This window comes from Pseudochaenichthys georgianus, chromosome 22, assembly GCF_902827115.2.
Source record: "Pseudochaenichthys georgianus chromosome 22, fPseGeo1.2, whole genome shotgun sequence".
In the NCBI taxonomy this organism is placed as follows: Eukaryota; Metazoa; Chordata; class Actinopteri; order Perciformes; family Channichthyidae; genus Pseudochaenichthys; species Pseudochaenichthys georgianus.
Window position 1 is genome coordinate 21,017,976 of NC_047524.1, and position 72,089 is coordinate 21,090,064.

Consider the following 72,089-nt stretch of genomic DNA (forward strand, 5'->3'; position numbering starts at 1 on the left):
AGCAGCATAGAGGTTTTTGTCTGGTATTCATATAGTTACTCATAAATAGGCATATACTCCGCGTGCTCTGAAAGACACATCAACATGCTAAGAGTGATACAGAGTGGCACACTGTGCTAGCATGAAACTCGAGAGTATTTCAAGGTTTTCTGTGTTTAAATGCAATATATATCAGTGGTTTGGCAATGTATTCTATGTCGAGGGTTGAATGTGGTATTAGGAGTAATGTTTTTTACAAAGTTCAACAATATACTGTCTCGGGTAATTTAACGTCGTTACCACCCAATACAATGCAGGGGACGGGTTGCGTGACAAGACTTTAGTTTTGTGGTACTCCCTCTATTTAAAAATCACACGTATAACTACAACATATCTTTGTAAACAGTGCGTTTTGTTACACTTGACTTGGTACACATTTATGTGAAAAGGAGTGGTAGAGAAACTATATATATTTTTTCAAAACAACAATGTGAAGCTACTGATAAAAGTCCTCCATTTAAATATAGTACAAGTAGCCTACAGTTATTAAAAGCAAAATGTAAGCATTACTGATGCTATAGTGTGTGAGTAGAATTCATTGATGTAAAACAATATATCATACTGTACTCAATTGCAAGATACTAAAATGCAATGCTTGAGTAAACATTTACATATTACTAGTGGGGAACATGTAGCTTTTCTGCAGCATATTTAAAATATCCCTTTCCTCTTTTGTGTCGATGTCGACGCAGAAATCTCAGATGGGTATCTCAAAACCCAGAAAAACAAAACTACAGTATCTGCGTGGCTAGATACCATCACAGGTAAGTGAGTATTCATTTGACCTTATACTGACTTTAAAATTGAATTTGACCCCATAAAGATGGTCAATTTCAATTAAACAAAAGCTTGACATACTGTTCCTTCAGTGTTTCATTCATCTTGAATTGGGGGCTTGCTGCCACTGTGACAAACACTGTCACTATTTGAGTGTTGTAAGGGTCCAACGTTGCCAAACAAGTGCAGTTCATAGTGAAGTTCATTGTGGCATCAGCCACTCCATCAAACCCCCAGACCACTGAGTAACAGCCCAGCTTATCTGCCCCACTCCAGTGCCTGCAGTCAACCAGTCGGGGTGGGTTTTGTGTGCTCACATTGTTTATTTTAGCCCCCATTAAAATGTGGTGGGGTGGCTTTCTCTCTCCCGGGCTCGGTGGCTACTGTGGTAGGGAGATAGGGGACTGTGGTGGACCCCCTTGGGCGGCCCACAAAAAGCTGCCTCATCCCCTTCCCCCTTGCTTGCCACTCACCCCATCTGGGTCCTACAGTCACACCCTGTGGCAGAGCTGCGGTTAACAGCGGCTGTTGGCTGGTAAAGAGGCACAGTGAGGGGTTCAGGGATACAAATATCAGGAAGGAGAAGTGCTGTTCACAGTTATTACCACTAGAGGGTACTCAGCCACAGTGAGCTGAAAAGGGGGAGCTCTGAAAGCTGGCAGTGACTTCTCTCCCTGGGGTTTGTTCTTATCTCCTTTACACGGTCAGCACTTTTTCACAGGAAGCATGAAGGAGGTTTTGTGAGAGCGAGGGATAAGGAGAGACGTGGGTCTTAAACTAAGTGGTTTTTAAGAGAAAAACAGTAACTCTGAGTCTTTGTCAGCTGTGTGTATGAAAGACACCTCGTGAAGTCAAATATTTGATGCCTCCTGGGGCCTTTGTCTAGGTTGTTTAGGCTCTTTATGAGAGTACAATAGTGGCCTGTTTTTATTTTGTCTGCCATGGAAAAACTATTAGACATAAAAGACTTTGCCTTGTCAGCAGCCACACCCCCACCTTAGTTCCCCACAGAAGAAGATTTACCTTGCAGTTTATGTTATGCTAGTGTGTTAAAGCCTGCGGCAAAATATCTGTCTGGTATGTGGTGAATTATTTCTGTGCACTTGTGCATTTGTGTATTACGATGTGTCTGCGTTTGTGTATTTTCATAAACAGACCATGCTCCTGTTGTTCCTTCTTTAAAAGGAATCAGGAAACGTCTGTTGGGTGTGCGGATAATCCCAGGTGTGTGTATGTGTTTGTGTGCATAAGAGACATTATGCCTGCGTGTCTTTGTGCTAAAGTGAACAAGCAGGTTCCCTTTCATAGCCATATAGCACATCTAGGGGGAAAGAGAGGAGGTCTTTGAACTTTTGGGTTCAGCCATCCGTCTGCAGCTCGCTGGCTTTCTTTTCATGCCAGCCATGCAGAGGCCTGGCCCGTTAAAGAGAAACGCCCCGAATGACTCCTCCCTGCCATGTCGCCATGGTAAAATGACAACAGACTACACTCACGTGCCCCTGCTAACAGTGAAGCCCCTCTCTGTTTTGAATTTGGCTTTTGTGCTGTCTTATAACTGACTTACAGTTGTCAGAAGCAGCTGATTTGCACAACCAAGATGCTCAACATTAGAGACAAGAAGAAACAACTGAACATAAAAGCCTAGAGCAAAAAGCAGCTTACATGTAGCCAACATTTAAGTAAGACCACTCTGCAGGTGCCAGCCCTCTGTACCTGCTTGCTTTCCAATCTAAACTTAAGCATCTCTTTTACTCGCTCGCAGCCATAGCTATGACATTTATCTTTAACACTAGAGGAGGAAAGGATGAGGAGGAGAAGGAGGGGAGATGTATTGATTGCCCTTAGCTGCTCCCTCATAGCCTCTGTGCATGGTTTGTGAGGGCTAAGCCCACTAGCCTAATGGCTTTTAGACTTCCATTAGGTCGTTGCAGGCAGTGTGGTTTAAGTAAGTAACAAAAGACTATGTCAGAATGCTTTAAGCATTAATAAGACAGTTGGTGTTACTTCTCCAGCCTGTCAGCTCATCAGGAACGCACACACGTCTAGGCCAAAAGGCTGGTTTAAAGTCGTGATTTGGAGCGTATCTTCGGCTTCTCTGTTTTTGCTAAGGCGTGAGCCGGATCAGCTTTTTGTCTTTTGGGGATTTGTTTCGATTGGGCACTGAAAGCTGCGGCTCACTTACCCTGAAAACCCTGGACTTGTGTGCAGTAAAATTCCTGTCTGACACTGACAGACATGTGAAGTTCCAGCAGTTATGAACATTTGTATGGTTCACATACCGAGGAGAGACCGATGGCTGGATACTGGGGAAAGGGTCGCGATTGAGATGGGGTTTGAAATGCATCATTTGGTGTTATGAAGCAAACAGAACCGCAGGCTTCACCCGGCATTTTCTTTTTTGGAGCTATTTTTTGCTCAAATTCCCAAGCCATATTATTTTTATAAAATTAGTTTTTTAGGAGCAAGGTCAAATCGCTCTAATTATTGAGTAGGTCTTGCTCGGATAGTGCGCACACGTCATTTAGATATGCGGAGGGAGGCTGCGCTTATCTAAGGATTGACAAATGTGCACCAATATGTTAAAACACCATGCACATGAACTTTCCAACTGTATTTCATCTGTGTCGCATAAGCCCGGATATCATTAGTTTGACCTTTTTTCACCAGTCTGTGTGTGTGTGTGTGTGTGTGTGTGTGTGTGTGTGGTGTGTGTGTGTGTGTGTGTGTGTGTGTGTGTGTGTGTGTGTGTGTGTGTGTGTGTGTGTGTGTGTGTGTGTGTGTGTGTGTGTGTGTGTGTGTGTGTGTGTGTGTGTGTGTGTGTGTGTGTGTGTGTGTGTGTGTGTGTGTGTGTGTGTGTGTGTGTGTGTGTGTGTGTGTGTGTGTGTGTGTGTGTGTGCTGTGACCCGACCCATTTGGCCGAACAAACTCCTAAGCTTTCTGGATATTGTGTGGTGTGTTTCCCACTGGTCTGTCTGTCTCTAATGCCACTGCGTCCCTGCAACCCCTCAAAGTCCTGGGCTTTAACGCATCGGTTACCATCTTTTTCCACGGAGATGAATGTCACTTGCCGGGAAGGCACCACGTTGTGTGAGTGTGTGTGCATGCGTGCACTTGTGCAATTTTTGGAAGAGTCCCTGTGTTCTCTCTGCACCAATGCTAAGGAAGCCTCCTGGGTCCATTTCTGCTGCCCACATATACCCCACATATCTGTTTTTATTCCCAGCCATCACCAGAAGACAAACTCCTCTACTGTCTCCCCATCCTACATTAATAAGCTGTGTTTGGCCCCGGAATCCCCATAACAAGTCCGCTCCGGGTTGCTGCTGGCTGCAGTTCAAACATCGACACCTCCTCTACCCCAGACTGAGACTTTTCAATATGTAGATCCAGTTTCCGCTTCAAATCTGAAGGTTTCAATCTCAGTTGCTTGTTGGACTAAATCCGATGTGACATTAAGCAGTAAAAGACTGAATGTCATTATGCTTTTCCACCCACGAAGAGCCTTACAGCAGTGCAATGGTTGGCACTGATTTCCCAGGACCCCCCCCCCCTCACCATCAGTGCCACCACCTGAGGAACATCTCTGCTCCCATGACAAGGCCAGATCTGAAGTGGCTTCTTCTTGGCTGGCTGCTCTCTGGTCTAGCAGCCAAACATAAAACAATAGCAGGCCAGAACAATGAGCTGGCTGTAGATCAGTAGGGGCCGCTTGGCCTCTCCCAGACGCTACGTCTTATTTCCTTTTTGATTACTCACGCCTGCCTGATGAGCAGCTCACTCGCTCTCCTCTCTGTCTGTCTGCCTATCCATGACAGCAATGTCAAAGAAAATACTTTCTGCAGTAGTCTGGTTTTGATCTGGAGGCTGGAATGCGTTTTTTATCATGTCGCAAGATTTGTTGGCAGGGGTGTGATGGATGTGTGTGAGACAAAAGGGGAAATGTTTCCTGTTTGCAAGGTTATGATGTGTGCTAGCTTATGATTCAGACACATTCTGGTATTAGAAGCTATATTTCTGAATGTGCTTTTCCGTGCTGATTTATGACAGTTTCCACCGATGGGCCTCCAGCATATAACCCATAAACAGCCTTTAAACGAGGGAATAGTAGTCCTGGCACTGAAGTCCAAACTATATTTGCCACCCAAGCATTCAGATCGCCTGCTGTGGGCTGGGTCCCCTTTCGGCTGGCCCTCGCTAGCTTTAAGCACTGCTAGTTACCCCAGCCCCCCCTTACCACCAGGCCGGAGGTAGGAAATCAAACCAATTACGGTTGTATTTAAAGAAAATTGGAGCAGGGCCGGAAAAGTGGGGGCATATCCAAAAACCACAAAAAGAAAAGTTCAGGGCTGCTTTTGGTCAAAATACAGGGTGACTGTGAAGCAGAGTAGAATGACACTTCTCTGAAAACACTTTTTTTTGTTTAATTTATACGTAATAAATAACACGTCTAGGTGGCAGTGGTTTACCGTACTGACTAAACGTCTACCAGAAAATGATATAACTCCTTCCCGTGTCCTCAATAATCTGTTTCTGCGTCCGTCTCAGTGAGTGAGATTGATGGGTTTTGCTTCCCTGGTGGACCTGTTTTGATGGATGAATTTTAAGGACTGACTTTGTTTATGTTCTGGTCTGCCGTGCCCTGCTGCGAGTAGCCTGCCAGAAGGCCGCACTTCATACTGTGGTTGAATCCGCCAAGACGTCCCAGAGCCCAAATCCTCCTTGGCTCGCTCTGCTGCTGCAGACCCTGCTGAGGTACAGTGTCGGGCCTCTCATAAAGCACAAACACCTGTAGGCTTCAAACTGGGTGAGGAAAATGTGTTTGTATGCATGATGCTTTGGCCAGAGTGCATCACAGTCTGGGGCCAAATGTACAGCCAGAACGCTTGTCTCCGATGGGTGTTATTGCCACCCCTTGATCTGATGTGTTCTCTCTGTTGTACCTCTCTCTCCCTCTGTCCTCCTCTGATCCTCCTCTTCACTGTCATCTCTCAGGAAAATCCCCTCATTACTCGACCCTGGATGTAAATGCTTCATTTTCTATCCCCCCACAAACCTTCTTTGTTCCACGAGCCATTTGGCTGTTATATTTCAGCACTTAGAAGCAATTATTCTAAAATATGAATGGATCCCTAACAGACGTCTCCAGACACTCAAAAGATACATTCTTCCTTCATCTTCCTCTCTGCCTCATGGGCAAAAACAAAATGAGGAGAAATCAAGATGCCTGTTGTCTGTAGATCAACACACACACACACACACACACACACACACACACACACACACACACACACACACACACACACACACACACACACACACACACACACACACACACACACACACACACACACACACACACACACACACACACACACACACACACACCCACCCACACAACATTTATGCTGTACAGACTTGTGTAAGCTCACAAACATACACACTCATACCTGATGACATGCCTTTGTCCTTGCAGGTGCATGCACAGAAAAGAAACACACACAAACTGTTTACTTCACACGCACACACCATAAAGAGTGTAAGATGAGCTCCCATTAAGGATGAAAACAAACCAGTGAGTGGGAGGTGTCCCCTGAGGAAGTCCACAGTCGCTATAGTGGAACCATGGGAACGGGTTAGCAGAGGCCTGCAGGGCAGCCACGGCCAGACACGGGGGTGTGTAATACTGCCCCACACACACACACACACACACACACACACACACACACACACACACACACACACACACACACACACACACACACACACACACACACACACACACACACACACACACACACACACACACACACACACACACACACACACACACACACACACACACACACACACACACACACACACACACACACACACACACACACACACACACACACACACACACACACACACACACACACACACACACACACACACACACACACACACACACAGTGCAGACTGGAGACAGAAACACCCAAGCAATGACTTCTAGTCACCTCACCTGTCTAACAATAGCTGACACTTTATTAGGTGTAAGCAGTAGCTTGATTTATGCAGACTTGTCTTTGATTACTGTGATTGTAATGTTTTCAAATCAAAGGGCCAAAAAAGCAACAGCGATACAAATGACTGTTGGAGAAAGACTGATGTAACAAGAAATATGATGACAGACACATTTCTTGCAAAGCTCATGTGTTCAGTGACACATGAGAGGAATAGGGAAACATCGTCTTTAATGTTGTCATTCTTACAATTTATAGGGCAGAGGAGGCTGTATGTCTGTGGTGCTTTAGCGGTTTTCACAGATTCGTTTTTTACGGCCACATGAGCGCTTACTAGTAAAAGAGTGTTAGTCATCTTAATAGTGGTCAGTCCCAGGATGACATTTAACGTCTGAAGGACAAATACTTAGATCTTAGCAACAAACAGGCATACGTCCATCTGACTTCTGCTGCTAGTGGGAAGAAAAGATAATGGGAAGGTGCAAGCTTTCAATGACGCTCATGTTCCCACATGATCCAAAACAGACTTGAGCAATCATCCCCATTTCACTCACTGCTTGCGTACATGGATGAAAAAAGTAGGGAAGATAGAAAGTGTGTATGTGAACCGCCTATTTTGTGTGTTCCCCTGCTTAAGCAGGAAGTGAGCAGAGACCTGGTCCACAGGGATCTCAGTTTCCCTTTCTCGCCTCCTTACCCCCAGCACCCCCCCACTCAGGACCCCACCGTGATGGAGGAAAGCCTGGCAGAGAGCTAGAGTGTGTGGGGTTTGTGCTGTGTGTGCTGTGTGTGTGCGTGCGTGTGTGTATGTTAATTTCCTGTTTTATAGAGGAAGCAGTGTTCGCGTAGAGATCGTTATTCAGATTTTCTCTGAGAAAAAAAAGACAGAAAAAAAGTTGGTCAATTCTCATGAATCTGTATGGGAAACAACTAACATTGTTTCTGGGAAGCTGCCCTGCTCTCTTAGTAAAAACATATTTTGGTGGTTCATTGGTAAAGTGCAAACGCAATGTCCAAATTAAACTTGAAAAGCAACTCATGTCATCATTCCAGGCAAAGATCAAAACAATCCTTAACACGATATGCTCTCATATCAAATGCTCTACTTTTTCCCCATCTCACTAATCACATACACAAACTGTATGCATGGTCGTTATGCAGCGACAAGAATCTAAATCCAAGCTATTGGAGTAGACACATTGAAGTGAGCTGATGTGGTCTGAGCCAGAATCCCCTCTAGCCATGGTCCGGGCCGCAGGTCCACCATCCACTGGTCTGTTGGCTTTCTGCAAATAAAAGTATAAAGGCCTTCTCTGATCTATGATGAGATCAGTGTGGAAGGGTGACTCGGTCTAAGTTTAGCAGAAGATAGTTTACAGCGAAGTCTTTTTCTTATTAGTACTATGGCTTCTTTGTATGACTGCTATCTTGACAGTTAAGGATCTTCTGAAATTCTTTAAATTATGATTTCTTTTTTTAAATATGTGCAAGCCACACAGTCTAAAAACACTTTTCAAGGGAACTGTAATAATTATGGCTTCAACTTAAACTTGTTTAAAATGTTATTCATTTCATTTCATTTCAAACCTTTATTTAACCAGATTGGTCCCATTGAGATCATAGATCTCTTTTTCAAGGGAGACCTTATATATTATATTCCGCTGAATATTTTTTGATAATTGGAATATTGTTATTGTAAATAATCTCCATTGCAGTTAACTAAAAATAAAGGTCATTTTCTAAAACATTCCAAAATATAAAGTACATCATGTCACATTATACAAAGAATAACATCCCAACAACTAAGAAGCTGGAAACAGAGAGGCTTTGCTTTTTAAAATGATTTTGACAATTAATCAACAATCAAAGCAGCTGACAAATAGTTTTCTATTGATTGACCAATCAATTAAATGACCTATCATTTCTGCTCTATTAATAATACGAACGTACAGTAGTTCTGCTCTTGCCGTTTTCAGATCTATTATTTCATCTTTTAGGGTCGCACAGCGATTCCCTCTCACACACTATCAGCCTTGAATCAACACGGTCAGCTCTCTAGATGGAGCCGATAGTGGGACTGTTTCTGCGAGTGCCTTCCGTAAGCCCTTAGAGATCCTCTGGGTCTGAGCGGGAACCCAGTGCTCTGCTGTGGGAACTGATATGAGCCTGATGTGTCGGAACACGGAGCAGTCTCTGTAGACCCAACATGGATGAGAAACTACCTTCACTGGGATCCCTCTGAACTAGGAGAACCCTGTTTCTCTCTCTTTCCTTCGTCTCTCCCTCCATACCCCGCTCCCTGCCGACGAGGCAGCACTAGTCATCAGTGTGAGAACGGTTGCATCATAGCTCTCGCGGTTTCTTAGCCCCCTGGCCCCTGTGTTTCTCGGTCAATCTGTGGGAACCCTGATTTTTGGACGGTAGCCTCTGTTCCCACCACCAGTCTGGTTAGAAAATAGACTTCTGGTCGTGTACCAGGCACCCAAACCAAGCCGGTCCAAGCCCGCTCCTTCTCACGGGTTTGGGGGGGGGAGAGGTCAGCGGCTGCAGAAGAGGCCCTAATGGGTTTCGTATGCAGGTACCGCAGAAGCGACACGGGATACTGTGTTCATGAGAAATGAGAGGGTTTAACAATCCTGTGCTCTTTCCAAAACACTCCCTCACTCTGTTCTCCCTCTCCTTTATTCTCCTCCTCTCTCTGTCTCTCATTTGAATGTATAAATAGGGCTTTAACCTTTCTCATCTTTCTGATGAATCTAAGATAAAGTCGCGTGTGGGACAAGGCTTGGTCCTGTTACAAAAGTAAATCAAAAGACATTGCTGTTCATTAGAACAGATTATTGACTTGCCAACGCATTCCTCAATGATTCTCATTGTCTTATATTTGTATTTCCTGTGTATAATCATGACATTATCATGCCTCCAGTTCTCATTTTTATTGTATCCACTTAAAAAGCTATTTCACAAGTCGTATTATAAACCAATTAATCACGCCTTTTGACTAAAATTGCATCCAGACAAGCAGCTTTCTCCAGGCAAACATTTTCCCTCTTTCCTGGAGAGTTACAATTTTGGGAAGAAGAACGACATAAGAGGGGGAGATGAAAAGAGGCAGCTCGGCTCACGTACGTCCATGACAAAGACGGAGCCAGATGAGCGCTCCTCTGCTCCCCACATGTGGACTAGAGAGTCGGCTCTCACAGAATGTGTGAAGACAGCTGGAAAATTCCCCTGAGCCTGGCCTAATTGAAAGCTTATCATCTTCTCTTTGTGCTTCCTGAGCGGCCAGGGATCAGCGGGGAGAGACTCAGAGAGCAACTCTGTGATGAGACCTGGAGGAAATAGTGGGGAATGTTTTAACACGGTGCAGATCTGTCATACACTCGCGCTGTGAAGTCGAGCTCAGTAATGTCTGTGCGGAGCCTGGTGTGAGATCTGTCAGCAGGGGATTGTGTGTGCGGGGATATGCTTTGAGTGTGCAGAGTTAATTGAATAAAGTGTGTATCAAGGCTGTGTGTGTGCGTCCTGAGGCTTTGTTGTTCTGCCAACACTGCCCCCATGGAAGGCAGGCCTGACGCAGACAAAATAAAAGCCACACAGAAGGAAAGAAAGGAGGAAAGAAAAGAGACGAGTAGATACTACAGGAGAGTATAGACAGGGAAAATAAAAGAGTGACTAATTTGAAGTCGAAGAACAAAGCGTTTGTAAGTGAAAGCCCTTTCATGGCACATGAACAGGTGGCATTAGTTTAGGAGGGAGGCATTGTGGATGTTGTGTTTCAGGTTAACCACATGAGACATCTGAAATCGGACCACCCCACAAGGTAGCAGCATCTCAAGAGTTTAATCTCGTGGCTCGGCTTCAATAGGGCCAACAGATGCCATCACCGCCGCATCAATGGACCACCAAATAGCTGGTCAAATAGACGGCCGGCATTCCAAACTTCTCCCGTATTGTTTTTAACAAGTGACGACTTGCCGACGCGCACTTACACCGAGGCTGCCAGGGCGGTGTAGGATTCCTGAGCTGCGCCTTATTTACGCTCTCCGTACCACCGTGTTGACAGCCGAGGCGTCTGTAAACCCCAGAGAAGTGTGGGTAGTTGCCATCAAGATTCTTACTAGTGGCAGAGAGGAGGGTTGTTATTAAGGGGTTATTGAGAACGGGCTGCCAATGAACTTCCAGGGTTATGAGATGGAGCTAATGGCACGCATGGCATTTACTGTGTGAGGCTAAAAAAGAAGGAATAGTTGGACCACAATGTGCTGGCATAGATTTTGCTCTCATGAATCTTGATAGTGTTTTTGTTCTGCTCTTCTGTCAGCTGGTGTGATGGCGTCTGGGTTTCTCCAGGTGAATTATACCCTTTGCCTCCATGCTTTATGTTTCCACTCTCAACACCTCCCCCTGTTAAACCATAAAAGACCACAAATCCAGACATTTTTGCATTGAGTTTCAAAATGAGAGTTTTGTTATTGTAAGTAATCTTATTTTTTTATAGTAAAGCGAATAATGTTGAAGAATGTGGCCATAAATACTGAACTGAAATCTAATGTGGGTGTGATTTTCTCAAGGATGCAGACGTGACCTTTTTGAAGAAAAATTGACGTGTTGTCGTCACTCTCTCCTGGATTTCATTTTGACTTACTATATTTTTTTTAAAAGACATTTGTATTAAATACAGCTGTAAAGACAAAAGTGAGACATGTGTTTTTTAATTAAAATGATTCAAAACGACATTATCCGCAAACTTTACAAGCACTCAATATGTAGGCATCAACAACATCATTACATACACGGATGAGATTCTTAAATTAACATATCAGTTTCAGATGTACATGCTTGAGCATCAGGAGAAAGGAAAGGAGCAAAGATGATGGTATATGAAAAGGGGCATCTTTATAAAAAAGATGAACAAAACAGAAAAAGTTACATTGTGCTCTTTAATCTAATATACAATAAAATACACATCACTTGTACAATTTGGCTTCCTAGTTTTGCATAAAGAATGCTATTAAAAGTCATCCTGACGTTATTACAGGCAGTTGTGAAGATCTTTGGTTTTCTTGAAGGAACCACATGGATATAAGTACACATGTGGTTTCTCTAGCTGCATGATTTTTGCCCATAATAAAGTAGGTCCTCTACCGTAAAAAGGCTTCAGAGGAGGGAGCAGGGATACACGCTTTCCCTCCTGATCAGAGGGAGATAGGAATGACACATTGTTACTGATTGTCTTCATGTGAGATCTACAAAACACTTTGCACATTTGTTTTACCTGAGCTGCAAGTGCACGCTTTTATGGGTCATTCAAAAATGATATCTAACTTTTGTAGGAACTACATATATTCCATACTTCAGATGTATTCTCTCTTGTGAATGAATCTTCTAGTAGATATGAGATGTATGATACCTGCCTTTTGTGCAGGCGTATACATGATTGGTACAGCATGAGCTCCTGCTGATCGGTCAATTAGACCAAACATGTCTACATCGGGACCAGGCTTCAAAGCCTTCACTGATTATACAGAACAAAGGGTCCTGTGAACAACACGGGGGTTTCCTTTGCATAACTGCCTTTGGTGTTGGTAAGAAGATACCACTGTGCCCCCTCCTCCTCTTTCTATCCCTTCATCCTCACACTCTTCCTAACCAGGGATGGAGGGATCACCTGTGTACCTGCAGGTGAAAGGCCCTCAGGACAGGGGGAATGTGCACACACACCTGTGGTGCAGGAATGTGTGTGTGTGTGAATGTGTCTAATCATGACATCATTAATTACTTGGCGATGGGTTTCTTACAAAAGGACACATAAGTGTGTTCAGCAAATACACGTGACGGAATATTTTAATATTTACTTTGGCATAGTTTCAGATATTTGTAAATACATAACCAAAAAAGAAAAACAAACATAGTGCAAAAAATGAAGCAAATGGCTTATTTAGCGCAGAAAGGCAAATTGGAAATTGTCTAAAGGATAAGGGCTCGATACACCTTCTCACTAACAGAATCTGTTGGGCGTGGTTCATAAGGAATAAAAGTTTTTTAGTGCATCAAAGCTACATTGGAAGATAAAATAATTACATTAAATGTATTGTTTTTTTCATAATTTAGTAGCAATATATTACACAAATTCCAAATGTATACTTAACAACAAAATAAGGCATATATACTGTATATATATAAAAAGGAAAGGTAGTGAGAAATGCTTAAGGATTTTGGGTATACGTGCACATTTCCTCACAATTTGGCTCAAATAAATATCAAAAGTAAACCGTGTCATCCAGTTAAAAAAATACCAGACCAAGACTTATTTTTCAGAAAAGAGCTTGGATAAGAAATGTAAGAAAAAAGAGTTGACACAGCAGGACTTACATATTCCTGCAGAAAAAGAAACAAATGAACCCCCCTCTGCATAAGTCTTTTACATTCCTCCAAATATCAGCCATTGTCCTGTTGAAACTCGATACACTGGTGACGCGGCAGAGGAGAATGTATCATTGTGACATGTGACGGATAAAATGCTTTACTCTGAAAGATGCAGCGATTGTGTTGAAAGGTCAACTGCACACTGTAGCACCAAAGGCTAATGTGTCCATTCGGATAATAAATTAGGCAATAAGGTACTGCATAAGTACTGTGAGCACATAGCCCTGGATGAAACTGAACAACTTTTCACAACTGACGTAATATTCAACTTTTACACAAATGTAAAGCTTTAAAAGGCTGTTTGCTACAGCAGTGCAGCGGTGCCTTGGAAGGATGTCAGTCACTCAGTCCAGTCCGACTGTTGCTGTGGTTTTTCACTTCATCAGCTGTACTGATGGATCATGCCTCCATCGTCTTCTGTTCTTTCATCAGTACCTGTTTACATCGGACAAAGGACGCTGAAACGTTTCATTGCTATGGCTTTTCTGGTTCTGCCTTCATGTCTATTTACAGTTTCAGCTGAACATCTTCCTCACTTCTATGGCTTTGATAATCCTTTTTAAGAGTACATGTCTCAGCACAGTGCAGGAGTTTACTCAGAAATGTACAAAATACATGGATGTCGTGACAGAGTTTCTAAAAACTGTTTTTAAAGCTATTGCCGGAGAAATAAAAGAAAAACATGCAGCATTTCTCTCTTTTTTTTTTTGCTTTTTTTTTTGCTTTCAGTGTTTTTTTGTTCATTATCCTCTTTACTTTTCCACCCTCACTGCACCCCTCTGATTGTCTAGCCATCTGTCAGTCAGTAAGGCCTCCAGACGGACTCGTCCAAGCGGCCCGAGGCGCTCATGGTGGTGGGGGAGTTGCTGTGGCTGCCGTCGGCCTCCACGCCCTCGCTCTGGTTGTTCAGGCCCTGGTTCATCAGGCTGTTGGTCCCTCCCGTGGCCCCGGAGCAGGACAGCAGGCGGGTGGGGGAGCGCTCGCCCCCGGTGTTGCCCGGCGCCACCATGGAGAACTGGTAGGATCCGGAGCCTGCGCCGTAATACAGGTAGGAGTTGGACTGGAAGTTCTGGCTCTGGTTGTTTGAGTAAGGCGGCGGCAGATAGGTGTGGTATCTAGAAGAGGCCGACATGCTGAGGCCGCTGATGCCGGAGCTGGAGGTGTTGGAGGAGTAGGGGAAGGCCCCGGGGTAGTGCATCCGGGGGTCTGAGAAGCGAGGGTCAGTCAGTGGCGACAGTGACGGGAAGCTGTTCCTCTGGTTGAAGATGTCAGTACTACCTGTAGGCATAAACAAAAACAAAATGTTGGAAAGAGTCGACAAGCATTCAGCATGAAAGAGCCTCATTGATTTTTTTATTTTCTAAAAAGAACACTGATCTCTGGTACAGCAAATCTCTCCAAACCCCCAATTCTGAGTTCAGATGTCTTCCGATATGTCTGTCCATGGAAATGTTTGCTCAAAGTAATGAACTGAGACATTTCTTTGCTTAATAACAGTCATCAAGCACTGACAGCACATCATCCCACAGCCCAGTGCACAAGACTGAAGTTATGAAAAGGCCCCCTCGCCTCAGCCCTCCTACCACCGCTTCCAGAGGAGAGCAAAGCACATTATTCTGACTTTCTCGGAGCAATGAAAAGAGGCATTGTCAGTGCTGAGGGGTGCTTTGTATAAACACCGACTGCTTGTTGCACTGTTGTGCAACTCATAAATCATTGTTAGACGCAGACAGTCACAGTCAGAGACAGACAGGGAGATGCAGAGGGGAAAAGGAAAGGAAAGAAGGAAGGAAGAGAAAAAAGAAAACGGGTGTTTCTAAGTGAATATCCTCTAAGCTAATGTGTATCACAGTCCAGGACCTGTCAGAGTTAACTGCTAAGTGTAATCTCACAGGTAGCAGAGCCCTGTGAACCCAGCTGTAAGGACTTCAATTTCACTGCACACTTTATAATTTACTCAGCTGACTAAAGGGGAAAAATAAATATTGCTCGAGGGTTTGACTTGGCAGTTTGCTTCTCTGAGATTTGGGGCTGCTACTGTCACCAACTTAACTCCTTAACTCAAACACCATATTGCCCTCCTTACTAACCGAGGAGTATTATTGGCTGATCTTCCAGCCTCAGTTTCAGATATGAACCCATTCACAGTTCCTGCAGTCATGTAGGACTTCGGAACACCGCCTGCTGCAACCTACTGTAGTATGTGTTTGTGTTACTCTTATGCAGGGACAATTATTGTTTCATATTTCTGCTGTATTATGTTCGTTAGAAGATATTTGATCAGTTGTACGTAACATTAAGAAAGCATCTTTGATTGTCACTTCTTCTACTGAGATAGTTTTTCAATGCAAAGCAACTGTCACTGTGACACACAAGCATCACACCCGTTTATGTGCTCAAACAATGCACATCATACAAATCAACACCGCATTATAATTATCTCTGAGGTGTGAAATGCTAAGTCTTGCCTGACGAGTTAGACATGTCAGTCTTTGTACTCCAGCAGATACTTTGCAAGATAGGTCATGTGGCAAACAGCCAGGCCCACATACGGCAAACGCCCTTAACAAGGTTACAGAGACAAAATGATGAGGCTCATACCTGTCAACATACACACTCTCCTTTCACATCTGCTGCCTGTAACCACACTCACACACACCTCCGTCCATGGTTATCTGTGTGTCCGCATATGGCTTTCATGGGTCCAAAGTGCCCACATGACTGCAAGTGTAAAATGTGGATTTGGATGGCAGAGAAAAGAGAGCTTGTATTTGTGAAATAGCAAGCGCTTGCACGCCATTGCCCTTAGGGGGGAGAATGCCAAACTTGCGTGCCATAGTCTCATTGAAATGTCTTTTCCCTATGTCTGGAGTACTGGGTCCATTTTCAGCTGCAAGAAAATAATCTGTTCCTTTGCAATTTCCATGGCCCCTGCTTTACTCTGTCTTTTTTTTTCTTCAACAACACACTTCTGCAGTTTGGTGGTGGTATGGGGGGTGTTTCTTTTTCCAGAGTCTACCAAGCACCGGAGTCGGGCTCCATATCGGATTTCACGCGAGGAAAATCTGAGACTTCAGCTGCTGTTGATTCGGGTGAAGTGCAGTCGGCCCACCAATTCCTACTGGACTCCCAAACGCCTTTGCTCTCTCTCACTTTCTCTCCCTCTCTGTCTCTCTGTCCCTTCATCTCCCTCTGTCTGTGCTAAATGTAGGCTTCAGGGGGAAGCCGGGGGGGGGATGTGTGGCGCGGGGACTTGATGGCTCTGGCTACTGCAGCCCATAATCTCCATTTAATTGGAGTCGGTGGAAACGTGTTGGCTAAACTGCGGTGGGGATCGACTCCTGTGTTCTGTCAGGAGAAACTGGACTGGACACTTATCACAACACCTTAATGGGCTTGTGCAGTATCAAGCGCTCGGCCCTGAGCCAGCAGGAGCCTGCTCCCACAAGCCTCTACAGTACAGGAGCTCCCTCTGGAGGAGAGGGCTGAACAAACTGCTTTGTAATAGAGAGCTATGTCTTCTTTTCCTCACTCTTAACCATGTTGCATACCTTACTGCATCCCCACCCTCCCCCACCCAGTGGAAGTACAGGCTACGCCGTCGTGGCTGTGGTAACGGTGGTGTATCTTTGGCAGAGAGGGTCTTCCTAACTGAGCCTGCTAGTAGCTGCCTGTAACCTCTGCGGCCCACCACACATGATCTCCATTAGGCTCATCTGAAACGTGTTGACTAAATTGCAGGGACAGGAGAGGGTATGGACCCCAGAGGGCGAGCTGGCACAGTCTGCTGTCTGTGATGTTCGCAGTCGAGCAAGCGGGTAGCCGGGAATCAGGGCTTTTATAGAGAACATAGTGTTCCAGCGCTCACTTTCCTTCTCTAGCTCTCAAGCATAGCGCCACACACTTTTAATCCTGTAACACCAAGGGTGGAGTCCTCCTCCTTTCTGCTCTGCTCAAGAAGTCCACTAGTCCACAGTCAAGCGTGTAACCAACATACGACCGGAGGTTTGCATCATTTGCATATGGGAGAAACTGAGTTTGTTTGTTAACATAAGGGCACGTTTAAGGCGGACATGTCTGTTTGTGTAATTGCGCGCAGAGTTGTGTGTGTGTGTGTGTGTGTGTGTGTGTGTGTGTGTGTGTGTATGCGTGCATGTCCGCATGTGGTGAGCTTGGCGATAGGGCGATGCAAATACAGGCGCTCACCTGTGAAATGTTTACTCAGGCTTGATGCAAACTGTGACAGCCAGTGACCAGGGAATGGTGTCTCAGGCAAATAAGGGGATGGGATGGGGGGGAGTGAGAGAGAGAGAGAGAGAGAGAGAGAGAGCCCGAGGTCAGCCACACACACACCGAGCTGCGGAGTCAGATTGTTTCCCTCATATGATCCCGAAAGAAACACTGCCCTGCAGCTCCTTTGAGGGGCTTTGATTTATTGACTGGCTCGGGTGGTTTGAACAGTGGGTGGCGTTCGAAGGATAGCCAATCATTGTTGCTAACAGGGTGATGATGATGATGATGATGATGATGACAGGGCAACACTTCTGGTGTTCAGGTTCTGCTGCTCAGGCCAAATAATAGGAGAGCCAAATGAACACAAATGATCTCCAGGTGTTTTTATAAGCACCAAGGCTTTGAGGCCGGAGCATCATGTTGAATGCAAATGATAATCACCTCTGCAGTGTGGCACCATGGTCAACAGCCCACAAGCCTCATCCATGTTAGGCACTTCATCATGTGAGCACAGAGGACTTTGCATGTTGCCAACTTGCAATACAAGCGAGGGTGAAGGTAGCTTGTGATTACAGAAAACCTGAGATTTTCATAATGCATCTACAAACATGGCGACGTGATTAATACATTTGTTTGTTAAGTAAATCTATTTCTATGGAGATATGATACTTGCTTGTAAAGCCACCAGCGTGATGTGTGATTCGCTGACCCTAGACCATGTCTGCTGTTATTGTATGGATTAAGTATTTGACTACAAGTAGCATCATCATGTTTTTTATGGATTTCCGGGCATCTAAGTTTATGCTTTTACTAATCACGGTTGTAAATTACATTTCTCACACCACCATGAACGTCTTGCTCTGCAGTGAATCTGTGTCTAGAGAACGCCTCGTAAAACCAGTAACACATGTACATATGTAATTTTGTCGCAGACATTGTCTTTTTGTTCTGCTTAACTGTACAAAAGAGAGTTTATAGAAAGTCCTTTTATTTTCTTATATTAAAAATAAACCAGAGGCAGTGGGGGGGGAAGGAAGGATAATAATAAGAATAAATGAGGCAGGGTGGTGGCTCTCTAGGAATGTTCTGGGGTGTAGTAGAGCCCTACAGGCAAAACTAAACGGACTCCAAAATTGTCACAACGAATGGCACACCCTGTGTATGCCAGCCTTTCCAGCTGCTCTTCTTCAGAAGTGTTTATTTTTCATTTGAATTGGCTAACGTAATGTGTAATTAAAATAAATGACTTTGGAAGTCTTCAGTTTGTTCTGAGATGTACTATTTGAAAGGAGTAAACACTCTCTTCCCTGTATTTTTAGAGCCTGTTTGCTCCCTCCTGGTAATTAAGGCTGTTGCCTAGTGACGTCATGCCCACAAACTGCTTGCTGATTGGGCTGCACATGATGATTTTCTCTTGGCAACTAACACCCTTCAAAACAATTTTGTTATTAACACACACAATCACCAAAATGCACACATACACACCTCCCTGAAATTCACACTGAATTTGTGGTCCAACTAAAAAGGCTGAGCTTCATGTGAAGAAAGGAAAGCTTGAAGAAGTAGCCGAAAGCAGAGTTAAACAGACGTCTCTAGTAAAGCATTAGTGTCTCACCTGGCCATGGTCTCAGGTCTTCCTCCACTTTGCATGTCTTCAGAGCGGGGGTGTCCATTTGATCCTGCCACAGGGCTGGTGTAACACACAAAACGAGATTATTAGAATTAAATCAGTCAAGGAATTCTGTTTTAAAATCTTCCTTTTAGTATTTTGTGGAACGCAGAAAAATGTGTCGGTTGTTTATGTGTACAGGGTGAGGAAGTAGCGCCATAGAAATCTAGAGCAGCGTCCACAAAAAACTCTCTATGACAGACTTGTCAAAACTGTCTTGACATCTGGCGGTTTGGAGATGTGTCTTCCTGTCACAGGTTGGCCTCTGCTGACTGAGCAGCGAAGATCGGGTAGAGGAGGGGCTTTTTTTCTCACCAGAGTGAGATCAGGCTTGGAAAAACATGCTTGGTTGGTGCATGGGAGATATTTTTGGGTGTTTCAGACGAGACACTGGACGGGCAGCGGAGACCTGTGAAGTGGCAGGACACTCAATAGCCTGTCCCGCAGAGCTGTCAGGAAGCGAGGGAGGGTCGAAGACCTACTGGCCCAACGCGTGGGACCCTGCTTCACACTCAACGGCCACACCGCAGGAGGGCTGACACAAACGGGGGGCTGTTTGCTCTCGGTCTGAGACGTTGCAGATGTTACATGACAACTAGCACGGAGCCCTGTGCACATCTCAGCACATTGGTTGTGCATCTACCAGTCTCTGAGCTGAGTTACATATTATTAATTTTTTGTTTCTACAATGCACATTAATATTCAAGTATGAAACCTGCATATTATAAAACCACATTTTTCTCATCGAGCTTTGCTTTTAATGGGAGCAGCAGTCGGCCATGTGGTATCACTATGACTCTGCCCTACGCTGTCGAGATACCGCAATATAGTAAACTCCTAACCTCCTGTAGTGGCAATTAGGACGGAGGAGGATGCCAGAAGCAGGGAGGGGGGTGTAGCGCTGCCGCCGGGCTGTTCACCTATAGCCGCACTGGGCTCAGAATGTGTAAGATCTGTGCTTCCCCTGGAGCTCCTCCACTTCCTCTGCAAAGGCCCAAATCAGCACTCAGTCACCGAGAGGTCCCACACTATACCTCACAATGGCAAATTCTTACACATAAATGGCCTTATTCAGAAAGGCTTGCGAGCAGCTGGTGCGATTCGCTCAAGAAAATAAACATTTCCTTCAAATATTTTGATTGGCCAGCAGACAACGTCAATACCAGAGGCACAGATTACCCCTGTTAATAAGAAGACCAGCCCCCTGGGCGGGGCTGAGTAGTGGGGAGGGCGGGGGCTGGAGTGGGAACAAGCGCCGACTGCGTCACTAATAAGTAGCTTTGGGGTGGTTCCAGTGTAGTTTTGGGGAGGACACAAATAAACACATGCAATGCTTTTGAAGTGCATGTGTAGATGAAAGGCTGAGAAAGATGTTTGAGCCAAAATGGCGTCCGTCCTCGTGACTCCGGATCCAGCAACGCCTCTAAAACATGTAATGTGCCTGCCGTAATGAAGCGTGTCATTGAGACACAGTGAATGCTGGTCCTTGTGCTGGCTTCCTGTTTCGCTTAGGCCTTAGGCGTCGCAACGGGGAGAGAATGTGAGAGAGCAAGCAAGAGAGAAAGAAAGACGCCAGCGAGAGAAGGAGAGAGAAAGAGAGCGTGTTAGAGAGGGGAGGAACACGGCCTTGGCTCAGCTATGTGGGACATTTGATATGTCTTTTGAGCCCTCACTTATAACGTGAGCAAAAACAAACACATGGGCTGAAAAATCCTATGTTCTCTTTGAGAGCTCGTCGTCCTCCCACCCTTCCCCTCTCCCCAGACTCAATAGAGACTGTTCATGGCACACATGTAGTTTCTGTAATTGCTGAAATGTAAAACTCAGCCTGACTCTGATGTGAAATTATAACTTATACAAACAGTTGAGTCTGGTAAAAAACAACTTGCTCTCACTTCTCTTTTTTTCCACCAAGGAGGTGGCTTCAAAAGATTCTTCTTTTTTTTGTTGAAGAACAAAAACATTTTCAGTTTGAATTATTCATCTCAGGGTCACAAATGATGTAACCACAAGTGAAGCTTTCAGGCACCATAACAAATAAACTCCGTGGCAGCCATTGACATATTATGTAAATAATGGAGTGCAGAAGTAAAACATAGCATCTAAAGGACTGTTCCAGATTCCTGCTCGTATTGGTTGTATTGGCCTCAGAGGGGCAGCTTCCTGCTTGGGTTTGGCAGAAATGAGCATGAAACCTAACTAGCGTGACGGCAATACTCTAAAGTCCACACCACAGCTACCTGACGGTGCTAATTTCCTGTCTCGCTCTTGCTTCTAATTGGCTGATCATGTCATTCTGGATGTGTGAATTAGTGTGAGCCTCTCAGCCACGGCAGTAGCAGAGTGCCGCCCCGAACCTGGGGGGGCCGGCCAGCTTGTTTATGTGGTGTAAACAGTGTGGTCACTGTGGACGAGGCGGGAGGGGCACAGCTGCATCGGGCTGGTCCTCCATCAAACAGGACTCTCTAGTTAAGTCCAGTCCAGAGGCCGCAGCCTGAAAATACTGGACTAGAGGGCCAAAGCACAGCTGCAGCAGATGTGTGCCAGTGGTGCAGGAGGAAGCCAGAGGTGCCAACATGTGTGAAAGTGTCATTAATAAAAAAAATGAATTTTTTGAATGAAATGAACTCCCAGGATAAACACTGAGTACTTTTCCAAAATGAAATGTGAAATATATTATTTCTGCATATTTTTAATAATATCGCCACTTGGGTCACACACACTTTTGGGCCCTCATCAAAGCATCGAGCACTCAACTCGATGGCGGAACGTTATGCTAGTGTCTGATATTCATCTGCAGAGGGGAACACACAGGTGTTGGACTGAATAACATGGTAAATGATACAGCCTCAAAAGTCCCAGGACTTTTTTTTTCATGATTATATTGTATTTCTTTTTTTTTTCTTCCCTCGTGCTGTTAAAACACATTTAAGTTTAAAGAGCCGCTTTTGTCTCGGCTGTCTGTTAGAGGCTGTGCCAGGGGCTTGTTGAGTTTTGTCTGCCGTTAAAATGGAACAAGGTAAAACTGGAATCTGTTTTCCACTTTGAGGAAAATCTAATTTTCTATCATCCGTTTGCTTCTCTTAGAATAGAAAGATCTGTGTGTATATTAAAAAATGCAATGTCACAGTTAGATGTCAAGGGATGAACTCAATTCTGTATCTGAGGAAGAAGAAAATTGCCACCCACCGATACGTACAGTATACACATGTAGGCTGCCTCTCGAGGTTTTGAAAACCAGAATAACAATTTAGTACTTGATTACCTGAGTGTCAGATTTGCTTGACTGCACTAGTTGAACCACACATGTAATAAACACACACACGCACACATGCACACACACACACACACACACACACACACACACACACACACACACAGACACATACACATACACACACGCACACACACATTCCTTCCACCCTTGCTGAGAATCATTCCACTTGTCTAGCAGGCTTACCTGTGGCCACAGAAGAACAAAAACAAGCAGTGAATGCAGCGTCTGCCAGCGTGCAGGAATCCTGTCACTGCATGCACTGTAATGAGCTCTTAATCACCCTGTCTGTCTGGGGCACTAGCGGAGAACTTGCAACACTAGCACACAACTCTGTGTGTGTGTGTGTGTGTGTGTGTGTGTGTGTGTGTGTGTGTGGGCGTGTTCATGTTTTGTATTTTCAATGTGCTTATGGTGCAAGTGTGTGTGTGTGTGTGTGTGTGTGTGTGTGTGTGTGTGTGTGTGTGTGTGTGTGTGTGTGTGTGTGTGTGTGTGTGTGTGTGTGTGTGTGTGTGTGTGTGTGTGTGTGTGTGTGTGTGTGTGTGTGTGTGTGTGTGTGTGTGTGTGTGTGTGTGTGTGTGTGTGTGTGTGTGTGTGTGTGTGTGTGTGTGTGTGTGATTTAACAGGGTAGCATTAAGCAGATGTCTGGAGACACGTCTTGTTGACAAGAGAACTGAGACAGTATTTCATTGCTCAGACAACAATATGAAGCAAGGAGGCTTTAGGAGGAGATGACACTGTATTTTCTTATTTAGCTGTCTTCAAGGGGGAGAAGTGCAAGGCTCCAGCCCCGGATAATGGAAAACATCTTTTGTAACGGCAAGGCGGGAATCCATTTAATTATAACGTGTTGATGGACGATCTATCACCCGGCAGTTCTCAAACAAACAGGCCCCGGGATTTAAAGTATCTGCAAAATACAACAGTGTCTGGCAGGTCTGCCAAGAGCAGAGCCGTGTGTGCTGTTGATATGTAAACACGTCCCTGTGTCTCTAAATGGGATTTATTACAACAAGTCTATTTTCGTTTGAGCTTTCCTTGTAATACTGCCGTGTTGTTGTCTGCTGCATGAGTCCTACACATACGGGAGCGCTGCGTGTGAAGTGTGCCGCCGCATATACGTTTCCAGTGAGCTGCTCAGACACTCCAACAGATAGACGTGGTGGGAGGGAGAAAGCCCTCTGTTCTGTTATTTAATTATTTTACCACTCTTGCCCTGCGGTATGCCGTCATGATGGTAATACCACAGATTAAGGTGTGCGGTTTTAACAGCCCTTCCCCTCGTCTGTCTCACTCACACACTTCTTATAGACGGCCTCTAGTTGCTGGCAGCTGTAACGCGAAGCTCCAAGGCCTTCACCGTCTCTGACAGCCCCGGCTGATGTTAATGTGTTGTGTCTGCTCACCGTGTATGTACTGTACATGTGTGTGTCGCAACATCGCAGCCCTTTGAAGCCTGGCAAGCCTATGACACTCTAAATCCAGCCCTAATCCCTTGCGAGGCACAGCAAAGAGCTCCTCTTCGTCTGCTGTCTGGACCAAGTCTGTACACCCCCCCCCCCCTTGTATTCAAGTCAGAAACTTAAAGCGCCCAGTATAAGCTTAGCTGCAGGGGGCTTTTTATTGGCAGATATCCTACAGCGCTCACGCCAAACTCTAACCCATCTGAAAACTATCATCACAGTGGCTGTATTGTGTTGAAGATCTGCACTGTTTATTTTCGGCGTAAGGGTATTTTTTAATTGGCTGACATTTTCTCTCGTTCGAGGGCTCAACATCCATATCAACAGTTGATAAGGACATGGGGTAGCAGGGCAAACAGATCCTGTGTTCTCCGCAGTCAGCTGTTAGATAGGCCCGCACTAGTGAGTCAGCGCTGGCTAAGCGAAGCACAAGGCCAAACACTAGTGATACACAGCGATAGAGTTCCACCCACACACGGCCCACAAGCTCTCCTGTACACAGCAACATGCTGATACAAAGGTAATGAGATTCATTAGCTGGCATTAGAACTCAAGAGTGGGTGTGTGTGTGTGTGTGTGTGTGTGTGTGTGTGTGTGTGTGTGTGTGTGTGTGTGTGTGTGTGTGTGTGTGTGTGTGTGTGTGTGTGTGTGTGTGTGTGTGTGTGTGTGTGTGTGTGTGTGTGTGTGTGTGTGTGTGTGTGTGTGTGTGTGTGTGTGTGTGTGTGTGTGTGTGTGTGTGTGTGTGTGTGTGTGTTCAGACATGGCATCCTGTTAAAGAGGCTCTGACATATTACGGAGACCAAACACTCATCCTCACTCCAACCATCACCCACGCAGCTGTCCACACACACATACGCATGACACAACGCCCTCCCCTCCATCGCACCACCTCAGTCTCAATCCCCCCTCCCTCTCTGCCCCCGCACATTTGACCAGTCTGGGAGTGACGTGATTGCCAAGGTAGTGAGTGGCTGCTACATTCCTGAGGCTGTAGTGTGCGGCGTGAGGAGGCCGGCTTCAGCCCCTATGCCAGGCTGGGTTGGCAGCACCCGCCATGCCACCTGACCACTTACTCAACCCTCCAACGCAGGGCCCCCGGACCCTCCAACGCAGGGCATCCGGGGACAGAACTGACATGAGCTTCCCCTCGGCTGGCCAGATAATGTGGGAAATAACTCGAAAGGCCCAAAGAGGAAACATTTACTTGATGGGCTCTTGTTTAAATTTCATTAGATTTGTGTTGCAGATTACTTACCCTCTGGGCCAAATCAAAAGGAATATGTTTGTTTCATTGGAGGAGTTATTTACTTCTAAGTCATGGCGGTATGCAATGTAAGCTGACTTTACAGTACCATTGGCTTATGGGGATGTGGGGTGGTTGCGGTTGTATGTTATCAGTGCTCCTCACCTTGTGTGGTGCTTAGGTGGGTTTGGTGGATGGGGCGGGGATTATTGTTCACTTGTCCTATCCGCATCGACCGCTGGTAGCGCTCGATCTCTGACAGCCTGTCCGAGAACTGCATCTTCTGGGGGTCTTCCATCTTCACTCTGTGCCCTGAAACAGCGACATGAGGAGGACGTTTAAGAGAAAAATCAAGGACTTGCCAATTTACCACCTACACAACCAGGAAAATAGGCACAGGATGGCACTTTATATTTCCAGAGTTGTACAAAAATAGCAAAAATAAGAATGATGTTGGAAAACTTTTCCTTCTGCCAAATTACTTTGTGGCAGTTTGACATATCCTGGCTGACATATCCTGAACTGTAATTACTCCAAATATATTCTGGACTGTAAAACCCATCAATATCCTCCACGGTTATTCACAAACACTCACATAGGAAGACATTAAATAAGGCAGAGGGGAGCGACACTGTCACCGTGTGTTTAGCTTCGAAAGACACAAATATTATTAGAATGAAAACAGACCTTGACATACATCGGCTAGACACTTAGTGTTACCCAAGCTGCACCTGCTGCCGCGTCATCCGCAGATAACGATAGCATAAGTGGTGGAAAATAATTGCTGAAGGAATTCTGTTTTCTCTCTTAGTTTAATAAAAAGTCAGCTATGAATTTCTATGAACTGCTGAAGCTAAGTGATCTTATCTTTCCTTCTTGCTCAAAAAACTAAATAACCACCCCTCTCACGGACACACGCACACGCACACACATGCGCACACACACTGACTGACACAGCACTTAGTCAGAAGAAAACACCCAGACAAGCTACCAGACCCTATAGTCATCAGTCTTAAACATATGGGATAGAGAAAGATAGAAAGAGCTTTTGGTGTCGGTGTGTGTGTGCAGGATGTGAGAATGAAATAAGTGAAGCGTATCTGCTGCATGTCTTTTGTCCGGACCTGGACAAACTAACCAACACACTTAGCGCCCTTATCACTTTGATGTCCCGTTGAGGGAGATGGTAAAAAAAAAAAAAAAACTCTGAACATGCCTTTTATGCACACACACACACACACACACACACACACACACACACACACACACACACACACGTACAAAACATGTCCACACGCACATACATACGTGCACATACTCTACATGTGAACACACCTTAAATGTCAGAGTCCGGATGAGGGTTATGCCTCTAATGGGAGGAAGAGATTTTAATGTAACTATCAATGCACCAAAACTGTGTGTGAACCGGCATGTATACATTCTGTGGTTTTCTCCCTGGCATCTCTACAGAGTAGCCTAATGTGAAGTAATGGCTGGATTTGAATATTTTATCACTATATAAAGGGGGCAAGGCAGACGGACCAATATGGATTTTGCCCGTCCTTTCTCTCCACTGACCCATGGGCAATATATCTTCCCTCGGAGGCTGACCCATGGGTAAAGTTTCCTCTCGTTTACCGCTCTGTCCATTTGTTTGTGCCCACCGCCTCCCCTCCAGCCTCTCTTTACGAACTATATAGAAATATCTATCATTGACGTCCCCCAACACACATGCGTACAGATGCACAAAGGGGACGCACCGATGCGCAGACACAATGTCTAAACCACAGGCAGCTGCTGAATACAAATGCCACCTTTTCAAAGTCAAATTGCAGCACAGAATACTACTTTTAACACACACTGATCTGTTGCACTGCATGTGTCTTAGACTAGGTCATGACTAATCTGTCTGAGCAGAGACAGTTCTGACTCCCCAGCTGTTTGTTTTACAGAGCATTAAGGAAAGGACAGTGAGTGTGTGTTTCCGACCGACCCACCAGCTTGCTCCGTGCCGTTACTCAGAAACCTGGTTGGACACACGGCGACACACACTCTTTATTATCTTTTTATCCGTACTCATATGTGGCCAGTCAGCCTTCTTTTAACTGCGACGGAAGGAATGAAGGCCTGCGTTCTCACTCTCTCTTTTTACTCTCACTCCCTCTCTCTCTCGTACGCACACAGCGCCAGGGCTCGGCTCCATCACCCACATAGACACTGTGGCTACTGTCTGTACCATGCCAGAGCAGGGGCGGCCAGGGGAAGCAGCCCTCCAAATATAGCCACTATATGTGTCCTTGTGTAGTTATTAAGAGATTTACACCACCTCAAACGGCTGAGGTCAGGGAAATGATACATCCCACTGCTCTCCGGTTGGAAAAAAAACAAAAAGACAGACGGCAAGGGGGGGGAAATATGATAATTGGTGAGTTTTTCTGCAGCCAATGGTGGTCTTAGATGAATTGGCCTGCTCTTTGGGGATGAAAGTGATCATTGAGCTACCCACAAACACACACGTACACAGACTCGAACCTAACTGTGAATCACATGGCCCAGTTCCAGTTGGCATGGACACGCTGCGTTTGGCGACACTGTTCCGAGCTTCCAGTAGGAGGCTCAGTGGGCCGGGAGAGGGGGATTTTCAGGGAAGCCTTCATTAGGCGAGGCCTGGGGCTCATTAACCCAGGGGCCGCAGTTACTGTTAACACCACTAATCAACTGGGAGGTGGCTCCAAACTTCCTTCTCCCTTTCTCCTCTGTTTATAAAAGAAACCATTTTTGTATTCTTTTATTTTGCATCCGTGTGCATTTTTGAAGTCTTTAAAAGGGTGTAGCTATACCACAAGGATTGGGATAAGCCTTCATATCTACTCTATATGCTTGATAGTGAAGTTAAGAACACAAGACTAACTTTACTGAATAAAAAAGGAGCAATTAAATCACCTTTGTGTAATAAAATACAATGTAGTCTTGATTTTAAGTTATTTATTTTTCATTAACATTCACTTAAAAAAGTGATCCCTCCTTTTAAACTTGAAGCTCTGTATTTTTACCCGGCTTGATGAAAGAAAAGCTCGTCAGTCACTCAAACGTTTTTCTGACTTTCTAAATCACATCAGTCTGTATCTTTCAATTCAGCCTCATGTTAATGCGCTCTCATTGGCCAGTTGACCCTGTCTGTAGCCACAGTGTGTCTGCTCCGACCGCCAATATTTGACTTGTACTCTGCAGGTCCGGGGGCCAGAGGGGTGCCAGCGCTCCACACCGGCCCCATTTCAGAAGGGTTTCTGTGGTTGGATGAATATTTAATGTATCAGGGTGCACTTAGGAGACAATGCCCTTGTTTTCTCTCTATGATATCATAACCACAAGATAGAGCTGGGAGATGGGGGGCCAATGCACACATGAGGCCTAAACGGCAGCGCTCAATAAGCACCCCGAGCCGAAATGGATGCTAAAGGTTGTAGATTTACTAGCCTCCTCTCAGAGTAGCGGTCGCATCATCTGAAAGCATTATGGAAGTCTATGAAGAACAAATAAAATGCTCGATATAAAATGTCTGGTATTAACGATGTAGGCGATGGCTGTGTTTTGGAGAAATGGGTGTGCCGCTCTCAGCCTCGCTTTGTTTTGTTTGTGCGTGTGACTTTTTATTTCCTGATACGTGTTTTATCCTCGCTGCAGAATAACTCGAGATGCTGGTTTGCTCTTGTTCCCTTGAGCTTTGAAGTGTATGCAGATACATTCAAATCTAAGTGATGTAAAAAGTGCAAGCTTTTGGGAGATTGATGTTAAACGGCACCACATGAACAGCAAATTCTACAGAACTGTGCCCAGCCTTCCCTCCACAAAGCCCATATCAGCTGCACACAGAGACAGTGTTTGCTCAGTAAGGTGACAGCCAGGCCTTAAACACGGACGCTTCACCCAATACGACCGGTTTCCTTCCTTCAGCCCCCACATGTTCTCCACTTCTCCTCTCTTTCTCTCCGTCTGCCTCTGTCTCCATTGAAAGAAAGAAACATATGTTCCCGTCCAAAGGGAGACACATTAAACACAAGCTCTTTTTAGTAAAGGGCTGGGCGCTTTTTCAGGGGCAAAGTGAAACTCTATCTGGACGGCAAAGGGCAATACGTGCCTTGGCCCCGGCCCAAGTCTTCACTGAATATATTTGAAGTGTAAATATTTGTATTCAACATATAAATGGACTTGATAGGCCCCTGATAACATAATGAAATAGATTTAGAGTGCATCACTTAACATTGAATACTTTGACTGAACTGTAAAGTCTATGTAACTATGCTATAGGATTACATGCAACAATATTTAGGCAGTGTATAAGAAGCATTTGTGAATATGAAGGCTACTGTGATGGCAGCTTCCTGGTTATAGCCTGTTTGAATAACTGATTATGTTGATGAGTCAAACCAATAGCACCACTACTTAGAAATGCTTCTAGCATTCCTCTTAAGTAAACCCGGTATATGCGTTGAAAGTTAGGTGTTGAAAAGATGTGAGCACAAGAGCAGCATCTTATCCAAGTTGTGTATCCCCACAGAGCAATGTGGGGCGACAGTTGAACATTTGTTGCAGTGAGGCCTAGTTGCCTGCGAGCAAACTTCCGTTTGGCTTCAACAGACACAGGGGACGTTTCAACATCTGTTGAGTAAAGACTTGTACACCTGTCTTCCTCTTCCTTCTCGCTAGCAGACCTGAATCCCCAACGTTTATGTTCCCACCCTGCTTATTTCCGCTGCTCTGTCTTTTACTTCCCTTTTCAGTTCTATTACTAGCGTGGTTCAGAAAGCATCTCTGCAGCGGCTTGTTTGGCACCGCGTTTCTCAGGGCCACCAATCACACCGTTGGGTATTTACAGTGGGACGAATCAAAGTTCTTGTTTTGAGGCTGACCCTGAAGGATGTGGGTTTCACCCTTGGCTGGTGATTGTGGCTGTCTCGTCTGGGGCCTAAATGAGTCGATGCTAGCCACACACAGACATTGCACTGCGCTCATTTACATAACGTGCCTGTCGCACTCTCAGCACGAATACGTTTTTACGACTATATCATTACCATAGATTGAATGCAAGTTGTGTTTATTTCCTGAGTTGAATGTGTCATAAACATGTCCGCTCTGAATACAGTGTCAAGTGGGGTTTTGTGTAAACGTTATTTCTATCCAAGCTGTAAGGAGGAGGTCAGCACAAGTTTTGGCACGCTTTTATCAGTAGTCCACCCGTCCACAGCTGGGGGATCGGCGGGTCCCTCAGGCTGTCTTTGAGGACATCAGCAGTGACAAAATCCCCCTCGCAGGTCTGAAAACAAGCTGCTCACAGCGGAAGTTGCTACATGAGACTGTTTGAGCAAAGAAGCAGCCTTCCTTCTCTGATAAGGGGATACAGCTCGGAGTGTGTGCGTGTATGTGGAACAGAAGCAGTGCCACACAAGGACAGCCTTACAGCAAGGCAGGTTGAGGCAGGCCGAGTGAAGGAAGGGGTGCCAAAATAATGCACCCGGATTCTATGACAATAGAACAAGGCCCGTAGCATATTGAGAGCAATCATCCCTCTTTTGTCCCTCCAATCCACGTGTGTGTGTGTGTGTGTGTGTGTGTGTGTGTGTGTGTGTGTGTGTGTGTGTGTGTGTGTGTGTGTGTGTGTGTGTGTGTGTGTGTGTGTGTGTGTGTGTGTGTGTGTGTGTGTGTGTGTGTGTGTGTGTGTGTGTGTGTGTGTGTGTGTGTGTGTGTGTGTGTGTGTGTGTGTGTGTGTGTGTGTGTGTGTGTGTGTGTGTGTGTGTGTGTGTGTGTGTGTGTGTGTGTGTGTGTGTGTGTGTGTGTGTGTGTGTGTGACTGTCTTCTTGGGGAGTGTGTTGGGTTTGATATGAGCACGGCTGGTTTTCAGATCTTCTTGGCGGCATGCCTGCAGACTTCACAGACTTCATAGATGTCCACGCGCTGCTGCTACTGCTTCTCTTGCCTTTCAAAGCACAGCAAACCAATTTGGCTCCAGTGACGGATCATATTGAAGCTATAAGCTGCTTTGGGTGTGTTATATTAGCTCTAATGGGGGTTGTTGTGCATGTATGTATGTGCGTGCATACATGTTTGCGTGTACATGGTACTCAGGTTGTTCTAAGTAGCGAGGTGCCAGAGGAAAGGTGGGGGCCTCGCAAGGCTGTGGGAAAGGAAAGCAAGATGCCGTTGTCACATACATCAATGCAACGCCAGCAGATGTGTCAAACGACTTTGTGTTCACACCTTTGTGCACACACCTTTGTGCACACACCTTTGTGCATAATAGCTCATGAACAATAATGTGCAACAGGCGTGCATTTGCCCCTAAACACGCACACAGTTCCTCGGAATACACATTTTAAATTCCAGATGGGTCAAAGAAAGTAAATGTGTAAAATGTCTAACGTGTGCATGTTCCGTTACTGTGTGGGCATGCACATATTTCACTTTCAGTACTGTCTCTGCAGTTGTCATGTTGGTGAAGTGCTGCAGCAGTGTGGAGGTGCACACAGATCGACCTGGTCCTTTCCTCTGTGTTTACCCAGAGGTGAACGTCTTTCTGCGCTCCTGGAAGCAAAAGAAAGATCTTGCTACTTGCTATTATTTGCTCACTGTTTTAAGGCCTGAAGAAATAAATATCAAGAACCGCAGGGTGGTTGTACGGGGCGTCTTTTCCAGTAACCAGCAGGTGCCTTCTTCCCACAAACAGCCCCCCCTGACTCCCCCCCACTGCCCCAACACAGAAAACGGTTTATTGTCATAATGCAGCGGGGGAGAAAATATTCCTCCACTCATGGGCCATTTATTTTTCTAAATGCAGAACGGAACTTTTATTGAATTACAGCTGAAAGGTTGTAATGGCTCCCTCCTGTATGGGTCAGTGTAAATAAGGAAGAGGGAGCACACACAGAGTGGGCATTTTACTTCCCTTCATAGGTAGGTAAACAGGAAAGACGCTTGGCTGCTGAGTTTAGGGGGAGTGGGTGGAGAGACAGAGACCTCGGCCAAGCTTGAATGTGATTCTGAGAAACCGTCTTGTCATCGCATCAGAATGAGAAGCTCTGTCTGGGGCCAATCATTTGTAGGTTTCATTCCTAATAGGACCTGCTGTTCTTTTTAGGCGTCAGCAGAAGAGAGTGGAAATGATTTTATGTCTTCGTGGAAAAAGAAAAGGTCATTTTTTGTGTGGTTCCGACAGTCATTAATTGGCCTTAGGAGGGGACATCACGCTGTTTCAAATTGTAAGACAATGTTCTTCTTTTTTCATGTTTCAAGCAAACACATTGGTGCTGCAGCAACATGCTGAAGAGTAAACAGAAGCCGTGATGGAAGAGAAGAAAAGTGCCAGTTTTCAACTAATGGCTGTATTTCCTTTGTTTAGTGGAGGTATTTAGAGTAATTAGCGCTGCTTTCACAGGGAAGCCTAAGTACAAAAGCCAAAGTAGGATTACCAACAGCTGTGTGTGTGTGTGTGTGTGTGTGTGTGTGTGTGTGTGTGTGTGTGTGTGTGTGTGTGTGTGTGTGTGTGTGTGTGTGTGTGTGTGTGTGTGTGTGTGTGTGTGTGTGTGTGTGTGTGTGTGTGTGTGTGTGTGTGTGTGTGTGTGTGTGTGTGTGTGTGTGTGTGTGTGTGTGTGTGTGTGTGTGTGTGTGTGTGTGTGTGGCCCACAAAGGTAGCTAGCCTCAACAACTCTATATGTGGTTAAGGTGGCAACAATGGTCACAGAGCCTCTATCTCGGTCCTTCTTCACTGTCTCATAACTACATTTGATATTACAGAAGCTTTAATGTCTATCTAATCACACTTTAATGAACAGCAACAGTCTTGTATTCCTTCTATCAAACTTTAAAGACGGCATAAATCTAACTTTAAAAACAGCATACAGATGACGACTGGTGGAAACCTTCCTGCTCCTCTGCCCATCACAAGCCTCAGACCTCAGACTGTGGTTTTGTTCCTCTCTGAAATCAGTCCCAGCCTATTTAATATACACATTCCATTCCAGTGGATTTATCAGTCAGCCAATATTTGCTCTGCTCCTAATCACTGAGGCCAAGTATGAGGCGTCTGAAGCGACCCCAGGCGGGAGGAACGCCGCGGTCGGCGGCCTCCAATCACTGCAGACGCCACCGACTGTCGTTTTGCTGGGAAACTCACAAAATCTCCCCTTATCTGCTCCCATCTGTCTGTCAGTGGTATAGAGGCAGACTATCTTAACTACTATCATACATTAGGTGGTCATGAGTTTGGTTGTCGTGATTAAAAGCTGTTTGTGTGTGTGTAACATGCGTAGGCCACTGTGTCTTCAGGTTATACATGTGGGAGTTATGGCCAGCCGTTAGCAGTCAGGAAAGCACCCAGCATCAGACGTGCCACTGTTCCTCCCCTCCCCTGGCACTGATACACCTGTAGGCCTTTCTTTCAAAGACACCCGTCTCCATTTTCAAACATCAAAGTTGCCTTTGAGAGAGCAATTCGCACTGAGGGTGAGCCTTTCATGTGATTTGTGGAGCATGGGCGTGGCCCGCGGGGGGCGACTTAAAGAGATGGACGCACCTGGCAGGTGTATGTGCCGAGCACCCGCACACGCAAATGCATACGCAACATCATCTTTTTTGTTTACTCGCAGAGAGACTGCAATATCACAGGGAAAAAGAACACAGCAAAAGTCATTGTTTGTCTATTTGCATACTTTGTACAGTCTGTGTGCCAAATGCAAATAGAATCAACCTGCCAACTCCAATATGCACCCCCGCCGCCCACGTCTCACCCCCCCACACCCGCCATTCTCCTCCTGGAGTTGTGCGAACACACCCAGCAGAGTAAATAGAGGCAACAAAACACGACAGCACTTGATTTTGGTGGTTGTGTGGGCCTGTGGGTGGGTCGGTGTGTGAGCTCCGTCTGAATGTATGCAGGCATTGCATGTACACTGTTAATTGCGTTAGGGTGTATCCATGTGTATCATTTTCATGTCTCATCCGACAAATGACCTCTCTGACCTCACTACAACAGGCCTCCACATCTTCAGTCATCACAACTCTCTCTCCTCTCTGTTGCCTTAACATCCTTAATCCTCCAAAACTTCTGAGTGGGAACAAAAAAGGGCTTTTTGATTTTCATTTCATTGAATAAATACCAGAACTATTTGCACATTTGCTCGAATAGTGGAATTAACTTTCAACTGGATAAAAAATGGCTTTGAGATTGCACAATGACATTTATCCATCAGCGTCACACACTCGAGCTTTAGGTTTTGATTTTCACACACAGATAGCAGCTTATAGACAATCAAGTTTCAATATCATTCATCCACACATTTCATTTACACCCTCCCAGTTGTTGTATGACTTATCTACACATCTGTAAATGATATCTCCATTTTTACAAACTTTTCTTTTTGAACTTTTCTTAAAATAATGTACTGCTAATAATGTCTTGAGGCTCTAAAAAAATGGAACACAAGGCCCCAACACTGAGAAATGATTTTGCTAGCACAACATCTTTCAGACCTTTTTTAAATCTCTCTGGCCTAACATGACCTGCGGTGACTTCATCTTTTCTTCCCGGGGACCGATTCATTTCAGGTCGTGAGTTACGGAAATAACAACAGCCCCTCCCCCATGTTGGGTAAATATGCAGCGGCTGATGTCATATGCAAGTGAGGGAGTGAGAAGAGCACCACAAATACAGTTGTGGGATGAATTGGTGAGAATATAACCCTGCAGGGTGCTCTAAGCGTGTGGGGAGGCATCTGATAACAGCGACAAAAAGGGAGGCGCTCGACACTTAAGTCATCTGCTTTTTTCTTTTTCTGTCTTTTTAGCTCAGCGTGCGCTCTTGTTGGATGTGGTGTATTGTTGAAGCTGCTGCACAGACAGGACACAGGCAACAGTTGTGCTTCCAGTTTGGCTTCAGCAGAAGTTCGATAATATAGTATGACAGATACATCAGGGGGTTGGGGAGGCAGGGTTGGGCGACAAATGCCGGATGTGTGATGAGGAAATCAGCAGCAAGGGAGACAAAAATACTTAGCTGAACATTAAGCCTACTTTCTGTTCAGGAACTAAATGCAGTCTGTGTACCTGTTATATGTATGTGGGCATGCAGAAATACACAAGTGTACACATCGGTAGCCATGTGTGTATCCATCTGACATCTCATGTGTTTTAAGAATGCACAGTGTCCTTTGTTACTTTGCCGCTGGCTGGCAGCCACTGCAGTCCTGTTCGTCAGGTTCTCCTGACTGGATCAGTAAATATTAATAAAAACCTCCTCTCTCTGTGCCAACTCCTGCCGCGGCTCGGCTGGCAGCCATGCCAATAAGGGCCCTACACAAACAGCCCGTAAGGCCCCGGCCCGCCAGCATGCGGACAGGTGAGCACAGCTTGGCCAAGTCTGGGCTGCAGCCTGTCTGCACTCCATCAATGATGAAGCCCAGTCGCACCGGCATCATTGTGTGGCATTACTGAAAAATATATATACTGCCATCAAAGCAGCGTCAGAATGTATAACCGTCTCTGAGGATGAGATTTGTAATGACATTTTTTTATTAGTTTTATGTGTTGGCAAAAGTGCCTCTCTGCTTTGGCTCTAAACGCTGTAGTGCCAATATTGTGCCTTGTGGTTAGGGAGGAATCCGATTATTATTATGGCCCTAATAATGTCTGAATAGCAGTGTGTGTTTTCCTGCGCTTTGACTGCACCGGGACACGAATGATATTACTCTCTTAAAATGTGCTTCTTGTTTTAATATGAGAGGTCCTTTATCTTGCTCGCAAGTTATTTCTATTTTCAGGCTACCAGTCCTTCGTACACCGAATTGGACTGGAGGCTCCTCCTAACCCTGACAGCTTGTATCATTCTAATGAACAATATAAATGTGTTGGGTTTCAAAAAGCTTATTCTATCAACTGTGATCCATATGTATATCTGGTTTAACTGCAGTGTAGCTGGATGCATTATTCATATCTCAGACTCAGTATTTCAGCATTTACACCAATGAAACCATCAATGTCTACCAGGGGGTTAAGCTGAAGGAGGTTCAACTTGGTACATATCCAAATCATCCACAGATGATTTTTTCTTTTTAAATCAGCCGTCGCCGAAGTTTATTTTCTGTCATCCTATGAATCCCCTCTCAGCACCATGTAACAGAGTTTAATGGAGCCCTAAATTCCTCCTGCCCTATATTAAACAGTGTCACTTTATAGCAGCCAGCGCCAGTGTAAAAGTAGCACGGCCACTCTGACGCCTCAGCTGGAGCCGTAACGCGCTGACAGACAGACGGGAGACGACCTTAATGTACGCAGTTATTTCAAGCTGAGACACTCGCAGATGCACATGAGAATGTGCTTATGCACACACACACACACACACACACACACACACACACACACACACACACACACACACACACACACACACACACACACACACACACACACACACACACACGATAAGCTCCTTTTTTTTCTTTCAACAAAGAAAGATCAAATTGAAACCACACACACACACACACACACACACACACACACACACACACACACACACACAGTGTTTATAATTATCTCCCTCTTTTGCCGTCACTCTTCTCTTTAATAACTCTGCAAATAGCGTCCAGTTGATGCCCCTCTCGCTGTGCCCCTCAGCTCCCTCCCTGCCAGCCTTATCCCCCCCTCATGTTGCACTTGCTGCCACTCTATCTTCCCCTGCTGTGGTCCGTTTTGCCTGGGCTAAATGCACCCCGTCCCAAATAATTGACATGACCACAAACCACACTTATCCACATGTTCAGAAACCTCTAGAACTTCTCCAACATGACACCTTCATAGGTAGATCATGAAATGCCCATCTGGTCTAACGTACTGTGAGTAGAGGGCATACATAGCCCCTGACTCATGGCCTCATGTAGAAGTAACACTCCCCCCCCCCCACTCACACCAGCAGCATCAAACCACATGAGAATGTATCTGCGGCTGAACGGTGGCGCTAACAGCTTGAGCCTCCCTGCCAGGCCTAACAGCGCCCCAAGTCTGCCCTGTGTTAAATCAACGAGCCACTTATGTGGTCAGCCAGGTACGACCCCTTTGACCAGCAACTGGGGGGGGGGGGTGGTCGTCTGAGCTGAGCCACCTGCGGCTTGGAGACTCACTCAGCTCCTTAGTGGTCTTGGGGTATGCCTTAATGTGCTTTACAGTTTCCTCTGACTGGGCCCGCCCCTGTGCCCCTGCTGCACACACACACACACACACACACACACACACACACACACACACACACACACACACACACACACACACACACACACACACACACACACACACACACACACACACACACACACACACACACACACACACACACACACACACACACACACACACACACACACACACACACACACACACACACACACACACACACACACACACACACCACTGCACTTGTGAGGACGATGTTCAAACCTACATTCATTATCTGTAGGTTTACCATAACCGCCAACCTCCTTAACCTAGTCTTAATTCTAATCTCAACCCCAAAACCAGGTCTTAACCCCAAAATATATTCAGTGGAAACCGAGCTTTGGCACATGTGAGGTGTGAACTGATTTTTGTACCTCCACTATGTGACACTATCAGACATGCTCACAGAGTTAGATTTACATTTATCATCTGCACATGACTCATTCGGCTCTTTTAGCATGAAGAGACACCGATACCCCACACCCCCAATAGCTGCTTTTAACCGGGTGGCATGGAGCATCAAATCGCACCACAATGCTTTTTTTAGTACCAACAATAGTAGCGTTGCAGTGTGTGTGTGTGCGTGTGTGTGTGTGTGTGTGTGTGTGCGTGTGTGTGTGTGTGCGTGCGTGTGTGTGTGTGGGTGGGGGGGGTGTACTCACTGCGCGGTTCTCGGGGTCCATCCACGGTGACTTTGATGGCGCGGTGGTAGGTGGCCACTTGCGGCGGTCCGGTGAACACGGTGATGGTCAGAGTGAAGCTCTTGCCTGCAGCACAGCAACAACATGTCCGTGAGATTTATGGAACTCGTTTCACTGTGTAAACGGCCCTTAACAATGATCTATTCCTCTGTTGTGCGCAACAATACATGGCTTGTTCAACTTCAAATCATCACCGGCTTTTATCCCGCTACAGCCTTTGAATTAAGGATTTTTTTTTAAAGCAGGGGACCACCTCTTTTGATGGCCTGACTGCGGGTATGATTTTGATTATTGAGACAATGTGTTCCAGATTACACGAAAGGCATTACAGCCAGAGTTTATCGTTCAACAAGGCAGGATCTTGCTCCCATCTGCATCAGAGCGTCCGGCCTGAGAAAGGCAGCTCTTGTTATAAAAAAAAAGAGACTGCGTGGGAGGAAAGAAGAAAAAAAGAATCCTCGGGTGGGGTAATTGACTATACAAATGAAAGCTATAAACCACTTGTTTAATTTGACTAGAACTATTTCCTGTTCATCAAATCATAGCTTTTTTAACATTACGATAAAATACAAACGGTCTAGAAGAGGCTCTGAAGGGACAGAGGAAAATCCCTTCTTAAGATTTTTGTGAACAATCACTCTGTATTTTTTATTTCAGGACATTTAATTATTTATGCCTGAGAAAATGAGGCTTTGATTTAGTCAATAAGGCACAAAAAAAAAATTTCAACAGCCCTATGCATTAACCACAACATCCCATGTTAATGTGTGATTTCTTTTTTTTATTGCAGCTATTAAACCCACGATAAATTGGCCTACTGCGTATTAGGCTAAGCTTTTTGTTGCCGGGGATTATTTGACAAATTGTCCCAGGGCATGCATTTCGAGGTGGGTTTTCCATCCATCCCTCGGATAAACACCACGTGGATAATTATATATATATTCCCCTGGATTATGAAAAATACAGTCACATCGCCTCTGTTCATCGTGCAGGCCAGATGTTCTGGATGACACCTGCGGACGTCAGTTTGCGAAGTGTTGGCACATAAATGATTCCAGATCTGCTCTTTATAATTGTTGTAATAGACAACAGAGATCAGTCAAATAATATAAAAGCTATTCATATAAGGACTAAGCAGTTCGGTCTGTACAACATAACTTGACCTAGTATTTTTCCATATTTAAAAAGAAAATTAAGTTATCACTCGATCTCCTCTTAAACCCAGAAATGTCATTTTATTATAATTATTAGCGCGTTTCCAAATGTTGCTGCACATGGCATTACAAACAGTCCTCTCGCTGTGTGTGTGTGTGTGTGTGTGTGTGTGTGTGTGTGTGTGTGTGTGTGTGTGTGTGTGTGTGTGTGTGTGTGTGTGTGTGTGTGTGTGTGTGTGTGTGTGTGTGTGTGTGTGTGTGTGTGTGTGTGTGTGTGTGTGTGTGTGTGTGTGTGTGTGTGTGTGTGTGTGTGTGTGTGTGTGTGTGTGTGTGTGTGGGTGTAGCCTACTGTAGGAGAGAGAATTTCAGCTCACCTCGTCCGCTCCTTCCCACAAAGCGCAGGTCGTTGAAACGGGCCACCTGGTTCTTCATCGCGGCGGAGGCGTTCCTCAGCTCAGCCGAAAAGTTCTCGTCGTTCCCGGCCATCACGGTGACCAGAGTCCCGTCGGGGACATCACCGAGAGCCACGATCTGTACCGGGTAAAACGACCGGTCACTCTGGGTCACCAAACGAAATATAGGCTGCACAATGCACGCGTAAAACCGCATCTGACTTCCATAATATAAGGAATAGTTTTACAATTTTGCCAGCATGTCAACAATTTAAATATGACACATAATGTAAAGACTCCAATCCAATATAGATTAGTGGCATTTATATATTTATGTTATAAACACGAGTGCCATGATACATATATTTTATTTATTTATGTTTTTGTGTTGTCATCGGATCTGATCCAAATACAACATTTGACAATGCGATGCATAATACTGAAACAAGCTTCAGATATTTGCATATAAATTATATAAAATATATAAACATAATAGGCCTACAGGAAAATAAATAATAATACAAAATAGATCTAAATATTTCCTCAGACTAATACAGACCTATCATCTACAATATTTACAAGGGATTGGATGGAGCCGAGGCCAAGCCAAGCGTTTTTTAAGGCTTAATTTTAACAATTGAATATCCTACTTTAACCACAATGCGAAAACCAAACAACAGAACGTGCAGGTCACTGTTATTGATCAAATAAAAGCTTTTAAGAACCCTATAATCAATGTGTTTGGTCTTGATTAATTATCTTACAGCATTTTCTTATGCTCTTCCTACAGTCAGAAAACCAAAGTGTGCGTCATTAAAATAAAACCAGAAAAAGTAAAACCAGAACACATGGGTCTTGCCTTGAAAGCCACGGGCAGCGTCTTGTTGCACCTCCAGTGGGACGGGAGCACGGAGCAGAGGAAGTTAGGGCTGTCGGTCCGGACCAGCTCTCCGGCGTGGTCCGCCAGCACGTCCACCACGTTCCTGCTGTCCGATCGTGACCTGTGAGGCCCCGGGGTGGCCATGGCCCCGTTGCCGTCTCCGATCTTACTGCAGGGGAAGGACGTGGAGGGCGGCGGGAACCGTCTGGTGGTGGGCGAATCTGGAATATGCATCACAACAGCGTGGGTCAGTGCCACCTGACTGGCTCTGTATCAGAACCTTTTCTAATAGTTTTTCCTCCAGACGCTGGTGGTCTCAGGAGTCCACGGTGGGAGCGCAGGGGATGGAGCCGAGCGCACTAAGTGAAGAGAGCCTCGCTACCTTAACAGAAACAATACACTGCGGTGACTGTGAGATAGATCATCTGCACAGGATGTGTCAGCCCGAGGAACATCAGGGTTGCTCTGTTATTTCACTAACTTCAGCAAAAACACGTACAAACAAAGTCTCTCAGTGCGCAATTTATCGGCGCTCTTATCTGTCGCACGCTTGGTGGACAGACACTTTCAGCCGCGTGTACACAATGTATCAACACCACAAACTACCCGAGCGCTCACTTTGAAACCTCAAATGAGTCAACGGATCTTCTACATAAGTTATCACCGATCAATGACAATCTGTTGACAGCAACCAGGTAATCCAGCCGTGGTGCGGAAAGGGAGAAACCGAGCTGACTGGCTTGAGTTTTTAAAAGAATGATCTCGACTGAACAGCCAGACGCCTCTTCAGAGACTCCAAACTAAATGTCTCAAACCCGAGTATCAACAGTCAAACTACTGTAGCACATCAGTGTCCTTTTTCTTGCGTTAAAGTTCTCGCAAACTTTGTCCTCGCTGGATCCCTTCTCCACAAAAACACAGCGTGATTCTGGTACAGAGAAGCTCCAGCGGAATCTCCTTTAAGGTTATCCTTTAGCGCAGGGTTATAGGGCGCGAGAAGGATCCGTGAGGCTGATCGCAGAGCAGAGTGCCGCGATATTATTTTACCCGAGTCATTTTAGTGTTTAGTGGTTGGGAGTGTGGGGATGATTTCCACCAATGAATGTACAGGGTTGGGCTTTCAGCAGACCAATCACACGCTGCGCTGCTCCTTCCTCTGCCCTGCACTGCTGTCACACACGAGCTGAATTATTGATACATATCTGTGCTTTTCTCTGCTGCTTGGGTTTTTTATACAGCATATAGACACGTTGAATCGATGCATATAGAAATGATGAGAGTTTAAAGAAGCAACACGTGGTATTAACTGAGCTGCGAGAACACAAATGCATATTTCAAATGATATCCAGTGACAGGAGCCCAAATGGAAAGAGGTGTCAGCTTTTTAATTGGGTAACATATTGAATGGGATGGATTATAACATGGGTTATAGATTATATTGGTTAATTATAAGTCAGCCCCTGTGCTGTTAGGAAATATCTGCATTACATGGACTCAGTTTAATTTATGAAATAACATAAAATATATGCTTTCCTGTCACACTGCATTGTCCCAGAAACGTCTTTGACCTATTTCACTTGGGCGTTTTTTAATATATCTAGAGAAGGATGGAGACTGCAGATGCCTGTGGTTTTACTCTCGTTTATTCACTTTGAAAAGCCATTATATCTGGAGGCTCTGCACCTCCTCTTCAGGTAGGTAAATCACGTGTTCATAAAGTGAAATTATGGGTGGAAGGCAGATCCGTATCACTTTAATTGACTGAACTGAACTGTGTGTGTGTGTGTGTGTGTGTGTGTGTGTGTGTGTGTGTGTGTGTGTGTGTGTGTGTGTGTGTGTGTGTGTGTGTGTGTGTGTGTGTGTGTGTGTGTGTGTGTGTGTGTGTGTGTGTGTGTGTGTGTGTGCGCGCGCGTGCGTGCGTGCGCAAAAGGCTACACTCATTAGTAAGGTGAAATGCTGAGGGTAACATGAAGTGACGGCGCACCCTGAGCCCTCCGCCATGCTTCTTTCTGACACTAGTTGGCGCGTTTGCCTTTTCAATCGCTGTCCGCTCAGACAGGCTGAGGCACTCATTTCACATGTGCAGAGAAAATGAAACTTTTATCAGTGCTCAGAGATCTCTTAAATGTGAATTAATCTAAGCCAAATCTGTTATAAAGAATTCCCCTTGTGAGCTGATTAGCCTACGGCTTTGAAAGAAGCTCCGCAGATATTTAATTTTCGTGTACATTTGAGCTTTTGCCTTAAATCTGTTTTTATCGTTGAAAATGTAAAATATTATAAAACACTCGCATTTTTTCGTTTATGAATCGCTCATTGAAGCCACGTAATGTATTTGTTTTAACATGTCCGTCTCGAAATACAACATTTAGACACTTAATTGATTCGTGTATTTTACTCTAAATGTTTAAGCATATTTTCAGACGTTTGTTATCGTTTGCTAGCAGTTATTTATTGATTATAATAGTACAAATTATTCGAATAGATATTTAGGATATCATTGGTGAAGAAATTATTATTTTAATTACTGGCATTCAAATAATAAAAATGACCATAACACACAATTAATATAACTAATGTTTTTAATTCATTAATGCAAAAAGAAAATTGACAGTAGAATAAATATTGAACAAGTATTTTGGATTTCGCGTTTTTAAACGCATCCAATCAAAACGGTTGATTTGATTTAATAACTGCGCAATGTATCCTTGTGTGCGCGCGCCTCTGCGTGCGTGCGTGCGTGTGGCGGTTTTTAAGTTGTTTACTTGCATGAGAATAAATGAAGTGCAGTTAAGTGGCGTGAGGAGTCATCGCAGTGGCTTCACATTGTTCCCTTAATTCCCCCCATCACACTAAATCAGACTCAGAGAGAGATGCAGATGGAAGATTTCAAAAGTTAAAACAAAAAACAAATGTCCAAAAAACTCTGGGATATTAAAGCTTATTTTCACAATTCATTGTGTATGTGGGATCAAAGCTGGCCACAAACCTCACACTGTCAGTGCTGTGTCAATGCCTGCTCTAACACTTAAAGGGAAATATTACATTATATTCATCTAAATTGAATTATCAGAGAAACTGCTGATAAAAATGTCTTCTATAAACCAAATTTAAATCAAGCATATAAGGTTGTCATTTTTGTAGTTTTATTTTCAATTCAAAACATATCTTTGAGTGTTTCTTCTGGGTCACAGAAATGTTAAGCTTGTAACACCTGACTCTGCGGTTGCTTGTTATTCTGGACAGGGTTTCAGTGGGGTGGAGTGACATACACAAAGTTATCTCTATATTAGTCACAACAATTATACCCGCAATTAAGATAATAAAGCTATTACCATTCAGAGTCAATTCAGTGTGAGAACAGCAATTATCCTTTCAAGCCAGGGAATTACCTTATGGCCCATTGCCCATGTGCTTCCATTTTTGGAGTTTTAATTTGAACATGTAGGGAAACCCCAAATCACCAAGCCTAGTCCACTGTTGAACTCAAATCCCTCCATAAAGCAGCAGCAGCTTAAATCCCTACAGTCCTTACTGCCAAAATCACCTCCGATCAGATCCCCTATCATGCATGCCGCCTCTATTTTGAGTCCAGCTCTACTGGGACAATGACAATGCCGGTGATATTTTAGTCATCCTCCTGCCCGACTTCATTATTAATACGTGACCACAAACCCCAGCTATACCCTCCTCAGTCGTAATCTGTGCTCTGGGCGCCTGTCACATTTAGACCTCCACATTTCAACCTGCAGTTTCTTTGGTTTCAGCCGCACAGCCATTGAGGACAGGGCCCGCCGTGCCCCTGAACGATTTTTAATGACCCGGGTGGGTTGAGCCTGAAATCAAGATAGAACTCGTGGAGGATATGTGAAACCCCGGACGCACCTCAAATGGGCCTCAGCATAAAGGATTCTTACCAATGAAGGTTAAAAAGAAAATAGATCCTTCAGATATAAATCAAGATATCACATAATTGTTTACTGATGGTTGCTCTATGAAAACTTGAGAGGTTGGCCTTCAGCCCCCTGTGAAAGTCCTGAGTCATAACTTGAGTTCATAAGAAAAGAGCTTCCCTTTTATTAGAAAATGTTTGCAATCAAAACACCATAAAGACAAATGATTCTAAATGGGCCCCAAAGAAAATGTAGTTTTTCGCAGTTGTAGTTAAACTAATGCTTCCGTGGAGTCCTGACAAGAAACATGTCCTCCTCTGAGTATACAATCAAAGGAAACTCCATTTACTTTGGGTTTTATTTGTAATGAGTCACAGTGTAAAGACTAAAATGAGAATCAACCCATTAGAAACCAGTGCAAGCCTACGGGGTGTGTAAACGTATACCTGACTCTAAATGCCGCCCACACAACGTTCAGCGCCACTTAAAAGTCACTTTGAAGACGGGGACATAGTCTCCAATACGTGGAGCTCCTTTTTAAACGTTTTTCATCTTTTTTTTGTGCTGAATATGATCTATTAGCTTGTGTAAACTCCTCGGCTATTTTCAGCCATGCACACATAAGCCTTTCGATGGGTAGCTATTCATTTGGGAAAGGGGGCTATGGGGGCAATTAGAAATAGTTTGAGGTTGGGCGATGACATAAGACAAAGATTTCTATCTTTAGAGGAGCTGTGGCGGTCACACATTTCTGTACATTCACAAATTACAGGGCAAGCTTTGGCCCTCAACCCACCGAATGCATTCCTTCCGAAAAGTGTCTGCTCGGATTTCAGCCGGGGGTTTCTGCTCAGTGGAAATATGAGTGTTCTGAATGGACGACTTCTATGAAATGGAGTTTTATTCCTCTCGGATTAAATTAGCTCTACTTTGGGTCTCGGGGTATTTTTTTGTATGAATGATGAATTCTGCGGTGGCTGTGGAACGCCAGGCTTGTTTACCCTCCTCTTTTTTTTTGGAGACCTAGCTCGCTATGAAATGTACTTTTTCTCCTTGATATGACAAGAGTGTCTGTGATTAGACATCCAAGCATGATGTAAGTCACCAAAGCCATTTGTGCCAGTCCCCTCAAAGCCAAATCATATTCTAGCGTTGGAGTGTTTATATACACAAGTATACGGAGAAACCTTTAAACAACAGTGAGTGTGTACAGACTGTTTGGGTTTTGGGCTCTCGCTGCTCTGATGGCTGATTCTCTCAAATTTTGATTACATAATGTGTCAGCACATCACAATTGGTGGTCATTTTTGTCCATTTTGAAAATAGGAAACACATTGAAGAATTTTCCTCATATAAATGTGTATGTTATTTTTTTCTCAACCCGGGCTGTCTGTGTTAGTTTTAATGATGACTGGAAAGCACTTGTGTATTCAAACTTGTTTTAGCTCTCTATGTCCCTAAAGCACTTTATTTGTATTTTAATGTTGACAGTTTTCCTCTATCATTTTTCCTTTGAAGTGCGTTATACATAAAATAACTCCCCAATCCTTGAAGGTGGTTGAGGTACATATCATAAACATAATGACATTTCCTTTTGACTATGTTAACAGACTATTTTCTGTATGCAGACACTATGTTTACTAATGTTTCCAAGACAAAATTCCCTTGGGACAATAAATCGTATCCATTTGATCCTATTTGTTGTATCATTCCAGACGCAGCAGCTAATTACTATGTGAGCATGATGAGCTGAGATGCAGCAGTCACCAGAGGAGACAATGAGCACATTCATCTCATGCATCTTTAATATTCTGCTTACATTTGATAAAAGGTGCCGAGCGGAGCCCAGGGCTTATAAAAGCTCTCTGAATCAATTGAGCTGCATAATGGCTGTTGGGGGACGACTCCAACTGCATTTTTATTTCTGTCTGCTGAATGTAAATGGACTTCTTAAAGACGGCATTCATTTGCAAACATACCAAGCATCTGTTTGTCTATCCAACAATTCATTTCATATTGAATGCGTTATCTGATGAGATTGGTAGCGGTGCTGCTGTGATGCTCTCCAATCCTCTAGAGCAGAGGAAGAAAGTCATCGAGTACAGTTAACTCCATTTTCATTTGATGTACCTTTTTTATACTTCTGCTAAAGAACCTTTTATTTGAGGGTTTAAGCTGTTAGCTGTTTTCCAGATTAGGGTTTTACATTTAGAAAACAATGATAGAGCTATAAAATATACACATATTTACCATGATGTTTTTAGTACTTTTACTGTTTGTTTTGTAGAGTAGGCTATGCAACCTTTACGGATAATTCGGTTAGCTGTAAAATACTTTGGGACGTTTGGATCCTAGGCTAACAGAGGGAACATTCGGTCCTCCATGTTGTCCGTCGTCCACCAACAGCATCAGAAAACACTGCATTTTAAAACTAAAATGTCCTTATTCCAAGCTTTTACTGATGTCTATCACTAGGACCTTTTGTTTTGAAAAGAAGGTGACCTCTGCGGATAAGTCAGCTTCAGATAAATAAGGGGGATTACGCTGACTGCAATGACTTAACTGACATAACCCATCGCTACATGATCAAAACAACCAAACTCCATCCATATGTTATTGTCAGAAACAAAATATATTGTTTGCTGAAGAAACAAATGGAATTATGAGTTTGCCTTCAAAAGGCTTGTATTTATACTTTGCGTCGAGTTGATGTACTTAAAGATGTGACAACTTCTTACACCATCCTGCTTGTGTGTGCATATCTGATTGCCCAACCTCACAAATCTCTGCTTTTAATACCCAAAATCCAAAGTCACTCCTTTCTTGTTTCCAATAACCAAATAAGTCATGAAAGGCAAAGTGAGACACTGATGGATTCACTGTGATCAGCGTTCAGAGGTTGAACGTGGTCAGACCCCCCCCCCCCCCCCCCCCCCCATGTCCTTTCAGTGGCAGTTCAATGGTGCACACCACACCCATGTTAGGCAGGGGGGAACTTGCCGTAAACCCCGGTGTCACGGTCGCTCCGCCCTCACATCATCCGTCGGGTACACTCACCCAACGATGACAGTCAGCCGCCTGTGATGTGGTTCCACGGGCCTGTTTATTCTTTGGAAACCCACTAAAAGTAGCATTGGATGGTAAGCTCACCAAAAGGCCCAGTGCTATTATAGGAGCACTTTGGTCTGGTGGCTTTGTAAATAGGGCCCTGCCTTGCTGCGGGGCACCACTTTGGGGCTATATTGTTTAGTGTGACCTGAAGGAAGCTTTTTGATATGTATGCTCATTTGTAACCTGGAACAAAATCCAGAACTGATATGATTTGTGGTGTTTAGGATTGTGTCCTTCATTCGTGTGTTTTTCATAATGTTGATGATGGACAAAAGGCCTACGAAATGATCTCTGCTCTACTTTATTCATTTCACTGAAGGACATATTGTGTTTTTTAGCCAGGGTCTTTTATTTACCCCATAAGAGTCCGTATAACTTTTTCATCTAAATGAGTCCCATAAATACGTCAGCTCCCCCTTTTTCTTTCAGTTGTGGTTTTTAGTGTGAGCTATAATCATTTCTCATCTTTCTTTGTCTCTCTGTCTATTTGTGTGTAACGGGACACACACACACGCACACACATCCACACACATCCACACACACAGACGTGCTGTGTTTCTCCCTTTTCTAGCGAGAGCTTCTGATGCAAGGACGGCAATCTGTAATCTGTGGTAATTGCATGTTGCAGAAAAACATTTTTCCGCTGTGGTAATCGATGCAATATGTGCAGTTGCGTTGCCAAAGTGACAGCACCCCCACTCCTGACACACACACACACACACACACACACACACACACACACACACACACACACACACACACACACACACACACACACACACACACACACACACACACACACACACACACACACACACACACACACACACACACACACACACACACACACACACACACACAAGAGTATCCTGACTCACTCTGCCAAATGTGTCCAGCTCCAAAACTTTGGAGACTGTCTCTCAGGATGGCTGAGACACAAAGACATACGGACAAGCAACCATAGCCTTGTGACAAACTTAAACACACACACACACACACACACACACACACACACACACACACACACACACACACACACACACACACACACACACACACACACACACACACACACACACACACACACACACACACACACACACACACCTGTGTCGCTGTCGTGCTGCATTCACCTTCTGCAGAAAGATTTACAGTTCCTGCCACTGACAGTTTAACTGCCATGCAGCCCCGGTGCCAGAGCCCTGCCAGAGCCCAGCTGCCACACACAGATCAGGAGACGAATCTTTCACACAAACTCGCTCCCCCTGCTCCTTTTGAACAGCTATCACACCCTGCAAGCACATGATGAAAGTCTAATACTAATCCCTTAATATTACGTGTAAATACGTCTTGTAGAATTAAGTCATTTGTCAGAGTTCATTGCTGATTAGTGGAAGTTGTAGCCACAGTAAATGTATGGAGTGTGGAGATGGTCTGTCTCAACCGTGGATGCATATTTATCAAACCATTGTCGACCATTTCACCGCCCTGACACCAGCTTCTAGACAGTTGGACTGTGGCGCAGGTTTATGAGGTCATCACCACCAGTGGAGACTGAGGGAAAGCTATGATGTGTGTTAAGAGGACGTCTTACTTCTCACAACCTTGGCAAACAAGCTCTCTCTCTCGGTCACTGCAGCTAAGCAGCGCCGCACTTTTATGATATCATTATCCACCGTGTCCTCACCCCTTTACCAAACAGAGCTCCAAAATACATCAGCCCAGTTCTTACGGTGCACTCATCAACGTGCAACCACACACACCTAGTATAAGGACAAGTAATGCGCAGAGACATTTATAGATACACAGCGAGACACCACTATTGCAACCAGACTGCGTGTGCAAACCTTTTCCTCTCTGGGCTGCTACTCTGACTGCTGAAGCCATCCAACCTCCCTGTGTGGAGTCTCTCTCTCTCTAATGGAGTCTCTCTGTCAGATCAAACAGCTCCCACTGACGAGGAGCGGAGACAGATCGCAGCGCTGGAAGCCTTTCAGTCTGACGGCCCCCGAACACGTTTGACTGGCAACGCAGCCTTTGCTAGAGAGCCCACACAAATATAGTAGCGCCACCAGAGAGGGGAAGAGGGGGTGAAGAGAGGGGAGAAGGAGGGGTGAGGGCTCAGAAAATAAGTTGTGAGGCGTCCCACTCACACAAAGGCAAAGCCCCACAGCTCAGTCTTTTTCTCAAAATGAAATCGCATGTGAGTTGGATATTAGGAAGTGCGCATGGCTTCCAGCAACCACCGAGCCATTATAGCAGAGCCTGTAAACCACATTTTCACCAGCAGACAATGCCCCTTTGTGCTTGTTGTGTGGCTGTCCCCTCACTCTGGAGCCCAAAGAGAAGCCGTTTGAAATCTGTGCAGATGAGAGTGAATATGTGAGGGAGAAGTGATGAAGATTAAGTGTCAGTTTTGAGATCACTGGTTAATTAGTGGCAATCATGTCAGGAGGGGCAAGCAGGACAGTCTGCCCTCATTTAGCCCCATGGCGAGGGGGACCTTTGATGTGGTTGCACATGGAATGCTGTTGTTCATTCCTCTCTGCAACAAAAGCCACATGTTTTTATTTTTTAAAACTAGGTCCCTCTTACTTTGGCATATGAAGGAACAAGGTAAGTTACGTAACATATCAAATGAATGACATGAACACAAACCATCAAAACACAAGGCAGAGAGGGCTCTGCCAAGCGGGCACTGGGCCAAATGTGTTCCTCTTAGCGGCATTGTGTTTTTATTCAAAGTGTCTGAAGGAATCACCGTTTATTAGTCATCCCTGCTGACTTGATTTAAACCACTGCGCACACACACTCAAGCTAACCTTATGGGAACCCACACAAATACACACCATGTGCCCACTTCCAACTTTTCAACTATTGTCATCAGTGTTTGTCCCTTTCATCTCCTGTCAGAGACTCTTTTCCACAGAGGTCATTCCAGGTTATGTCACACTCATTCAAGTGCAAATTAACTTCAAAAAGCCCCCACATTTGCATGTACTCCCCTCTTCAGAGGGATTCAGCCGTTCAAGCACCGTCTGTCTCACCGCAGAGTCCGACCAGATTGAAGCAGGAACCTGGCGCTGGTTTCCTGACAAGTGTCCGTGCCACTTTCCTCTGCAGACGTGGAAAGTTCTCGCTTCGCCCTCGGGGCTTTTCATCATAAGGAAACAAGGGTGTGGCAACTCTCAGCCTTCGAGCCAAGAAGCTCAGGAGAGCGCTTCGACACATTCATTTGTCACAATGCATATATTCTGTCTTTTGCACAGTTACTGATTATTGTCAATCATTCCAATGAATTTCAAATGAAATCAAAAAGAAAATGAATTCCTTCCAACTCCACTGAGCCTTTCTGCGGAGAGTCACTGTGCTGCAGGCTGCTCTGTTTCTGTGATGCCTTTGGGCTGAGTCCCAGCTCCAGATTAAGCTAACCTAATTGGAAGCTAAATCTTTTTTTCAATGGAGTCCCTCCATTCTAATCATTGAGCCAAGTCAACGACTTGGCTTAATTGGAGTCTGGGAAACCACCCGTGTGTCCAAAGTCACTGAATGTTTCCTCTCATCGGGTCCCTTGCTAATCAGTAGTGGCATTGCCCATGTACAGTTAGCACCCTGGCCACGTGCAGCTAGCATAAGAAGGCAAGCCTTTCCCCTCCTTGACTCAGAGCCTGAGGCGTCCATTGAGGCTTTGCTGTAACTGCACACTAATCCCCTGATTGCTGTGTTTAGGCCCGGCACGTCGCTGCTCCACGTCAAGGCGGCCGCGGCTAACGGCGAGCTAATGACACAACGATGACAAGGAGCGTTTGTAAACCCAATCAGCAGCCTGGAGCCTGGCTGCCTGGTGATTAGGCTAATCAAACTCTTCACTGACTGAATGACTGGCTCGCTGTCTGCCTCTTATGTCATCACACTGATTAAAGGGGAAAAGCTGTGTTCAAGTCCGTCAGGCACTTCTAACACCAACGTTGTCTCTGCCAGGTTGGCAGTGTTCACACAGCTAGCTGCCATGCTGTTATGTGGAGACCTGAGAGGTGTCCCTGTTTTAATTGAATGTTGTGTTACAATTCATATGTAACAGCAACAACTATGCCTGACATTCATTGACAGTTTTTCTAGGCTGCTCTTAGATCTTGCGATTGGATTCAAGTGGATTTAACAGCTGTTAATTTGATAGAAACTCTGACTCTTCTCATTACAAGTGTAACCTCAGTAAAATCAGTTTAATACTTTTTATAGTCCCAAACTGGCCCTCCCAAACTGGCCCTTTTTATTTTATCGAGAAAGCTGTCGGTGATATTTTCAGTTAAGTGCTCTGCTGTGTCGTCACAGTGTGGGCAATTCTGCTGGACTAAGGCATCGGCAGACCATATGTTAATCCTGAGCAGCTATTACAGTGAGGTCAGACAGCATTTAAGGGGGGTGAAACGTCACGGTCATCATGTTGACAGGCACCGCTCGTCTCTGACTCAGCACGGGGGAAAACTCAGACTTCTGCATGTGTGTGTGTGTATTCTATATGTGCAATCGGCAGTCTGTGCGCCTATACCATACAGTTTCTCGTGTGTTGGTGAGCATGACGGCTGCCCCTGTGAGAAGAGTATGTGCAGCAGACGGAGTGACCTCACAGCAGACACTATGCAGAAGAGATGGAGGGGCCACTTCTGGTGCACAGCTGAGGGGGAATCCCTGGCATGGTGTTTCCTACTGAGCCAATACAGAAGTGCGCAGCTGGAGAGAAAGTACAAGCCCTCTGAAGTTTACTTCAGGGCAAAACATGCTGCAATACTGGGGTTGGAGATAATTGGGTACATTTTGCATGAATCTTTATGAAATAAAAAGATTGCAGAACAAGCTAAATCAGGATATGAATATGGTCATTTTGGCATCTGAGGAAGAATGGACCTTTTTGATGAATTTCCTTTGAGTTTTGGGAAATATTCCTTTTTCTGGACAATAGTAAAATTGTAAACCAACCTTTGGTTGTACTGGGCGTTGTGTGTGGGACCCTGACTTCTTCTGGCTGGCAGATTTTGTAACAAAGCAAGCCGTGATGTTTTCCCCTCTATTTCAATCTTTAATGCTTTCATGTTCAAAAAGCTCTTTATTCTTCTCATACTGCCTGTGCTGCAGCACCTCTTTTCACCCTCTGTTTGAAACCAGAGCCCAGTCTGCTCTGATTGGTTAGCTGGCCAACTCCGTTGTGATTGGTCAACCGCTTCGAGATGTCCTTCACCTTGGCCTGTCACGTACAATGTGTTGGAGGGATAGCAAATAGAAATGCGTGTGTTACATGGTGATGTCACTATATTACAGAAGGATTGAAATGGAGGCGTTTCAGGCCGGGGGGAAAGTGTGGGACAGAAACTCCCTTTGGAGGGAACTTTTGGATGTAAGCCTTTGCAGACCATTTACATGCACACAAACAACAACCACCACAGGAAAAGGAGAACCCCCAAAAAACATAATAGGGCCTGAGAGGGATATCAATCTGACTCAGAAAGAGAGCAAGTAAGCTTTTATCCTGAAATATCGAACTTTTTTTCACTCATCCTTTGTCTCATCAAAATGTTCAAATGTGCCCCCCTCTGCAGAGTCGAAAAGCTCAATTAGGTGGCCCATTACCGACGCAGTGAGCACAGCCAGATTCGTACCCCCCAATGAATAGGCAGAGAGAAAAATCCCATTTTTGAAATGCTGTCTCCACACAAATCAATTCCCTGTGGTTAAAGATATGTTCGAGGGGAGGGAAGAAGCAACCCAAAAACATGTTTTATTGCAGCAACGACAATTAACCGTATGTAAACAAGTATAGAAAAAAAAACATTCTGGGAAAATGGAGGAAAATAGAGAATCTGAAAACATTTCATAGCCGGCAGCCTCTCGCATCCTATCATTATCTGCATTTTTCCTCCACCGTAATTACGTTTTTTTCTTCTTTATTGCTTATGGGAAAAGGGATAGGCTATAAGGATGTTTTGGGGAAGATTAAAGTTGCACATAATGACGTGAAGATTCAGTCTGGAGGAAGGATATTTTGTCTGTGAAAAACATTCCTTTGAATCCTTTGATGGTGACAGAATGAGTTCCTCCGGGCCTTAGATCTTTGCTAAACTTTCACACATGATAAAATAAAACCCTCTGTGTTCCTTCTTATGCAAAAAAGAAAGAAATAGATCCGTGCTGATATGTTTCTGAACATGTGGGTTCTCCATAAGTTTGAGTCATTTGATGTGCTGCCGACCAGACCCATGCCCGCCCATTAAAGTCATTTGTGGCTTTGAATGTAACTGTAATGTTAAAAACAAAAGTGCACAGCAATCGACGTTCTGCTTAGTCACCGGCAGTTTTCTTTGCTTTTCCTGCTTCTCACTGCAACAGTGAGGACGTTGTTGACAACATCTGTGTAACGCTACAGGGAGGGGTCCAAACAATAAGGCTTCTTCATCTGAGTCAAACTCAGGTCACAACTCTCTAATTGTAGCCAGAGTTACTGAAAACAAACTAAACCTCGGATGACACAAATGTTTTATTTCAATTTTCACTTTTAATTGTTTACCTTCTTCCCAGCTTTGCAGAGAATTGCAAGCAAATTCCACACAACAGCAGCATATATGTGGGTTAATAATACATAAATTAGCCTACAATAATACTTTGTGTTTTTTCTACAACCCCAGCCTTACCATGTAATAAGTGGGGCTGGCCTGTGGTTTAGGGCGTAGGTTTAAAACAAAATTAAGAAACAGAAATTGCGAGAAAGGTTTTTCCTTCATTTAGTTGTCCGCCATGCAGGATGAATGACCTCATGAAGAGTCTAATAACTGATGTGGCTTTAATCTTTTTAACGTAAGGGGGCATATGAAATATTATCAGCTCGTAAGTGAAGCAAATTAACAGAAATGAGTCATAGAAATAGAAGAGCCTTATCCGCCCAGGGCATAGACTTTTAAATCAAGAGAAAGAACTTTATATTGTGATCATTTCCACCTCGTTATTCAATTACTCAAGCCTTTTCAAAGTCTGCATATTTTCCTGCCATGTAGTTCCTGTTTTGATTTATTTTGCATGGCAGACAGTTAAAGTAGCCCGTCTAGACTTTATAAATTACATCACATGCATCATATTTGTGTCCCTGATACCAATTATTTTCTACTTCATCTTATACAACTATAGTAGGTTGATGAAGTAAAAAGTGTTCAGCATACTGAGTTCACTGCTCTCACAGCTGCCATACACAATCACTTCACAGAGTTTAACATGCAGACTAACTCTTGTTGAACTGTGTTAAAGACGCAGACACGCAGAATGTCCTTCTTGCCTGCTTGGCCCGACACCAGGCTCACATCACATTCGCTCCTCGCTGGATGCTGCCTCAAAGCCGACGCACCTACACTTTATTTTCCAGCAGAATTACAGAAGCAAGAAGCCCCCTCCATGAGTGTTTCTTGTAAGAAGTCGCTCAACCTTTCAGAACACTTCCCCCCCCCCCCCCCCAGTTAGCGAAACCTGTACAGCATAAATCCATATTATCAGATCAGCTGAAAAGAATCTGGCCCCTGTGGTTGTTTGTCGACCACCAGGAAATTGTATTTACAACTACACTTAGCGCGACTTTAACCTTGACCAACGCAACGCCGAGCGTGGTTGTTTGGAGCCAGAAGTATGCGAGGGCGGAGGCAGGTTTTGGGATTAGTCGACCACATAATCAGCACGCCCTTCTGCACGTTCTACCTGGAAGCCATGTTGCTGGCATCCCTTGAAAGTGTTCCCCATGAAGTCGTGTTGACAGACGGTTAAAACGGCGAGACGTACAAAAAAGTAAATAAGTACCTCCAAAAGCGTCTACAGCCATAATCAAATCCAGAGCGTTCCCTCTATCCAATATTAGTTTTATAAATAGATATTATACTAGGCTAAATTGGAGACAGGATTTCGCCCGCTCTGTCTGTCATGAGTTTTCTATTATTTGCTTTCACTATATAAAATATTGAAACCCTCAATATCTGGTTACAGATTTCTGCCCGCTCAGCCAGTCTTTATGTTTTGGCGTCACTCGGGGGCCTCACACTCACAGCAGGCTTTTCAATGGGCTCCAATCAAGCATTTTAATTTAAGAGGCACGGGAGCAATCTTCACCATATGGCTTTGTTAATAAATTCACCAGCCATGTGTTCTGTCAAATCTCTAGCATTTTTCTTTTTTGAGCCACTGTATAGCGCCTTTTTATTTGTCAGTAGTTCAAGGCTTGAAGCTCGCCTCGAGTTGTATCCCCTCTGAGCGATTCATTTTGATGCATTTGAAGTGTCTCTCTCTCGCATACTGTCAGGCTTTCTCCCTCCCAGAAACTTGTCGAACAAACCAGACCACCTCCCGGAACCCTCCAGAACAACCTCGCTACAACTGTGGTGAGGCATGGCGCGATTCTCACACACAAGCCCTCACTTCCATTCATGCAGCGCAATAAGCCAAACATATAAAAAACATTCCCACCCTAATAAACCGGGGGCCTTTTTCTCAGCCACAAAGGGTGCTGGCTCCCAAGACAGTAACACTCTTTTATTTTATTTTTTTTAAAGGGACCCCTGTAAAAAACAGTCTGCAGGGAAAAGGCTTCCAGGCGGTGGGAAATGTGGTGACAGACATGGCCGAGGATATGACCCACCATATCGGCCCAATCACAGCCGCTATAAACCAGGTACTCCCCCGATGCACGGCCAATATGTCCGAAATTAATCTTTTTGTGTAGTTAATACAATTCTGCTTCATATGGGGAAAGCCCGGTGTTTTTGTGGACCCTACTCCTTTCAAATAAAGTGTCTCAGAAATGCTGCATTCTGGTGAAGTAGTGGAGCTGCTGTGTGAGAGTTAGCAGGTGGATAGCCTCATTGTGGTTATTATCAGTGAACTGCAGCAGCGCTTTGAGTCTGCATCAGATTAACGCCTCGTTGACGCTAAACTCTCCATCCGATGTTCTCTTCTTTTCTAACTGTTAGACTTTTTTTTATTGCGCTCAATAATGGACTGGACGCCATGAGACGACAGCTGCCTTGTCTGCTTTCTTGGTGACTTGTTGCGTGTGTGTGGTGTGTGCGTGTGTGTGTGTGTGTGTGTGTGTGTGTGTGTGTGTGTGTGTGTGTGTGTGTGTGTGTGTGTGTGTGTGTGTGTGTGTGTGTGTGTGTGTGTGTGTGTGTGTGTGTGTGTGTGTGTGTGTGTGTGTGTGTTTGTCTCATTAAGCTTAAGCGGAGGACTGAGGTTTCTGAGGTGAGGCGTCTTCTCGCTTCTCACGCAGTGCATCTGATGTTGCTCATCACATGCTCACATGTGTTCTCTGTCTGCACTGTGAGATACGCTAAAATGTTAAAGAGTTACCAATAGAACACCAGCAGTACACACTGAGTGTTTGTGCTGGCCTGATATGTGTGATAGTGGTGTCTATTTTTAATAACATAGTACAAGTTTGTACGATTAAAAAGGAGGAAGAGGTGTTGGACTTTTTTTCTTCTTTTTTTTAAACCTCTTTTCTTTTTATCTCCTTTTTCAAATGACTGACATGTTGATTAGAGCAGTATATCCTGACATCCAAATAGATTATTTCCACAAGCTTAATGTCACACGGTATTAAAGTCACAGCTCAGGGAAGCCAGACATTTAACAGCGTCTTTGATTTTCTGTAACCGTTCTTCTTAATTTCAGTTTGATTTTAGTTGTATTAAAAAAAAAGGGAACTTGCCAAATTGCTTTGCCTGTGTAATGGAAGTTGTTAAACTAACCGCTCGGGTATTTTGCTTACATGAGGTAGTCCCGATTTGAAAAGCTTTCAGATTGAACCGGCGTATTTAATGACTCTTGGCCTTTGTTCTCCCGCAGTTCGGTTTCAGTCTCCTGACAGAGGGAATTGTAAAAGGATATTGCATATTCACTAATGATTTCCAATGGATGATTACAGCTTTAAATGCTTGTCTCTCTTTTCCCCTCCTGACCTACTGTCTCCCATCGCGTCTCACTGCTCTGCTAGAGTTCAAAATCAAAATCAGGCGCCTCAGCGGCACGAATGAAACCTGGAGTTGGTGACACGCTGATCTGTAAACGGGGAAGAGATAAAGGGATGCAGATCCCGCGGTTTTAGAGTTGAAAAGGCGAGGAAAGGCCTGAGCCTTGTCAGGAGGAAACTATAAAAGCCTTGGTGTCTGTAGAAGCTGTGAGAACACTGGAACATCATCCCCTGTCACTGCGGTTCCACCGAGGATATCAGAGGATTGTTCTCATGTGAGACGCAGATGTGTGTGTCCGTCTGACTGTGTGTGTGTGAGGCTCCAGAGAGTTTAAGATATACTCTGCAAACAATTAGGAGCTGGTAGTGCTTCTTCTGTGGCTGTCTCTAATTAAACTGCAACGAGGCCTTAATTGGGAAGGAGATTTTTTTTCCTGCTGCCTTTCAGTGGCTGTCTTAGTGGTTGTGTGACGAACAGTGGGAATATCTGAATCCCCAGGACGCCATCAGATTAACAACTTCCACAACTACTTCATGTTATCATCACTAACAGGAAGAAAGTCAACTAGCTATTCTAGCTCAAACCAGGTAAAAGTTGTAATCTCCTTCTGCTTCTCCACCACGCTTAAGAGCTCCACAAGTAAAAGCCGTCTGATTGGAATAACCATGGCAACAAATGGCTTCTTCACTGAGGCTGGCGTTTAGCTTCGCCAAGTATAGTGCACTCACCTCACCACATAGACCAAAAGTACCTCCTGGAAGTAAAGCAGAGAGCCTAATATGTTTGTGTTATTTTTTTTTCTTTTATTGTATTGCCCTGTTCCAGTAAAGGGCCCAGTCACATGGAGCCTCTGAGCTCGTATTCAGCAGCGAGAGAGAGCGCCGAGTTTCACTTGATAATGAATGTCTGTGGTGAGAATCCCATTATGGCGCTACTCCATCAAGCCTACAGAAAACACTGGAGCGCAGAGGCATTTATGGGCCATATCAGTCAACTCGATGAGGGCAAATCAGATCCTGCCTCAGTGGACGGAGACATATATGCATTCACACATTTCTTTTGTCAAAAGAAACAAGTTGTCAAAGCTGTACATTCAGAACTGGACAGAGGGTGGGGTGGTGGTTGAAAGGAGGGGGGTGGGGGGGGTAAGGGGGGAGGATCAGCACTCACCTCTGAGTAGACTGCTGCTGTAGTTGGAGAAGGAGTCAAAGATGCTGTTTGATGCCATGACAGAGAAGACAGAACGGTGAGGAGCCTGCTCTTCAGTCGATCTCCGCCGACCTTTGAGGAGAAGAAAAAGAAAACCGATCAGAAACAAAGAGTGAGGAGGAGGAGGAGGAAAGAGAGCGGCGAGGACACAACTCCTGGAGCTCGGAGCAACCAAGAATCTAGGGTTTGTGACTACCACAGGAATCCCAAGCCACAAGCCTGCAGAGAGAGCAGCAGCATGTGTTATAGAGCGGCAGCACCGGGAGACTTTCAGAAAGAAGAGGAGAAACTGAGAGAAAGAAACGGTATGTGTGTGTGTGTGTGTGTGTCCAGGTGTGGACTCACCAGGGTTGGAGATGATAGGAGTACCTGCTGGACGGAGCCTGGGTGGTGGAAGCGGTGGCGGCAGCGAGGGCTGGGCTTGTGGTCCTGTGTCACGCAGCGGGCTGAGGGTCTGAGGTTAGCCAGCAGATCCTTTCTCTTTCTCCTGCACGATGGTGGTGGCCTGACTGGAGCGTCGATGCTAGTAAAAGGCTAAAAGCCACAGTGTATCTGCATCCTCCTCGCCATCCTCCACAAACACACTCCCCTCGGTGAGTGGTGGAGCCCACGTCACATGTCACATGAGGTCACCGGGCCTCTCCCTCCCACCCTCTCACCCTCCCTCCCTTCTACTCCTATCGCATTTGATTTTTTTTCTCTGGTTTCTCTGCGTCGGTTTCTTAGTTTCCATGCTTCTCCTTCTCTGACTCGCCGGCTTCACTCTCACTTCTGATTGGTCGTCCACGTTTTGGAAACATTCTATTTTTCTTTTGAGTTCAAACCAGGCACTGTGGCTCGCTGAAACCGCTGCAGAAGAGCTGCAAAAGTATTAAACCAAACACACATTCAAAAGAGAGAAAGAGGAAAGAACTGAATGAAAAGAGAAAGAGAAGTGAGAGGTAGCTGTGGCTTCAGAGGCAGGAGAGTGTCCAGCTTCACAGGACCACGTTGTTCTCGACTCACGTCCTGTGTACCTTTGTCTGACAGCACATCTGTGTTTGAAAGAGCCGGTGGTTATCGGCCTGCAAACCTCCACCCATCGATAGTATCATAACCTAAGCCTCATCAGAAGCAGCACTGCCAGTAGATAAACTCTGTTTTCATATTTTTAGGTTACATCAACAATCATTTCTTTTTCCAGCACTCCTTTAAAAAATAAATGCATATTCAATTGTAACTCCTTAATATAAACTCACCACCTAATACTATTCTTTCAGTTTAAGTTTGCATGGCAGTTTGTGATTTTTAACCAAGCCTTTTTGAGCAATATGAGAAACCAATGAAAGTCAGTTGTGGCCTAGCGTAGTCTCTTCCCCCCATGTGAAAATGCAAAGCGATTTAACCTGATTGTGGTTTCCACACTTTTTAGGTTATTTTTCTACTCATTCAGTGTCAACCTAAGTTGTGACTTCATTGCATTACTTCCTTTTCTTTCTTTACGAAAAACACTTTTCCTGCTATTTATTTGAAAGCTTATTCTGCACTTATGCAAGAAACAGGAAATGATTCATTCTGCGACAGATTTGTACCGAAATGTAGCAACGAGCAACGTGATAAATGCAGTCAATCAGGGAAAAGACTAACTGTTTGTTGTGGTACTGTTAACCTGAAAATCCTGTGTGTGTTTGTGCCTGTTTGTGTGTGAGTGCACAAATCACAGGCATTTGCAAACCTGTGGTATCCACACTTCCTCTCTCCTTTCTCCTTTCTCCTGTCTCTCAGTGACACCCTGACCATGTCTGGCCACGGGACAACAGACCCAAACCACCGTCTGGTCACTCATGTGAAGTCTATGTGTCTCAGAGTGTGTGTGTGTGTGTGTGTGTGTGTGTGTGTGTGTGTGTGTGTGTGTGTGTGTGTGTGTGTGTGTGTGTGTGTGTGTGTGTGTGTGTGTGTGTGTGTGTGTGTGTGTGTGTGTGTGTGTGTGTGTGTGTGTGTGTGTGTGTGTGTGTGTGTGTGTGTGTGTGTGTGTGTGTGTGTGTGTGTGTGTGTGTGTGTGTGTGTGTGTGTGTGTGTGTGTGTGCGCGCGCCTGGTTCTGTTACTCCTTCAAACTGCTCTGTGTATGGTTGTCAGGCCACTAGGTCCTCTGCTAATTGGTGGACAAGGCTGCTACATGGACCACAGCATGTGTTTGTATGTTTATATACAGTACCATGTTCTGCGTGTGCGTGCGTGCGTGCGTGTGTGCGTGTGTGCGTGTGTGTGTGCGTGTGTGGTGTGTGTGTGTGTGTGTGTGTGTGTGTGTGTGTGTGTGTGTGTGTGTGTGTGTGTGTGTGTGTGTGTGTGTGTGTGTGTGTGTGTGTGTGTGTGTGTGTGTGTGTGTGTGTGTGTGTGTGTGTGTGTGTGTGTGTGTGTGTGTGTGTGTGAGAGAGGGAGAACTCTTCCTGGTAGCCCGCACTGCCCTGTAAATGAGCAGTTGCCGCTGAGTTAGGCGGCAGCGCGGGCTAAATGACACGGCGCGTCGGCAAGTGTGGCCGAACTCTGAGGCCACAGCCGCGGCCCCAGGGCTTTTATCAGTCCGGCCACGCGGCCACTACAGGCCTCCGACTTAACCTCACACACAGCGAGACTTCCTCTCCTCACACCTCTGCTGCCTCCCGACATGGCCTCGACCGGCCTGCCAGCCCAGGGACAGATTACAGCTGTGACTCTGCGCAGCAACAGGGACCGCTGTCACAGAGGCCTCAGGGAGACTCTCTGCTAGGCCACGGGCATGATGGCTGAAGGGTTGTGCTCAGTCATGTTTGAGATTCTTTAGCAATGCGCTTGTGAGTATGTAAGGGAGGGTATTTAAATGTAATACCATCCTGTCTAAAAACCTTGGGATTCACAATTTTAACCCGATAAAATCTGCTTAAAACAATTTCATTTACATTCGTTTGGATACAAATACTTGTATTGCTTTTGAAGATAAGATTTTTTTAGTGAACAATCCAACAATCTTATTTTGTCAATCCCAAATAAGGTTATCATACATCAGTATTTTCCCCTGCCTTGATAATGTAATCTTTTTTTTTATTTGACCTGTATTTTTTTTCTTCACTCATAAGGATATTCACAATTATCGAGACGGAATTTCATCATGATTAAATTCTTTGCAGTCTTTTTATCGAGATAAACAATACAATCCTAGTCCGATCCCTGTTGTAAGACATTTACATGCTCCATTGTGAGTGGAGGGTCTCTGCTGGGTCTCTGGTGTCATCCGGGGTGCCAGTGCAACGTTTCAAAGCACACCGGCTTGTGGTGGATTCAGTATATAATACTTTTTAGTGAGTGTATTTGTGTAAGTGTGACATGTTTCTGGTAATGATTAATGTTGTTTTTGAGATTTAAGTGTTTAATGTATTTTCTGCCTGCTGTTTTTCACAAGGGGAGTCTGTTTCAGGTTATTGTCAATTTCCTTATTCTCGTCCATTTGTGGTGGTTGACGTTTGCATGTCTAATTTCAATGAGGAATCGAGAAAAGCTAAACAAATACAATCCCACAGCATTGTGCAAGAACGGGAATTGTCTCCATTGTAGTGCAGTCCAAAACCTTGACATTTGAAGAAAGCGCTGAAGCCGAGGCCTTTTTTTCTCCGTGCTCAGACCGCGCTGTGTTTTTTCTTCTTTGTCTAGGTAAACATCTGCTTCATGTTTTGAAATGTATCTCATGGCTGTGCACTGCCCATGACCGTGAGGGGAAAATAGTCTGAAGATCATTGTGGCCGTCTTTCACTCAATTCGTTTTTTCCCTTGCCCAGGCCTTGTTTATCAAGCCCCTGTATTTAAGCTTAATATAACTCCTGTTTTGCTGAGAAAACTGTGGTGGTTTAATCACTGTCAGTGGTCCTACGCCTCTCGGGTGTGGCTCGCGAGGCAAAAAGGACCCGGTGCGGTCGTGCGTCCAGCTGCAAAGGGGCTTATTTTGTGGTCTAAAAATTGCAGGCTTCCCCATATGTTCCCTATAAACGTGGAATGCAGCGTGGGACTTGAGGAGGCTTTTATAATAAAGTGGCCGTCATTGCATCAAACACCACGGTCCTGCCCTCCTCTGGGACCGGCCATGGGAGCCCGCTCTTTTTGGGGCTGCATGCACGGGTCCAATGTCCTACCTGCTCACTCACACCTCATAATGCCCTGCTCCCTCTAACTATATTACACTGCTCATTCCCTTGACTGATGGTCCTCTCCACTTTCAGTACCGTACCCATAGTCTGTACGGATTTATAACTTTGCAAGGATTTAACAGATTGAAAGAGTCCCAGTTGGCTTCACATAAAAGTGTACATGTTACTCTTAACATGATACTTTTAACAAGGATTTATTCCGGAAGTTCTCATGCTAATTCTCTTTTTAGAAACATCGGCAGCAAAACAAAAACATGTTTATTTTCCTAACTTGTCACATTTAAAAAAAACTGATCTTACTTCTTTGAAAGTTGCAGCTGCATGACAAATGACTTTTGTAACCGACTCAGCATTGATCTGTGTGTGTGTCAACATGTGTGAGTTAATATGTTGTTGTTGTTGTCATTGTAAGCGGGGCACTCCCAGATGCAGTGGTGTGAGCATGCAGTATCCCGGTTGGAAGTGATCACCGGGCCCATTATTTATTTATTGGAGAGCTGACTGTGGTAACCACACAGAGGAGGGGAGTGGGAGCGCTGCATCGCCACACACTGAGAACTCCATATCCCAGAGTTCCTGAGGGGTGGACAAGTATACAGTAACCTGGTGTAGGACCAAGACGAGTCCGGGGGGATAAAGGGCTGTGAGGAGTGTCATTGCAAGGTGGATATGTATGGAGAATGTCAGATTCATGACGGGTTCTTTAACTGAAGAATTGTTCTACCTGTGATTTAATGTTATAAATCACATTGTTCCCATACATACAAAAAAGCATGAGACTGCAGGGTCATGTGAACACACAGAGATTGAAAATAAATTAAGAAAATGAATTCCAGTGCCCAACACGAGTATAAAGTGAGTGGAGCACTGGACTCTACACATAAAAACACTTCAGTGGTTCTGAAGTTAAGGCAATTTGTAATAAGTGACCTTAATGACCTAATAAGTGACCTTAACCAGAAACACTTGTTGTTATATTCCATGGAATGCTCTTAACATCCCGATACTAGCAATGAATACATTAAATGCTTTGACAATAAATATATACAAAAATGCCATCTGTGGAATATCTGCCCCGGCCCGGCTAAAATGACTGGATGGCCTACCTCCATGTCAGCCTTCCATCTGTGCACAAACTTATCTCGTGCCCTCATTGGTCATGTGCGCGCTGGAGGAGGGGCTCTGTAAGGAAGTGGCAGATTGTTTCCGGTTGTGTATTTTCATGGTATTTTCAAATTCTAGCGCACTCGAGCTGGTTTCTCCATTCTTACCTACCCTACCTTTAACGTTGAACAGTTAATGTAGTGGTTATTTCATTCAAATTATGATGTGGTGTGAAGTGATTACATATTATTCAAGTCCTATGATAAACAGCTGGACAATTAAAAAGATTTGTTTTGCATCTCTTGAGAGTTCGTACTGTTAAGAAAAAAGAAATCTAAAAAAATGCGCAAATTGTTAATATCAGAGTCTTCGTGATTGTGCTTTAAGAAGAAGCGTATTTCCTAAGCATCGGTGATGAATGATCACAGACGAGCTGCGTGAGGACAGATAAGATTGAACATCGTGATTGAGTGCTAACATGGTGCTAACCTATGGTGCTGCTAACATGGTGGAAGCTGCCGGGTTCCTCCATGGCAGTGTTGCACCTCTGGCACCTGCTGCAGCTCTTTAGGACACATTTACCGTGTTTACAGGCCGTAAACCTCCACCCTAACCCCGTCACCCAAGCTCTTCCTGTTATTTAGAAACCGTGCCAACACAAAGACCGAGCATCCATCCTGGCAACGTGCTCTTTAGGCTCCTTCCACAATTTATGGTCGGCAAACAGTTCTTGGTGTAGCTTTTGAAACATAATGCAGAGTAAATATATCAGTCTCATCACACCAGTCTACGGTCATAATTACTTCAGTAGATTCAATTGAACTCGAGTAAAGTGAGGTATTTAGTAGTAGAGTAGATGTATGTTTTAAGAATGTATGTTTTCTAATGTAGTGGCAATATAGTAATATATATTATTAGGCATTAGAGTAGATATACATGGCAATGGCCGGGTCATGAGAATACCAAAGCTAAATACAGTAAATACAAAGATATTGTAACTTTTCTATTAAACTTTAATGTCATTTCTGGTACTTAAAAAATTATAAAACAGTTGCACAAATATCAAAATAAAGAACTTGCAATAAGTTTAACCAACTACATAATTATATGCAGCAAAGTTCAACTACTTGTATTTATTCCAAGTCAATCTAAAATATATTACATTTATTTATAATTACAGTATATGAATGTTTTAATGTATTTTGCCTGAGACAGAGGTGATTTTTACTTTGAGGCAACTTGAATCATTGACCCATTGAATATTTTACTATGGGACTGACTCTGATCCCTTTACTTGGTTTCTACATTTCCATAACGCTGCGTTCAGGTGTTGGTGATAAGATAAAACATTTGAGACATATTTGCTGCTAAATGTGCATCCTAATCAGCTGTTATTACTTACTTACAATCAAATCAGGAAGACGGATGATAAACAAACTAAACGGTCGGTTGAGCGTCGTCTGGTTTTATCCTGTTTTAGTTGACAATGCTTATCACACTGTGCCTGTGTGTTTAGGAACCACTCGTCTTCACCAGAGTGGTAAATGTACACTGCGCTCTGAGGTACACGACGGCACCACATCATGGCAACGCAGCAGCTGGAGGATGGAGTGCTGCAGCCTCACATAAAAGCACCCGAGACCTCAGTTACCCCAAATGCCCCAACTTTCCACACAAACACCCCCCCCCCCCCCCCCCACACACACACACACACACACACACTTGTAGCTCAGCCCCAGCTGGACAAGAATAGAGCAATCCATGGTCTTGCCACAAACCAGAGCGATCCCGATGACCTCAGCATCATCGGGATCTTTTAAGCTAACACAGGTTGAATGCTTTGAAATATCTTTTCCCCATATGATTATTACTGGCTGAATTTGGAATGCACTTAATCTTCATAGAGTTGCAGTGAGTGTGTCAGTCACTCTCACCATGTTGTATTACCTCGGCCTGTATTGCTGCATGTGTCTGCGTCTGAGCCTGTGCACATACGTATTTCCTGTGGTTCAGACACGGGTTTCTGGATGTGAGAGACGAGCCTCGTCTGTGGGGCAGGATGTTCCTCTCCAGCGATGCTCAGCGGTTAACTCAGACGCTGTGTGCGTGTGAGCTCAGGTCGCTGTGCTGCTGCATGGAACTGTCATATGTCCAGTGTGCATGCAATGGCCTTGTTCCACTCTGTTAAAGATCATATTGAGGCTCGACTCAACTACAGTACATCTGCAGCAATTTAAGATTTAAATGAAGGTTAGGTTCCTGATTACACCAAGTACCAAGCTAATTTGTCTTATGTAAAAATTGCAATAGCACAAATACAAAATATTCAAAGTTAAAATCCATTTAGATTTAAGTACTGAAATATTAAGTGTTTATTATGAGGTCATAATCCTCCCTTTATTTCTAATTGTACCATCCATCATACAATGTAATTATTATGAGCTGTACATTTTATTTGTATGTAGCATTTTAAATGTGTAGCTGGTCACTATCTAACAATGTGCGCCTATTTTACATTCTGTAGCATTTCATTCGATGACGGTCTTTTTTATGTAAATCACCAGTTGACCACCAGTTGCTGGGGCATGCAAGGAAAAACTCATACTAAAGTAACTCAGACGTGTACTTGATGTACTTAAACATGTCTGGAACACAACCGGTTTGACAACGTGTTCGATAGTGTTTGTTGTCTCATCAAATAACGTACCAACCAGAACATGTGAGAGATAACATGAGAGTGTGCAGCATGATAACACATGGTTAAGCGTGTCCATGAAAAAAACACAAATCCAGCAGGTCCGACCAAGTATGCAGTGTTGGTGTTTTTTATCACATCTGAAACTAATAACAAATCATTTTTTACTATCATTTTTTTTAAACAACATGAGAAATGTAAGAACTTGCAAAGACTTCCTGACTTACTATGGTATGATCTTGCTTGAAGTGAATATATCTGCACTTTCCTTGTTGTTCAGAGTTGGATTCTTTATGGCTTTTGCACTTATTGTAAGTCGCTTTGGATAAAAGCGTCAGCTAAATGATATGTAATGTAACATCAAGCTATATTAAGAAAACACTAAACTTGATTAATATACACACTTTTCAACCATAACTATAATGGCTTCGAAGCACCTGCTATTTTATTTGGCCACGTGCATATGCATAGCTTAACACATCAATAAATATATACAGTATCATCAAGTTATGCATCGCCTTCTTTATCAGCAGGTTAAAAGGTGTGACTATTTAACATAGAAATCCAAAAGGGCATGTTTGCCTTCCCTAGAATAGTTTGACTCAGTTTAATGGGCAGCTTTGAAACCATAGGTTAACCATAACTGGTGTGTGTTTGTTCCAGTGTGTGTGCATCAGTGTACCCGTGTGTGTGTGTGCTTGCAGCAGTGACCTGCTTTCATATAGCAGCCCACACATTTCAGTACCTCGGTGGGTTTTACTGACCTAGAACAGGGGAAGGGGGGCTCTGGAAATTCACATCTATGTTTCAGTGTGTGTGTGTGTGTGTGTGTGTGTGTGTGTGTGTGTGTGTGTGTGTGTGTGTATCTGTAAATGTAGGCATATGTGCTTAATCTTTTTACAGTTTTGAAAGCCGGTAACATAATAGCGCACTCCATTTTTCTCAAAAATGTCGTTCTCACTTTCTCTTTCACCCCTCCCTCACACCGCCTCTCTTTCATTTGTCTCTCCCTTTGACAAATCGCAGCGACGTCCATTAGGATGCTTTATGAGGTGATGGTGACACGGGCACTCTTGACGGCCCCTAACACTGTCTCAACTCCCCACACACACAAGCACACACACACGTCTCACTCTGCCTCCCTGTTCATCCGTGGTGCTCTTTAATATCAGAGGTCATTGCTCTTTGTCATCCATTGCAATGTGTGCTGTGTGTGTGTGTGTGTGTGTGTGTGTGTGTGTGTGTGTGTGTGTGTGTGTGTGTGTGTGTGTGTGTGTGTGTGTGTGTGTGTGTGTGTGTGTGTGTGTGTGTGTGTGTGTGTGTGTGTGTGTGTGTGTGTGTGTGTGTGTGTGTGTGTGTGTGTGTGTGTGTGTGTGTGACCTAGCATTACTATACTTGTGGGGACCTAAATCTGTTTACACAGTCACGTGTGGGGACTCGCCTCCCTTATGGGGACAAATTGGAGGTCCCCATGAGGGGAATCATTAATTTTAGGGTGAAGACTTGGTTAGGTTTAGGGATAGGGTTAGTAAGGGTTAGGGTTAGGCATGTGTTGGTTATGGTTAAGGTTAGGATAAGTCTCCAGGAAATGCATGTAAATCAATGTAATGTCCCCTGAAGTGATGTATACATGGTGTGTGTGTGTGTGTGTGTGTGTGTGTGTGTGTGTGTGTGTGTGTGTGTGTGTGTGTGTGTGTGTGTGTGTGTGTGTGTGTGTGTGTGTGTGTGTGTGTGTGTGTGTGTGTGTGTGTGTGTGTGTGTGTGTGTGTGTGTGTGTGTGTGTGTGTGTGTGTGTGTGTGTGTGTGTGTGTGTGTGTGTGTGTGTGTGTGTGTGTGTGTGTGTGTGTGTGTGTGGCTGAATCCCTCGGCTCACTAGTGGAGAACCAGACTCAGCAGACGCTACATGTGTCTGATCTATGATCCAGGGCTGGCTTTTATTGTGAGGGAGACATACAGTGTTTCCTTTGTGGGAGGGGGGAGTGTGTGTGTGTGTGTGTGTGTGTGTGTGTGTGTGTGTGTGTGTGTGTGTGTGTGTGTGTGTGTGTGTGTGTGTGTGTGTGTGTGTGTGTGTGTGTGTGTGTGTGTGTGTGTGTGTGTGTGTGTGTGTGTGTGTGTGTGTGTGTGTGTGTGTGTGTGTGTGTGTGTGTGTGTGTGTGTGTGTGTGTGTGTGTGTGTGTGTGTGTGTGTGTGTGCGCGCGCTCCTAATGAAGGCCACTCAGTGCGGCCTCTCCCCGGCCTCTAATGCATCCCAGGCCCCCCGGACTCGCTGGCAGGCTGGATGACTGGTGAGGCTCGGGGGTGCAGGCCATGCAGAGGTTTAGGCTGCTTTACTGGGCCGCTAACACCGCTCCCCTCCAGTTTAAAGACATATACACTACATTGTGCATGTACAGTCAAAGACCACCTTGAGACCCCTCTAATGAATCTCCTGCTCTGACTGATGTTCGATAGGGAAGCGGCTCCTCATACATTTGCATACAGCGCTTTTATTTACGGGAGAAATCACAGATTGAATGCATCATCACCAGGTCTGGGTCCAATTCTCTTATGCGTCTAATTGACCACCGCGCACCGGTTGTGATTAACAGGAAAAATGTCCCACAAATGTCGCAGAATTCCCTTTTAAGGTCACGAGCTTCCCTTTTAAAACTGCAGGTCATTCACTTACTTTCCTGTTGCACTGGGTGACATGTCCCTTATTACCATGAACACAGTCACTGTAGTATATTTTAAATACATTCACAATGATATATTGTGAATGTTCCTGTTTGAGTAACATGTACTAATACTACACTACTAAGCCAACCTTTTGTAAAAAAAGAATGAAGCCTCTAAAACATGGACTAAACTGTATTTGCTTTCATTTGTACACCCTCGCCTCTTTCTTGTTTTAACTTTTTTTATATACCGTTTGGTTTAATCTACATTATATGTTCCAAGACCATCATACTGTATGTTTCTGAAGTTGCTGTCCGTTGAGATGTCTTTAAAGCTTTTTATGAGCTCAGAAAAACACACTCATTATTCCAATGAATTGTGAATCAGCAAAAACAAAAACACCTTTTATTTTGTTGCAGCTGTGAACCGCGAGCAGTGTCCTGAACTTTTGTTGTAACCCTTCAGTTTTCTAGTAATTTAGGCAATAATTCCTTCTGCTTTTCTCTGCAAGTAGCAACACGCACGCACACACAGAAATTAAAACAACACATTCTAATAAAACATTTACACATCTATGATTAAAAGTCAAGTAGGACTAGACTTGGCTTTCTTTATAAACATGTCTGTTTACATATGCTTATATTAAATGAAGTGCAAGCGTTTACCTGCCTTTTGTTAAGTATGATCAAGTGCAGTCGAGCTCAAAACGTCACCTAGTTGCAATAAGTGGACATTGAAGCCCTGCAGTCTGCCGGATGTATTCATTTGTGTTTGACACGATCTGCACGCCGGTTGGTTTGGATGTGCCTGTTTACTCCTTCTTACTGAATCATCTCATCAAACAGTACAGGCAGACACTTTGATTGTCACATCTGTTGGGTGTAAATCTTTAACAAGTGCAGACCAACATGTCAATGAGAAAGTTGTGATTCTCCTCGCTGGTCGTGTGGTGTTAACACCTTGGCTCTTCAACACAATAGCTTGCTGTGATCGAGAGCCAGACAACAATGCAGTAACCACCCAGAGTGAGTTGGGTCCAGGACAAACCTTCACGACCATCCACACAATGAGGGAGAGAGATTCCCTCTGAGCCAGCCTGTGTGTGTCATTAACGCAACACGTCCACTGTATCTACTTAATCTATTTGACCATCTACAGACACTATAGCGTGTGTGCTTGCAGATGTCTGAGCATGTATTTCTGTATTTATGCCTTTGCTAGCTCAACAAATAAAAACCTAACATAGATGTAATCATGTTACATAATCCTCAGGTATAATAGTGATACAACAGTTATTCAAAAATAATTTCTTATCTAATATGTGTGTGAATTACACATAGTGAGAAGGATGTAGCGCTGTCGATAAACAGTGTTTTAACGTGTACGTGTACGTGTACGTGTACGTGTACGTGTACACACATGGCAGTACTTTAGTACGATGTCTTAGACCTCTGATGTTGTTTCCCACGCTCATCGCTGTAAATAGGTCTTAGAGGTAGCAGAGTTCTTCTTTAAGTCACACATAAACACACACTGACACCCAGGCCGAAGCGACTCCCTCTGTGATCCATGCATTGCTCCACCTATACACAGGACATATATGGCAAGGCTTGTAAAGACGCAGGTGCTTTTGCATGTTCTTCCTGAGAAAAGCCAAAGTGCGCATCTTTCGGTGCTTGTTTGCAGATTGTTGTGTGTGTGTGTGTGTGTGTGTGTGTGTGTGTGTGTGTGTGTGTGTGTGTGTGTGTGTGTGTGTGTGTGTGTGTGTGTGTGTGTGTGTGTGTGTGTGTGTGTGTGTGTGTGTGTCTGTCTGGGAGTGGGTGTATAGCCAGGTGCTTGCTGACATACTGGGGCTTTGTGGTTGTGGTTGGTGGCTAGCTTTCTGTGCAGACAACCGAGAAAGAACTGCTTCTTTTTTTTTGTATTTCTATCTGCTGGTGTGCGTGTGTGAATATAACATGAATATCAATTCTATTCTATATCTCTTCCAGACTGACAAGCTTTTCGTGACAAGACTGGGGGGGTTGGTTTCCGCTACAGTGCTACTTCAGTGCATACGAGTGTATCCACATTTGGTGCAATATGCCTCTCTGTGTTTGAACTTTGTGAGCATTTATTCTTCAATTTCATACATTTCTGTGTGAATGTGTGCAACACGCACCAGCATCATCTGTCCTCCACAGCTGTTGTCATTTTCAATACAGCTATAAGGCAAGGCAGGGCAAGTTTATACGTAGGTGACATTTAATACAAAAAGGCAGTTAAGGAGCTATACATAAAGACACAGATTAGATAAATACATTTGCATAAAAGGTATTTTAAATAAAGATGTTTAAAGAAGAAGAAGAAGATAATGGGGAAATTACTTTTAAGTAAAAAAAAAAGACAGATGAGAGATAAAAAAAAAAATCCAATTTCAGTGCATACCATTAAATACAAAGTGCAATGTCAAGCAGAAAAGTCATTTGCAGTTTAACATATTGTAGCATTGGCTTTATCAAAGGCCCTGTTCCAGCCCACATGAGGAGCTTGCTGCGGCTCACTACAAAGGGAAACGATGGTTGGAGTGGGAGTAGATAGCACTCCACCATTCCCGCAGCCTTGGCTCAGGACCCATGGCGGCACCGCGTCACATGGTCCCAGAGGTGAACATGGTTGTGGCCTAAAGGCTTGAAAGCAGCAGCCAGGTCTGTGGGCGCATGACTTGATAAAGCCTGGCTAACCACGACTTAAATACACTGTGTAAATATCTGCTTTAATC

At 44.5% G+C, this 72,089-nt stretch overlaps 1 protein-coding gene across 1 annotated transcript; it reads right to left on the reverse strand.

Annotated features, from left to right (window-relative positions):
* Positions 1 to 11,517: 11,517 nt before the first annotated feature.
* On the reverse strand, positions 11,518 to 59,211 carry runx3 (RUNX family transcription factor 3). The gene is made up of 8 exons (XM_034111450.2): positions 59,062 to 59,211; positions 58,678 to 58,788; positions 40,491 to 40,732; positions 39,614 to 39,770; positions 38,047 to 38,151; positions 25,295 to 25,441; positions 19,096 to 19,170; positions 11,518 to 14,525 (listed from the first exon to the last, which is right to left on the reverse strand). The coding sequence occupies exons 2-8, from the start codon at positions 58,733 to 58,735 to the stop codon at positions 14,050 to 14,052; spliced, it is 1,260 nt and encodes a 419-aa protein (XP_033967341.1). The 5' UTR covers positions 58,736 to 58,788; positions 59,062 to 59,211; the 3' UTR covers positions 11,518 to 14,049.
* Positions 59,212 to 72,089: the final 12,878 nt, after the last annotated feature.

Coding starts and splice junctions, on each gene's coding strand:
- runx3 (XM_034111450.2), bottom strand. CDS start 58,735: ATGGCATCAAACAGCATCTTTGACTCCTTCTCCAACTACAGCAGCAGT. Junction 40,733..58,677: donor CAGCAGCAGTCTACTCAGAG/GTGAGTGCTGAT, acceptor TGCATATTCCAG/ATTCGCCCACCACCAGACGG. Junction 19,171..25,294: donor CCACCTAAGCACCACACAAG/GTGAGGAGCACT, acceptor GTGTTACACCAG/CCCTGTGGCAGGATCAAATG.